Source organism: Phasianus colchicus, chromosome 29 (assembly GCF_987193195.1).
Source record: "Phasianus colchicus chromosome 29, bPhaCol1.hap1.1, whole genome shotgun sequence".
NCBI lineage: Eukaryota > Metazoa > Chordata > Aves > Galliformes > Phasianidae > Phasianus > Phasianus colchicus.
The window spans coordinates 2,348,501-2,417,633 of NC_143464.1; the positions used below are offsets into that span (position 1 = coordinate 2,348,501).

The 69,133-nt window shown below is 51.8% G+C and overlaps 5 protein-coding genes and 1 long non-coding RNA gene across 11 annotated transcripts; 4 read left to right on the top strand and 2 right to left on the bottom strand.

Annotated features, from left to right (window-relative positions):
* The first annotated feature begins 3,778 nt into the window (after positions 1 to 3,778).
* On the top strand, positions 3,779 to 6,810 carry LOC149914575 (uncharacterized). Of its 3 annotated transcripts, none has more exons than XM_090126684.1 (4): positions 3,779 to 5,870; positions 5,968 to 6,039; positions 6,139 to 6,210; positions 6,310 to 6,810. In XM_090126684.1, the coding sequence occupies exons 1-4, from the start codon at positions 5,282 to 5,284 to the stop codon at positions 6,570 to 6,572; spliced, it is 996 nt and encodes a 331-aa protein (XP_089982810.1). In that variant the 5' UTR covers positions 3,779 to 5,281; the 3' UTR covers positions 6,573 to 6,810. The 3 variants fall into 3 exon arrangements, with proteins under 3 accessions (XP_089982810.1, XP_089982807.1, XP_089982809.1); XM_090126681.1 differs by having other exon boundaries at positions 3,779 to 5,093; positions 5,193 to 5,870; positions 5,968 to 6,210; XM_090126683.1 differs by having other exon boundaries at positions 5,971 to 6,210.
* A 4,381-nt stretch (positions 6,811 to 11,191) lies between these two features.
* Positions 11,192 to 12,148, bottom strand: LOC149914576 (olfactory receptor 14J1-like). Its single transcript, XM_090126694.1, has one exon. The coding sequence runs from the start codon at positions 12,146 to 12,148 to the stop codon at positions 11,192 to 11,194; it is 957 nt and encodes a 318-aa protein (XP_089982820.1).
* Positions 12,149 to 21,148: 9,000 nt separating this feature from the next.
* Positions 21,149 to 25,730, top strand: LOC149914577 (uncharacterized). 3 transcript variants are annotated; one of them, XM_090126678.1, is made up of 4 exons: positions 21,149 to 23,240; positions 23,338 to 23,409; positions 23,509 to 23,580; positions 23,680 to 25,730. In XM_090126678.1, the coding sequence occupies exons 1-4, from the start codon at positions 22,652 to 22,654 to the stop codon at positions 24,285 to 24,287; spliced, it is 1,341 nt and encodes a 446-aa protein (XP_089982804.1). In that variant the 5' UTR covers positions 21,149 to 22,651; the 3' UTR covers positions 24,288 to 25,730. The 3 variants fall into 3 exon arrangements, with proteins under 3 accessions (XP_089982804.1, XP_089982802.1, XP_089982803.1); XM_090126676.1 differs by having other exon boundaries at positions 21,149 to 22,463; positions 22,563 to 23,240; positions 23,338 to 23,580; XM_090126677.1 differs by having other exon boundaries at positions 23,341 to 23,580.
* Positions 25,731 to 30,047: 4,317 nt separating this feature from the next.
* LOC149914578 (uncharacterized) lies at positions 30,048 to 34,812 on the top strand. Of its 2 annotated transcripts, none has more exons than XR_016460409.1 (3): positions 30,048 to 30,256; positions 31,280 to 31,455; positions 31,545 to 34,812. It is a non-coding gene; the product is annotated as an uncharacterized LOC149914578 (long non-coding RNA). The 2 variants fall into 2 exon arrangements; XR_016460408.1 differs by having other exon boundaries at positions 30,049 to 30,256; positions 31,280 to 31,416.
* A 1,812-nt stretch (positions 34,813 to 36,624) lies between these two features.
* On the bottom strand, positions 36,625 to 37,581 carry LOC149914579 (olfactory receptor 14J1-like). The gene has a single exon (XM_090126706.1). The coding sequence runs from the start codon at positions 37,579 to 37,581 to the stop codon at positions 36,625 to 36,627; it is 957 nt and encodes a 318-aa protein (XP_089982832.1).
* Positions 37,582 to 64,423: 26,842 nt separating this feature from the next.
* On the top strand, positions 64,424 to 65,356 carry LOC149914580 (olfactory receptor 14J1-like). The gene has a single exon (XM_090126435.1). The coding sequence runs from the start codon at positions 64,424 to 64,426 to the stop codon at positions 65,354 to 65,356; it is 933 nt and encodes a 310-aa protein (XP_089982561.1).
* Positions 65,357 to 69,133: the final 3,777 nt, after the last annotated feature.

A 69,133-nucleotide genomic window follows, 5' to 3' on the forward strand; every position in this document is an offset into this window, starting at 1 on the left:
TTCATCGTCCTTAAGCAGTCTCCAGATGCCTCTCCAGTTTGCTGCACAAGTTCTGAACACCTGAAGAAGATGACAGGAAGGCACAAGGCACAGGAGGGCTCTTCAGGTTGTAATGGGCCCCAGGGGGCATTTGTTGCTGAGTCCATCAACCTCCAGTGCACAGAGAAGATTGCACAAAGTGCTCAAGAAGACAAAGTCAGAAGGAACAGTGAAGTTTCTTGGAGTATTAATGGGCCCCACTGAGGGCCACTGACAAGCAAGCTTCCCCAGGGACTTGTTAGAGCAGATAATTGGAAGCCATGATTGCAGGCAGACCAAGGCACTGGGATGGTGGCTGTGATGCTGAGCAAAGCCTCCTTTGTCTTCTGAAGCAGAAAGACCAAGGCCTGATCCCCAGAGCCTCGGCAGGGAGATCGTGTCCCTCCCTCCTGCTGGCTCAGGGCCCTTCCTGGGGCAGTGGGATGGAGGTTTGTCTGATGTCAAATGAAAGACCAGGGCACAGCAGCTGCCAGACTCTGCATGGGGTGCAAGGATGCCGTGAGGCCCAAGTCCCATGTGGGCAGTGTGTCTCACGCCAGGATGTGGGATGTGAGAGGGGCCCAGTCTGAACAAGCAGTCAATCCCAGTGAAATGTCGAACTCCAGATCTTTCAGCTCTTCTGCCCTCCTTTGGACAGTCCCCAATAGTTTTATGTCCTTTATGTTCTGCAGTGCCCAGAAATGCTTCCAGTGCTCCAGCAGTGCAGAGCAGATCAGGAAAATCCCCCCTCAGTTCCACATTTAGCAATGCCATGCACAGTGCACCCAAGGGAATGGTTGGCCTTCCTGGCTGCCTGGGCACACTGCTGACTCATGTTCAATTTGATGTTGACCAGGACCCCCAATCCCTTTCAGTCAAACTGCTCTCCAGTGTCCCATATTCAGTCAGTATGTTCAGGGTTGCCCCTACCCAGGTGCAGAATCAGGCACTTGTTCTTGTTACATGTATTACAATTGGTGCTTACCCAGTTCTCTAACTTGTCCACATCGCTCTGTAAGTCTTCTCCAATCTCATAGAATCAACTTGGTATCATCAGCAAACTTTCTCAAAACATCTAGTCCTGCATACAAGTCATTGATGAAAACAATAAAGAGAAGTGCCCTTAATTGGAGTACTAGGGAACCCTGCTATTGGCAGTCCATTAGCCTGATGGAACCACATTTACTGTAATCCTTTGGTCCAACCCATTGGCCAACTGCTCACCCATCACATTATGTTTCCGTGTAGCTGAATGCAGGACATTTGGCCCAGAAGTATGCTGTGAGAAATAGTATCAAAGGCTCTATTGAAATCCTAAAGGATAACCTCAACTGTCTTCCCTTGGTCGACTCAATGGGTGATGTTGTCATAAAAGGACATTAAGTTAAACAGGACCTTCCCCTCATGAACTTGTGTTGGCTGTGCCAATGACAGAATTGTCCTTCAAGTTATTTTCAGGAACTCTCAGCACCATTTTCTCCATATGTTTACCAGCCTTTGAAGTAAGAATGACAGCTCTGTAATTGCCGATGTCCTCTTTCTTCCTCTTCTTTAAAATTAGCTCAGTGTTTGCCATCTTCCTCTGAACTGGGAACTGGCATGACCCTAGACTTCTTCTGATGCCACTCTCATAAGAGACCAGAGCAAACTAGTAAGGTGTCATGAGTGAAAGACTGTAGATGTGTCATAGCTTTGTAATGCCTTCAACTCCAGACTATGCCACAGATGGAGCAAAGAGGAAGATCTGCCTCTTGTTCTGAGCTCATCCATTTGGGCAGCAGAATGACACGACATGCTCCATGGGGACAGGTGCAAAAGGCACAGTGGGTGCCCCAAGCACAGGGCTGTGGTGGCATTTAGGATGGCCACGAATACCTCCCTTCCGGCCCTCAGCTGATGCTCAGGAAGGAGCTGTCTGTCTCACAGATTTTCCACCACAGTTTACAAGCACGAGCACACAGCTAGGATCACCCCAGGCACCTTGGTCATCCCTGAGTGTGTGTGTGTGAGCAGTGCAGTCCCTGTTGAATAAAGAGCACGGATTCAGATAAGGGGCTCACACACAGACACCTCACTGTGCACACCTGAACTCAGCTAAGGGGATTCCCAGCTCCCATGGTTCTGTGAAGGACGGAATCCCATTTCAGCCCCAGGGTTTCCATTTGAGGGTGAGATGCCTAAACCTACATGTAGGATGGGCTGGCCTGATGGAATCAGAACAAAGGGAAATGGCTTCAAATTAAAAAGGGGAAACTGAGGTTAGATGTTAAAAAACATTTTTTTACACACTGTAGGCACTGGAAAATGTTGCCAAAAGAGGCTGTGGATGCCCCATCCTTGGAGGCATTCAAGGTCAGAATGGATGAGATGCTGGGCAGCCTGATCTGGTGTTGAGCAACCCAGACCATGGCTGGGGGATTAGAACCAGGTGGTCTTTCAAGTCCCCTCCAACCTAAGCCTTTCTATGATTCTGTAATGATATGACTGGAGCATAGGAAGTTCCCCACAAATGTGCACAAGAACTTCTTTACGGTGAGGTGACGGAGCACTGGAACAGGCTGCCCAGGGAGGTGGTGGAGCCTCCTTCTCTGGAGATATTCCAGACCCGCCTGCACACCTACTTGTGCGACGTGATGTAGGAAACCTGCTTTGGCAGGGGGATTGGACTCCATGATCTCTGGAGGTCCCTTCCAACCCCTACGACTCTGTGATTCTGTGATTCTGTTTATGAACAAGAGGAGTGTTGAGACATCTTCAGGGCTGACACCAGATAACAAACAAAATAACAGTAATTAACAAATGTGAACCTTTGATACGATTGTGAACCTGGAGTACCCAGCCAGCGGGGAAACGCGGGAGGCAAGGGGGGAAGAACAGGGTATGCAGACTGTTGTGTTGTGTCCAGAGGTGCTCCTGCCCGTGGGACGCCCGCCGTTGCAATCGTGACTAAAATCTGCTTTTCTCAGAGATCCCGTCCTGACAAAAATCACTGGGATGTTTCCAGCACCTGCAAGGGGTGCCTGTGTGTGTGTCCGTGTGAGCGTGCTGAACGAAACTCACAGGGCCGTGTGCTGCTCTGGGTGCGTGGTTTGCTCGCCTCTGCTCCTGAGACAGCCTGTCTGTCAGCTCCAAACGTACCCTGGGACGGACAGACGGACAGACAGCCAAAGGCGGTGCAGAGCGGTGGGATTGCACGCGTGCACGCGCACGAGGACGTTTCCTCGACGGCATCTGCGTGTGAGCGTGCAAAAGGGCTGCGTTGCACACGTGTCTGCACGCGCGTGTGTGCCTGCATAACCACGGCTGGGAGCATCGGGGTCTTTGCACGTGGCTGCGTGGTTTTGCACACGGCTGCACGCTCGTCGATGGTGCGTGCACATCGGTGCACGCGTGTGTGAATGCAGAGGGGTGCGTGCGAGTACGTCTTTGCACTCGTGTGCACGGTTCTGCACACACGCGCATACAGACGCTCTCAGGGGCCGTGGAAGCGGAGCGGGCGCGCGGCGACAGGCATCGCCGAGGGCAGCCGGGCCGCGGCCAGACGAGACGCGCGCGGTGATGACGCAAAAACCGCGCGTCCGCCCACAGAAAGGACCCCGCGCGTAGTGCCCGCCCCGTTCCGCGGCCCGACCAATGGCAGCGCGGCGGGGGCGGGCCGAGCGCGGGCTCTCCGCCAATGGCGGCCGCGGCTGCGACGGCGCCGGCGGAGCGCGGGGCTCCGCGGGGGGAAAGCGGCGCTCCGCCGCCCCGCGTCCCCGCCGCCGCCCGCCCCGTGCCTCGGGGACGCCGGGCGGTCAGGGGAAGGCGGCGCGGGGCCGTCCGTCCCCCGTCGGCGCCGAGCCGTCCTCCGGAGTCGCCGTTCGGACGGGAGCCGGTCGGAAACGCGGTCGTTTCCGTTGATCGCTCTGCGCGTTCGTCGATTAAACGTCGAAGCTTCGTTTCCCGGCGCTTCTGCCCGCGGTCGTTTCTGCGGCTCCGATAACCCGCCCCGTCCCCGCGCCCGGCGCCGGGTGAGGACGGGGCGGCGCGAACGGCCGCGTCATAGGATGCGAGCGCCGGCCCCGTCGCTCCCCCCGCATCCCCTGCCGTCCTCGGCACCGCGTGGGAAATGGCTGGGCTGGGATTCTGGGAGAGCCGGGGCGGCTCAGCCCGCAGAAGAGGAGGCTCGGGGGGATCCCGGGCACGGCCGTCGGTCCCCGCAGGGAGGCGCGGAGTGGGGGATGTTGGGGTGGTTGCAGCGGGCCGAGAGCTGCGGCTCCTCCAGCTCCTCCTCGCTGCTGCCGCCAGTGCCCCCGTCGCCCTGCTTTGTGCCCGGGGAAGGAGATGGTCACGTACTGAGTGTCGGGTGTGTTGGCCCCAGTGGGGGCACTGGGCAGGACTGGTGGCCCTGGGAGGCTGTGGAGGGCCGCAGGAAGCGCTGGGCACGTATGGAGCTCTGGGTCAGTTCTGGGCTCCGCAGCTCCAGGCAGCCTCTCCTGTGGAAGCGCTGCAGGGAAGCTGCTCTGGGGGAAGGTTGTACTGTGCTCATCTGCAGAGGTCCCTTCCAGCCCCTGTGCTTCTGTGACATTCGGATGTGTGAAGGGAGACGGCCAGCAGGTGGAAGTTTGGTGGCTTTCCAGAGTCAGAGCGCCGCAGCCCTGCGATGCCACCGCTTGTTTGAGCGTCATCAGCCACGTCCCTCCCTTTGTCTCCATTCACTGCAATGGGAGCTGAGTCGAGTGCAGCTGCAGGGCTGGGGCACCCACGGCCTGTCTGGGCAGCAGTGCCAGGGCCTCGGCTGCCTCTGGGATGAACTTCCCTGACATCTAATCCAAATTTCCCCCCTTTACGTTAAAACCATTCCCCTTTGTCCGATCACCATCTCGACACTTAAAAAGTTCATTTCCATCAAGTTTATCATCTCCACTGAAACAATGGAAGGCCACAGTGAGCAGCCACAGCGAGTGTTGGTGACGGGGCAGGCAGAGAGCAATGCCTGTGACAGTGTCACAGAGAATCCTTGTGAGCTCAGGGGAGAGGGGCTGACCTCAGCGGTCACGGAACCCCCCGCTGCCACTCTCGAGCTCCCGCGGCAGGTAAGGCAGCAGGCTGCTCTGCTCCTGGCACTGCGGCCCTCTGGGTGATCCCAGTGCCCCAGATCTCAACCCGGTACCCATTTGGGCATTTCCCCACAGAGAGAATCCCTTCAGGGACGCTGACGGTGCTTCCGACACCCGACGCTGCTTTCTTTGGATCCCTTGTGCCACCACCGGCCACTGCTGCAATGCAGCCCAGCATCGGCGGAGCAGTGCCGGTGTCACCGCAACCCCTCCCTGTCCCCAGTGTCACCCACGGGGCGCCTCAGGCCTCCGTCTGGCCTGGGCTACCAGGTGTCCAGGGACAGGGAGCGCAGCTCCCACCTGGGGGGCTGCCTCCAGCCGTGGTTCAGCTGCCACCCGGGGGGCAGCACTTACCGCTGCTGCAGCTGCTACCCTGGGATCAGCACCCAGGTATGGCTCCCCCCACGGCCCCTGCCCACTGCTGGGGACATCCCCTACTGGCAGGAACACCGCAACCCCAGCAGCCGTTGGGGCTGTGGCCTGGGGCCGTGTTCCATGGGGAGCCCCCGCAGCCCGCAGGCAGCTGCCCGCTGCAGGCCTCCGGCAGCCCCGTCCTTCTGCCAGCACCTTCAGTGTGGCAGCAGGTGCTCCCCGTGCCCTGCACGCTGCCCGCCAGCTGGGAGCAGGCGGTGGGGCCCTTTGGAGATGCCGTGGTGCTCACAGAGGACCAGGGGCACCCAGCGCCCACCGACGTGTGCCCCCATCCCACCACAGCTCCACTCACCTGCAGCACCGCAGCGCTGGAATCAGGTGGTGAGTTTGGGGCTGCAGAGCGGGCGGCAGGCTGTCCGCACCGGCTGGCTGTGGGAAAGCTGGCATTGCCCCACTGGGGATTTTCTTGCTTTTCCAGCAGTGACAACGAGCGCAGACGTCTCGCAGGACACCATGGACATCGATGACCTCCTGACGTGGATGAACAGCGGTGAGTTTGGGGGCAGCAGAGCTGGCAGGGAGCTGTTCGCATTGAGCGGGTGTGGGAAAGCTGGCATTGCCCGTGTGGGGATTTTCTTCCCTTTTCCAGAAGTGACATCCAGCACAGAGATCCCGGACGACATCCCGGACATGGATGACCTCCTGGCGTGGGTCAACAACGGTGAGTCTGGGGGCTGCAGAGCTGGCGGGGGGGTGTCTGCATTGGGTGGCTGTGGGAATGCTGTGATCATCATTCTGGGGGATGTTCTTGCTTTTTCAGAAGTGACGAGTCCTCTGGAGGTCCCCCAGCAGAACCAGGACCTGGTTGATGTCCAAGCAGAGGGGACCGATTACACTCAGACTGTGGAAAACGGTCACAGTGAGCTGCTGCCAGAACTGAACGTCCAGGAAAGGGCAGAGCTGCTGCGGTGGATCGATGCCACGCGGCCACCGAGCCCAGCTGTCCCCAGCAGCCTCGACAGCGCTCCTTTCATCGCAGCGCTCCCTGACTTTCCCTGGGCCGGCACGGAGCTCATGGATTAAATGAATTAGACCTCCTTTAGTTCTTTGAGTCACAATTCAATGCCTTTTGCTCTCCGCCTCTGTAGCAGATAAATTTTTACTCATCTGAGGACTGACCTGGTGGGTCTTTTCACACTGTTCCTTTTTCATGTCCATAGTTGGGTGGGGACGTTTTTCCAATGTGATGGGTTTCACCACAGTGACTGTGACCCATACTTGAGACTTTTGGGCAGAGCTTGACACCAATGACCCACAGTGGTTCACGGATGTTTGTGTTTATTGAGAATAAATCAGAGTTTCTTGGCTTCCCAGTGGCCATTTCAGCGCTGAGTCACCCCCAGGGCTCCACTGACTTGTCTGGGGGGCATGTGCTGGGTTGGGCTGCAGCTACAGGGACAAAGACAACAGTTGGCAGTTACTTCCCGGAGACCCTCTTCCCAAGTTCCATCTGCAGCTTCCAGGGGCTCTGGTCTCCTGTAGGTCCTCTTGGAAAGCTGCCTGTCCCTGGGGCCTCCGGAGATGGCATGGGATGCTTGTGATCACATAGTGGAGCTTTGCTCCCCACTCATTTATCCTTCAATTAATCATAATCCTCACTCATTTATCCTTCAATTAATATGTGTTTCCTATTAATATTTATCGTTTCCTATCTACCTATGTAAAGTACTTATCCTTTTGGTTAGGCGAACCACGCTGGTGGGATATGGCTGAGGAGTATGCTCTGTTTTTAGGGAAGTTGTATTGTATTTTACTGTTGCTTGTTTCAAAGTAGGAAGCAACATCCTGTGCTTGTTGCAAACAGTTCTCTAAGAAAAGCAGGTGAAGGAATGGTGTAAAGGAACTGTAACATCCAGACTTCAGTGGAGAATTCTGCTGTCAGGAAAAGTGATGCAAGTGCCAGCTGGCATACAGCAGACACGTCAGGCCTGGGGAGGTGAGCAGTCAGGTTGTCCGTACTGTGTCAGACCTCAAGCAATTGCTTTTCCTGCCTATGCAGATCTCCTTAGGAGACTCTCTGGATCAACATCAATTGGAGAATCACAGAATCACAAAATGGCCTGGGTTTGAAGGGGCCTCAAGGATCGTGGATCTCCAACCCTCCGGCCACATGCAGGGCCACCAACCTCCACGTTTAATACCATCCCAGGATGCCCAGGGCCCCATCCAACCTGGCCTTGAACACCTCCAAGGATGAATGGGGCATCCACAGCCTCTCTGGGCAGCTGCTCCAGCACCTCACCACTCTCTCTGTAAAGAACTTCCCCCTGACAGCCAACCTAAATCTTCCCTCCCTCAACTTCAAACCATTTTCCTTTGTCCTGCTGTTACCTACCCCTTCAAAGAGTTGATTCCCCTCCTGCTTGTAGGCTCCCTTTAGGTACTGAAAGGCTGCAATGAGGTCACCCTGCAGCCTTCTTTTCTCCAGGCTGAACAAGCCCAGCTCCCTCAGCCTGTCTTAGTAGAGGAGGTGTTCCAACACCCTGATCATTTCCATGGCTCTCCTCTGGATCCTCTCCAACAGAATGATGCTCCAAAAGCAACAAGATGCACTACTTTAAAACACAAAACATTTTTATTGGGTGCCCTTTGAAGTCTTTTTTCTTTACTACATTATGAAACCTCTCCACCTAGATGTATAAATCTTGACTTCAAACACATTATGGAACAGACATGGCTCATTGCAACTTGCTGTACTTCAGAGAGACCCGTGGTACATTTGATGTCAGGTCTAAGAACCTCAGGTATTGAGTGGATAATGTTGTAAGCACTTGAGAAAGTAAAGTTGGAAGAAAAAGAGGAGGGATCTTGGCGTAGTAATGGGGCCCACTGAGGGACATTACCAACACAGCCTCCCCTTGGACTTGTTAGAGCAGGGAATTGTAGGCAATGATTATAGTTAGGTAAAGACTTGTGCTGAGAAATCTTCTGGTTTGTTTGATGAAGAAAGACAAGGCCTGACATCCAGACCCCGGAGGGGAGATCCATCGTATGTGAGGGAATGAGCTCAGGGCTCATCCTGGGGTTGGTGTGGTGGGGCAGATTGTACTCCATGTGAAGGACAGCAGTGTGACACCTCCCAGTCTCTGCACAGAGATTCAAGGAGGCATTAAGGACCCATTACCATAAGCATAGCAAATCTCCTCACAAACCATGGCCAAGGGGACAAAGATTTCATTGCTTTTGGGCCCTCCATCCTCACCAGCACCCACTGCCTTCTCCTCTGCAGGATTTCCTACGCTGCTCCAACCCAGCCCCTATTTCCCTGTGGTCTGCAGACACCCACCTCTCCTCTCTGCCCCGCTCTGACCCTGGCACTGCAGTCATGTCACTGATGTCTCTCAAGCCCCTCTGAACGTCCCTTGAAACACAAAGCCATGGAGTGATCCCTCAGCATGGCCCCACATCATAACTTCCAGTGACAATTCCTCCTCCTCATGCCCCATCTCAAGCTTTCAAGCTGACCTTTGAGGGAGTTTTATCCCTCCTTTGCACATTTCCACTACCAAGGTCAACTCCATCATGTTGGAAATCACTTCCTCATGGAAACGCCACCCATCAGCTTTCTTGTGGCCTGTCAGCCATTGAGAAGAAGGAACCTCACCATCATCTTCCAAGGCACGTGCCAGCTTCATGGACAGACACAACCAAGTCACGTCCCTCCTGCTATGGAGTTGTGTCCTCACACAGAAGAGCCATCACAATCCCTTACACAAACCTCCTTCTTCCTCCATGGGCCATGCCAAGTGCTCAGGCAGAGAGGATCCCACAGGCAACACAGCAACCTGGCACTTTCTGTCGGCCTCTCAGGGACACTGCAGATGTGATCCTGTGTGCACAGATCCCAGCCAGAAGTCAAGGGCTGACCACCAGCTGCTTCAGGCAGAAGGCAGCACACCATTCCTTTCTGGGACACGCTCCTGGGGCTGGCCTGTCAACTGCACACACAGAAGTGACCTCACAGCCACCTTCACAGCCTCGTGCCACCTGCAGGCCCATGAGGGCCTGAGGTAGAGCTGAGCTCATGGCAGCATTCCTACCCACCTCCTCCTTATGGCCTCAAGCTGATCAGTCACACGTCACCTCCTGTACAGACATCGCCTCACATTCATCACTGCATTACATGGATTTGCTCTAAGACTCCACCATTCCTGCTCTGCCCTGAAGGGCCAAGTACCCAAAGTTTAGGGTTAGGGGAGGGGTTGATGTTCAAGAGGGCAGAGCACAGGAGCAGGGTCTGTGGGTGTTGGGTGTTCAGGATAGGGATTAGGGGTTAGACGTCACCTTTTGGGGCAGCAAGTAAGCAAAGGTTTAATGAAAGGGCTTGGTGTTTTGCTAAGGTTTTCAGGACAGTGTTAGGGTACAGGTAAGCAATACGGATTAGCGTTCTGTTTTGGGCTGCAGTGAGGGTATTTAACAATTGTTAAATTCAATATTTTAATGCTAGCAATTAAAGCTTGGTTTTAGCATGAGTGGGAGAGTAAGTGTGGGAATCTGTGCAGTCCATTCCTTGGGAATGTTCTTGGCAGCAACTTTTAAAAAAGCCCAGAGCCTTCAGGCACTGCCATGAGGAGATCTCCATTAGCAATAGACTTGCTGTGGTGGAAACTGTCTGACAGAAGTGCCCACTGCGTGTCCTTGCTTGTGTTTGCAGCCACACAGCAGCACTGTCACCAAGCCACAGGAGCTGCAAGGCTAAGGGGCTATGGGGCTGAGTTTCAGCTCAACACAGCGCCAACACATCACTGAATTCTGTCTCTCAGTGCAACCCTGAGCCTTTTCTTGAAAAGTTTCTGTCTCTCCTCTGTTGGCTGTTCCATTCCTGAGATGGAAGTGGCACCTGACTCAGGAAGGAGAAGGACACAGAGCTCTGCAGGAGGACCTGCACCACCTGCCCAGCAGCTCTGAGCTACCCCACAGTTGCACTTCCTACCTACAAATTCATGCTCCAGAATGTCTCCTGAGAGTCCTGGGGAACCTTTCCCTGGCTCTCATGTGTGCTTCAGCTACCATAGGCTTTCCTGGACGCAGTGCCCACCTCTGTGTGGCAAATGGAAAGAAGACTGAAGGGAGACTTTAGGGAAAAGTCTAAGCCTCTGAGATGAAAACCCATATCCAAGACATTTTCTTACACAAGGTCTCACAGGGACTGAGGAAGAGGGGATCTGACAACCAACGTGCAAACCAGGTGCTGCTGCTGGCCTGTCAGAGGCACTGACAGATGTCAGCCTGAAAGCACAGACCCCAGCCAGGCGCCAAGGGATGGCCTGTCAGCTATTGCAGGCTGCAGTCACTGCACAGTTTGATTAACAGCTGTATGCTTCGTGCTGGATTATGGGGTGCTGAGAACAGCTGACCCCGAAAGCTCCATAAATGTCCCACAGTAAGGAAGACAGACAAAGTCATTGCATTCCCGTTGTTTGGATAAGCTTCACGGAGATCCTGTTTTATAATGTACTGTGTGACTGGGCAACACTGCAAAGGTACAAACTGAGTAGTAATTGATGTGGATAATGACATTTAAATGAAAAACATTAGAACACATAAAACACGGAATAAAACATTCAATAAATTACACTTAGAAAAGTAATACGTAAACCAAGTAAGACAGTTTGATTCTGTCAAAAACTGTATTACAACTCTTAGATAGAAAAAGGTGGGCAGTTCACTGCTTTCGAAACGCATTTGGTCATCAGTTTCTGAAGAGCATCTTTGAGCTCCTGGTTCCTCATGCTGTAGATGAGGGGGTTCACTGCTGGAGGCACCACTGAGTACAGAAATGACACCACCATGTCCAGGGATGGGGAGGAAAGTGATGGGGGTTTCAGGTGGGTAAACATCACGGTGCTGAGAAATAGGGAGAGCACGGCCAGGTGAGGGAGGCACGTGGAGAAGGCTTTGTGCCGTCCCTGCTCAGAGGGCATCCTCAGCACGGCCCTGAAGATCTGCACATAGGACACAACAATGAATACAAAGCACCCAAAGAAGGCAAGAATACTAACAACAATAAGCCCAACTTCCCTGAGATAGGATTTTGAGCAGGAGAGCTTGAGAATCTGGGGGATTTCACAGAAGAACTGATCCACAGCATTCCCTTTGCAGAGAGGCAGTGAAAATGTATTGGCAGTGTGCAGCAGGGAATAGAGAACCCCAGTGCCCCAGGCAGCTGCTGCCTTGGTGGCACAAGCTCTGCTGTCCATCAAGGTCCCGTAGTGCAGGGGCTTGCAGATGGCAACGTAGCGGTCATAGGACATGATGGTGAGAATGCAATACTCTGCTGAAATGAAGAAGAGAAAGAAAAAGACCTGTGCAGCACATCCTGCGTAGGAGATGTGCCTGGTGTCCCAGAGGGCATTGGCCATGGCTTTGGGGAGAGTGGTGGAGATGCAGCCCAGGTCGAGGAGGGCGAGGTTGAGGAGGAAGAAGTACATGGGGGTGTGCAGGCGGTGGTGGCAGGCTACGGCTGTGCTGATGAGGCCGTTGCCCAGGAGGGCAGCCAGGTAGATGCCCAGCAAGAGCCAGAAGTGCAGGAGCTGCAGCTGCCGCGTGTCTGCCAATGCCAGCAGGAGGAACTCGCTGATGGAGCTGCTGTTGGGCATCTGCAGTTCCTGGGCAGGGAGTCCTGTTCAGAGAGCAGAAGATAATGATGAGTCAAGACCTTTTTCAGAAACGCTCCTCCTGCTAAACTTCAAATTATTTTGCGCCATAACTTGAATTTATTTTCATGAAGTTCAGCATTCCATAAGCAGATGACCATTATGGAGCTTTTACATTTCTCTCATTTCCTAATCTTATCCCATCTCCCTTGGTACTTTCATCTGTTTCCCTGTCTCATATCTTTAACACAACTGCTCTAAAAGCACCCAGCCCCAACTGCTGTGCCCTTAAAATTCTATTAGAGTAAGTTGCCTGATTGCAGGGTAAGTACATTATTCATGTCTGCAGAAAACGATGGTATAGTAATTTTGTTCTATTGCTCAAGAGAGGAGAGGCTGAAAGCACATTCTGTGTGACTGTTCATAGAACAATTGATTGAGAAAAGTGTGATTCAGGAGTCTCAGAGGTGTGTTCAAAGTTGACAGCCCCTTTTAAATTTCTGCCTTGAATCATTTTCTTTACACTGAGAAAAGGAAAATCCCTGCCTTGTCTCTCCTCTTGCACAGTGCCCTTCGAAACACTCTGGCATGCACTGTATCTGTGATGCCCCTGCCTGAGGCAGCAGCTGTGGCAGCTGTCGTGCCGGGGGCCTCCTTCCCCCCCCACTTCTCCCGCAGCACCCTGGGCAGCTCCCAGGCAGGCTGAGTGCTGAGCCTGGCAGGCGGCAGAGTCCCTGCCCCGGCACACAGCCCCTGGGGCACAGCAGGGACCTGCTCTGCAGGACAGCCCTGGGCACCCGGCTGCAGCCCCGGCTGCACAGCCTGCAGCCGTCCTGGGACACGCAGCCCTCAGGGCTGTGCTCTGATGCAGCAGCAGGGAAGCCTTCAGCTGGAGCAGGTCTTTTTCCATGATCAAGAAACTGAGCGTATGCAGCCTGTTTTGCAAAGGGATGTCCCTGATTTAGATATCCATATCCCTGCAGTAAAGCCCACTCTGCTGCCCACAGCCAGAGACTTACTGGGTCAAGGGCTGTGAGCAATGCCCTTCCAGTGAGCTCACATCCTGCTAGCATACCACTCTGCCTGTACGCTCTTTTCCTTCTTCTCTCTGTCACTTGCAGATCATGCCCCCAGCCCTGCAGTGTGTTGCACAGGAGCTGCTCCTGGGCACAGCTGTCTACCTGCTGTGCTGCCCACTTGTATGAGCTCTCTGTGTCCCAAGAGCCCAGAGCAGCTCAGCAGCAGAGAATGTCATTTCTATCCTCCCAAAGACCTCCCTTGAGATGTCCCTGGGTCTCCAGGGCCAACAGCTCCTGTAAGACAACTGCATCATGACTGTACTCTGAAATCTGCTGAATTAACCACCAAATGCCCACTGGACAGTGACTAACTCCAGAAATACTTAGTCCTACCAGAGTGTGATTGCTAAAACAAAAAGGGCACACAGACCAGGACAGGGAGGGGTGGACTTCCCCTGGGCAGGGCAATGATCCAGCTGAAGCAGTGCAGGCACCTCATCCCTAGATGGAAACCCTGCAGCTGAAATGGGATTCAGCTCCCCACGGACCCCCAGGAGCTGAGATTCCTCTGGTTCATTTCAGATGTGCACAAGGAGTTGCCTGCATGTGAGCTCTTGCTCTGAGTCCTTGGTCCTTCAGCAGCAGGGAGTCAGTTGCTCACACACAGAGCCTGGGTGATGACCAAGGTGCCTGGGGTGCTCCTGGATGTGTGCTAGTGCTTGGGAAGTGTGTGGGAAATCCCTGAGACAGACACCTCCTTCCTGAGCATCAGCTGAGGGCAAGAGAGGGGATAGTGGCATTCTTGTTCATCCTAAATGGCAACAGACTCCTGCGTTCAGGGCACCCAAGTGTGCCTTTTCCACCCATCTCCATGGAACATGGAGAGTTATGCAGCTGACTAAATGGATCTTTCTCTGTTCTCTATCTACTGCTTATTCTGAAGCTCAAGGCACTGCAAAGCTAATACACGTCTTTATTCTTCAACTGATGAAACCTCAGTTTTCTATAGGCTCTCATGTGAATGGCATCAGAAGCAGCCTAGTGTCATGCCAGTTCCCTGGGCTGTCCAGCACACTCACATGCAGCTGCAAATTCAGCACTGGGCCTTCAGGAAAGCCATGTCCTTGCTTTGTCTGTGCTGCTTGGGCAACTTGGCGCCCCACAATGTGTTCAATGCCTTTGTGACACCTTTATAAATGCCACTGATTTATGAGGGCCAATGGCATCCTGGCCTGCATTAGAAATAGTGTGGCCAGCAGGAGCAGGGAGGGAATCATCCCACTGTACTCAGCACTGGTGAGGCCGCACCTTGACTATTGTGTCCAGTTTTGGGCCCCTGACTACAAGAAAGACATTGAGGCCCTGGAGCGTGTCCAGAGAAAGGCAACAAAAGTGGTGAGGGGTCTGGAGCACAAGGGGGTCTTAAGAGGAGCGGCTGAGGGAGCTGGGATTGTTTAGAGCTGGTAGTAGCAATGGTAATGGGAGGATAGTTGGGCTAGATGATCTTACAGGTCATTTCCAACCTTGTGATTCTATGATTCTATGATTCTATGGATGCACTGAATCCAATAATGCCTCCTGAATAGGATGTATTTTTATGTGTTTTTACACTAATGAGAACACCAGCATATGCTGGGCTAGAAAGCTTTGTACACTTGCAGGTCTGAGCTCTTGTTTGGACCACAGGGATATGGTTATATGGCTTCCACAACTGGACTGTAGCACAAGTCTTTACAATGGATGAGCAAGAAGACAAGGCAGGGCCACTGCCCTCTGTGAGAATGCACTGAGCTCTTTCTGGGGATGGCAGAGCAGCCAGGTCAGAGCGAATGACAATGGCAAACCGAGGAGACCAACAGTGTCTGCTCCTGGCTTCCTGATCAGGAAGAGCAAGTGGAAGGTGCCCTCTGCAGACAGGTGGGAGCCTCATGTTGTCAGGCCCTTGTCCCCTTTGGGGGCCTTTTCTACTGCAGGGACAGCAGAGCAGGGCATACACCATCCAGAAGATCCCTGCAGAGCACAGATGGCAGCTTCTTGAACAAGCCATACAGGAACCAGAGATGAGGGGTGCTCTGCCAGATCTCATACTCACTGGCAAGGAAGGGCTGGTGGGGAAAGGAAATGTCAAAGGGAACTTGGTCTGCAGTGGCCATGGGATGGTGGAGCTGAGGAGTCTGAAGGGAGGGCAAAAGACACGTTCACACATCTGAGCTTCAGGAGAGCACACCTTGGCTTCTTCAAGTATCTGTGGGGTACAGAACAGCAGGGAAAGGCTCTGAGGGAATAGAGTAAAAAAATGTGGTAACTATCTGAGGATCTTGGCTTCCAGGCAGAATACGTCCATTCCAAGGGAGAGGAAGCCAAATAAAAATGTCAGAATTCCTGCATGGTTGGGAATGGATTGATCTCACCCAAACACTGAAAGGAAGCAAATAGGTAGTGGAAACAAGAAGAGGTCACCTCGCAGCAATGCAGAGACTTTGTCCAGAGTACCTGTTGAGATGAATATAGGTAAGTCAGAGTTCAACTGCAATTGAATGTGCCCAAGCATACCACAGACAAGAGGGGCTTGTAGAAATACAATGTAGTCTACGAAAGGAAGGCTAGAGAGAATGTGGGCCCAGTGTAGAATGGGGCAGGGAACCTGGTGAGACAGGACATGGAAAAGCCTCTGATAGTCATTTTCTTCCTGACCTCACGGTTTATTAGTTGGTCTGGGCTTCTTGGAATCCTAGGTGCCAGAGACAGGTGGGAACTGTTAGTGTAAGGCAGATGTACTGTTGGTGCAGAAAGAGGTGGAATACCTAAGCAAACAGGATCCCCTGTTGGAAGAGGCCGACAGGAATTGTAGGATTTTGGAATGGTTTGGGTTGGAAGGACCTTAAAGACCATCCAGTTCCATCTGCCTTGCTGTGGGCAGGGGTGTCACACAGTAGATCAGGATGCTTGGACCCTTGACATCTTGAACATCTCCAGGGATGGAGCAGCAACATCTTCTCTGGGCAGCCTGTTCTCTACCAGCTCCATGCCTCACATCATGATCTATGGAATGTTAGAAATTCCTTCCAAATGTCCAAATATAAATCTCTCTTTCAGTTTATTATCTTGTCATCCTAGCCCTACAATTCAGAAGTAATGTAAGAAGTCCGTCTCCACCTTTTTGTGTTTGAGCAAGACCATGGCTAGAAGATGGAAGGAAGGCATAATGCAGAGTAGTGCCTCCACATTTCAGATCCCCAACACAAGGAAGATGTCTGCAAGTGGGAGATGGTATAAATGTGTTCACACTTCTCAACTTCAAATATTCTCATGTGTCATTTCTCACTTTTTAAGCTGTAGACACTCATATTTGAGGGATATTGTGTCTTTTATTTTATTTATTTATTTAGATACTTTTCCTAAAAGGACAATGTTTTAAAGAACTGTGTTAGCAGGACACAGATGTCTTCAGGCACAGGGACACAGACAGTGGTGCCAGTGCCAATGCCCTATGACTAATGCCCAGCATCCACTGCTGCTCTACCCTGCTGCGTATTTGATGTCCCTCATCCTCCAGGTGTCTCCAGCTCTCCTAAATCAGTGACCATGGTTCAGGGCGTGTTTTCAGCCTTGAAAACCTCCCAGCTATCTGGCTGATCTGTGACCTTCACAGAGATTACTGGAACTTGCTCCATCTCTCCAAAATGTGATGGACTCTTTTCTCAGTTCCTTAGCTGTGACTGTATCTATCCCTTCCTATCCCCGTCTAACTCATTTCTTGTACAAATATTCCGAGTGAAAGACAAACATTATTAGGTGCATCTTGGACAAGGCATGCAGTTATCACTGTGTTTTACCATTCATTCAATTGCATCATGTTTACAAAAGTTTGTTGGCAAAAAAAAAAAAAAAAAAAAAAGAGAGAAATCTTTCCTTGCCCATGTGCAGCTGGTTCTCTAAGGAAAGCCAGTGGGAGTTGGTGCAAAAGACGATTAACTCTGAGTGGGTAACTGCAGAGGAGAAGTGTGATGTGATGAAAAGAGGTGCAAGTCCCATAGGGAAAAATGAGAAGAAGTGGGGTGGAAAAGTTGAGGAGGACATTTGTCCACACAGTGACAGAACAAAGTCCGTTAGGGGACATCTTGGATCAATATCAGTTGCCAAGTGCTGCTTTAAATTCTTGTTTAAACCCAACTGTAAATAAATAATCAACAAATGTCTGTTGGATTCATCGTCCTTAAGCAGTCTCCAGATGCCTCTCCAGTTTGCTGCACAAGTTCTGAACACCTGAAGAAGATGACAGGAAGGCACAAGGCACAGGAGGGCTCTTCAGGTTGTAATGGGCCCCAGGGGGCATTTGTTGCTGAGTCCATCAACCTCCAGTGCACAGAGAAGATTGCACAAAGTGCTCAAGAAGACAAAGTCAGAAGGAACAGTGAAGTTTCTTGGAGTATTAATGGGCCCCACTGAGGGCCACTGACAAGCAAGCTTCCCCAGGGACTTGTTAGAGCAGATAATTGGAAGCCATGATTGCAGGCAGACCAAGGCACTGGGATGGTGGCTGTGATGCTGAGCAAAGCCTCCTTTGTCTTCTGAAGCAGAAAGACCAAGGCCTGATCCCCAGAGCCTCGGCAGGGAGATCGTGTCCCTCCCTCCTGCTGGCTCAGGGCCCTTCCTGGGGCAGTGGGATGGAGGTTTGTCTGATGTCAAATGAAAGACCAGGGCACAGCAGCTGCCAGACTCTGCATGGGGTGCAAGGATGCCGTGAGGCCCAAGTCCCATGTGGGCAGTGTGTCTCACGCCAGGATGTGGGATGTGAGAGGGGCCCAGTCTGAACAAGCAGTCAATCCCAGTGAAATGTCGAACTCCAGATCTTTCAGCTCTTCTGCCCTCCTTTGGACAGTCCCCAATAGTTTTATGTCCTTTATGTTCTGCAGTGCCCAGAAATGCTTCCAGTGCTCCAGCAGTGCAGAGCAGATCAGGAAAATCCCCCCTCAGTTCCACATTTAGCAATGCCATGCACAGTGCACCCAAGGGAATGGTTGGCCTTCCTGGCTGCCTGGGCACACTGCTGACTCATGTTCAATTTGATGTTGACCAGGACCCCCAATCCCTTTCAGTCAAACTGCTCTCCAGTGTCCCATATTCAGTCAGTATGTTCAGGGTTGCCCCTACCCAGGTGCAGAATCAGGCACTTGTTCTTGTTACATGTATTACAATTGGTGCTTACCCAGTTCTCTAACTTGTCCACATCGCTCTGTAAGTCTTCTCCAATCTCATAGAATCAACTTGGTATCATCAGCAAACTTTCTCAAAACATCTAGTCCTGCATACAAGTCATTGATGAAAACAATAAAGAGAAGTGCCCTTAATTGGAGTACTAGGGAACCCTGCTATTGGCAGTCCATTAGCCTGATGGAACCACATTTACTGTAATCCTTTGGTCCAACCCATTGGCCAACTGCTCACCCATCACATTATGTTTCCGTGTAGCTGAATGCAGGACATTTGGCCCAGAAGTATGCTGTGAGAAATAGTATCAAAGGCTCTATTGAAATCCTAAAGGATAACCTCAACTGTCTTCCCTTGGTCGACTCAATGGGTGATGTTGTCATAAAAGGACATTAAGTTAAACAGGACCTTCCCCTCATGAACTTGTGTTGGCTGTGCCAATGACAGAATTGTCCTTCAAGTTATTTTCAGGAACTCTCAGCACCATTTTCTCCATATGTTTACCAGCCTTTGAAGTAAGAATGACAGCTCTGTAATTGCCGATGTCCTCTTTCTTCCTCTTCTTTAAAATTAGCTCAGTGTTTGCCATCTTCCTCTGAACTGGGAACTGGCATGACCCTAGACTTCTTCTGATGCCACTCTCATAAGAGACCAGAGCAAACTAGTAAGGTGTCATGAGTGAAAGACTGTAGATGTGTCATAGCTTTGTAATGCCTTCAACTCCAGACTATGCCACAGATGGAGCAAAGAGGAAGATCTGCCTCTTGTTCTGAGCTCATCCATTTGGGCAGCAGAATGACACGACATGCTCCATGGGGACAGGTGCAAAAGGCACAGTGGGTGCCCCAAGCACAGGGCTGTGGTGGCATTTAGGATGGCCACGAATACCTCCCTTCCGGCCCTCAGCTGATGCTCAGGAAGGAGCTGTCTGTCTCACAGATTTTCCACCACAGTTTACAAGCACGAGCACACAGCTAGGATCACCCCAGGCACCTTGGTCATCCCTGAGTGTGTGTGTGTGAGCAGTGCAGTCCCTGTTGAATAAAGAGCACGGATTCAGATAAGGGGCTCACACACAGACACCTCACTGTGCACACCTGAACTCAGCTAAGGGGATTCCCAGCTCCCATGGTTCTGTGAAGGACGGAATCCCATTTCAGCCCCAGGGTTTCCATTTGAGGGTGAGATGCCTAAACCTACATGTAGGATGGGCTGGCCTGATGGAATCAGAACAAAGGGAAATGGCTTCAAATTAAAAAGGGGAAACTGAGGTTAGATGTTAAAAAACATTTTTTTACACACTGTAGGCACTGGAAAATGTTGCCAAAAGAGGCTGTGGATGCCCCATCCTTGGAGGCATTCAAGGTCAGAATGGATGAGATGCTGGGCAGCCTGATCTGGTGTTGAGCAACCCAGACCATGGCTGGGGGATTAGAACCAGGTGGTCTTTCAAGTCCCCTCCAACCTAAGCCTTTCTATGATTCTGTAATGATATGACTGGAGCATAGGAAGTTCCCCACAAATGTGCACAAGAACTTCTTTACGGTGAGGTGACGGAGCACTGGAACAGGCTGCCCAGGGAGGTGGTGGAGCCTCCTTCTCTGGAGATATTCCAGACCCGCCTGCACACCTACTTGTGCGACGTGATGTAGGAAACCTGCTTTGGCAGGGGGATTGGACTCCATGATCTCTGGAGGTCCCTTCCAACCCCTACGACTCTGTGATTCTGTGATTCTGTTTATGAACAAGAGGAGTGTTGAGACATCTTCAGGGCTGACACCAGATAACAAACAAAATAACAGTAATTAACAAATGTGAACCTTTGATACGATTGTGAACCTGGAGTACCCAGCCAGCGGGGAAACGCGGGAGGCAAGGGGGGAAGAACAGGGTATGCAGACTGTTGTGTTGTGTCCAGAGGTGCTCCTGCCCGTGGGACGCCCGCCGTTGCAATCGTGACTAAAATCTGCTTTTCTCAGAGATCCCGTCCTGACAAAAATCACTGGGATGTTTCCAGCACCTGCAAGGGGTGCCTGTGTGTGTGTCCGTGTGAGCGTGCTGAACGAAACTCACAGGGCCGTGTGCTGCTCTGGGTGCGTGGTTTGCTCGCCTCTGCTCCTGAGACAGCCTGTCTGTCAGCTCCAAACGTACCCTGGGACGGACAGACGGACAGACAGCCAAAGGCAGTGCAGAGCGGTGGGATTGCACGCGTGCACGCGCACGAGGACGTTTCCTCGACGGCATCTGCGTGTGAGCGTGCAAAAGGGCTGCGTTGCACACGTGTCTGCACGCGCGTGTGTGCCTGCATAACCACGGCTGGGAGCATCGGGGTCTTTGCACGTGGCTGCGTGGTTTTGCACACGGCTGCACGCTCGTCGATGGTGCGTGCACATCGGTGCACGCGTGTGTGAATGCAGAGGGGTGCGTGCGAGTACGTCTTTGCACTCGTGTGCACGGTTCTGCACACACGCGCATACAGACGCTCTCAGGGGCCGTGGAAGCGGAGCGGGCGCGCGGCGACAGGCATCGCCGAGGGCAGCCGGGCCGCGGCCAGACGAGACGCGCGCGGTGATGACGCAAAAACCGCGCGTCCGCCCACAGAAAGGACCCCGCGCGTAGTGCCCGCCCCGTTCCGCGGCCCGACCAATGGCAGCGCGGCGGGGGCGGGCCGAGCGCGGGCTCTCCGCCAATGGCGGCCGCGGCTGCGACGGCGCCGGCGGAGCGCGGGGCTCCGCGGGGGGAAAGCGGCGCTCCGCCGCCCCGCGTCCCCGCCGCCGCCCGCCCCGTGCCTCGGGGACGCCGGGCGGTCAGGGGAAGGCGGCGCGGGGCCGTCCGTCCCCCGTCGGCGCCGAGCCGTCCTCCGGAGTCGCCGTTCGGACGGGAGCCGGTCGGAAACGCGGTCGTTTCCGTTGATCGCTCTGCGCGTTCGTCGATTAAACGTCGAAGCTTCGTTTCCCGGCGCTTCTGCCCGCGGTCGTTTCTGCGGCTCCGATAACCCGCCCCGTCCCCGCGCCCGGCGCCGGGTGAGGACGGGGCGGCGCGAACGGCCGCGTCATAGGATGCGAGCGCCGGCCCCGTCGCTCCCCCCGCATCCCCTGCCGTCCTCGGCACCGCGTGGGAAATGGCTGGGCTGGGATTCTGGGAGAGCCGGGGCGGCTCAGCCCGCAGAAGAGGAGGCTCGGGGGGATCCCGGGCACGGCCGTCGGTCCCCGCAGGGAGGCGCGGAGTGGGGGATGTTGGGGTGGTTGCAGCGGGCCGAGAGCTGCGGCTCCTCCAGCTCCTCCTCGCTGCTGCCGCCAGTGCCCCCGTCGCCCTGCTTTGTGCCCGGGGAAGGAGATGGTCACGTACTGAGTGTCGGGTGTGTTGGCCCCAGTGGGGGCACTGGGCAGGACTGGTGGCCCTGGGAGGCTGTGGAGGGCCGCAGGAAGCGCTGGGCACGTATGGAGCTCTGGGTCAGTTCTGGGCTCCGCAGCTCCAGGCAGCCTCTCCTGTGGAAGCGCTGCAGGGAAGCTGCTCTGGGGGAAGGTTGTACTGTGCTCATCTGCAGAGGTCCCTTCCAGCCCCTGTGCTTCTGTGACATTCGGATGTGTGAAGGGAGACGGCCAGCAGGTGGAAGTTTGGTGGCTTTCCAGAGTCAGAGCGCCGCAGCCCTGCGATGCCACCGCTTGTTTGAGCGTCATCAGCCACGTCCCTCCCTTTGTCTCCATTCACTGCAATGGGAGCTGAGTCGAGTGCAGCTGCAGGGCTGGGGCACCCACGGCCTGTCTGGGCAGCAGTGCCAGGGCCTCGGCTGCCTCTGGGATGAACTTCCCTGACATCTAATCCAAATTTCCCCCCTTTACGTTAAAACCATTCCCCTTTGTCCGATCACCATCTCGACACTTAAAAAGTTCATTTCCATCAAGTTTATCATCTCCACTGAAACAATGGAAGGCCACAGTGAGCAGCCACAGCGAGTGTTGGTGACGGGGCAGGCAGAGAGCAATGCCTGTGACAGTGTCACAGAGAATCCTTGTGAGCTCAGGGGAGAGGGGCTGACCTCAGCGGTCACGGAACCCCCCGCTGCCACTCTCGAGCTCCCGCGGCAGGTAAGGCAGCAGGCTGCTCTGCTCCTGGCACTGCGGCCCTCTGGGTGATCCCAGTGCCCCAGATCTCAACCCGGTACCCATTTGGGCATTTCCCCACAGAGAGAATCCCTTCAGGGACGCTGACGGTGCTTCCGACACCCGACGCTGCTTTCTTTGGATCCCTTGTGCCACCACCGGCCACTGCTGCAATGCAGCCCAGCATCGGCGGAGCAGTGCCGGTGTCACCGCAACCCCTCCCTGTCCCCAGTGTCACCCACGGGGCGCCTCAGGCCTCCGTCTGGCCTGGGCTACCAGGTGTCCAGGGACAGGGAGCGCAGCTCCCACCTGGGGGGCTGCCTCCAGCCGTGGTTCAGCTGCCACCCGGGGGGCAGCACTTACCGCTGCTGCAGCTGCTACCCTGGGATCAGCACCCAGGTATGGCTCCCCCCACGGCCCCTGCCCACTGCTGGGGACATCCCCTACTGGCAGGAACACCGCAACCCCAGCAGCCGTTGGGGCTGTGGCCTGGGGCCGTGTTCCATGGGGAGCCCCCGCAGCCCGCAGGCAGCTGCCCGCTGCAGGCCTCCGGCAGCCCCGTCCTTCTGCCAGCACCTTCAGTGTGGCAGCAGGTGCTCCCCGTGCCCTGCACGCTGCCCGCCAGCTGGGAGCAGGCGGTGGGGCCCTTTGGAGATGCCGTGGTGCTCACAGAGGACCAGGGGCACCCAGCGCCCACCGACGTGTGCCCCCATCCCACCACAGCTCCACTCACCTGCAGCACCGCAGCGCTGGAATCAGGTGGTGAGTTTGGGGCTGCAGAGCGGGCGGCAGGCTGTCCGCACCGGCTGGCTGTGGGAAAGCTGGCATTGCCCCACTGGGGATTTTCTTGCTTTTCCAGCAGTGACAACGAGCGCAGACGTCTCGCAGGACACCATGGACATCGATGACCTCCTGACGTGGATGAACAGCGGTGAGTTTGGGGGCAGCAGAGCTGGCAGGGAGCTGTTCGCATTGAGCGGGTGTGGGAAAGCTGGCATTGCCCGTGTGGGGATTTTCTTCCCTTTTCCAGAAGTGACATCCAGCACAGAGATCCCGGACGACATCCCGGACATGGATGACCTCCTGGCGTGGGTCAACAACGGTGAGTCTGGGGGCTGCAGAGCTGGCGGGGGGGTGTCTGCATTGGGTGGCTGTGGGAATGCTGTGATCATCATTCTGGGGGATGTTCTTGCTTTTTCAGAAGTGACGAGTCCTCTGGAGGTCCCCCAGCAGAACCAGGACCTGGTTGATGTCCAAGCAGAGGGGACCGATTACACTCAGACTGTGGAAAACGGTCACAGTGAGCTGCTGCCAGAACTGAACGTCCAGGAAAGGGCAGAGCTGCTGCGGTGGATCGATGCCACGCGGCCACCGAGCCCAGCTGTCCCCAGCAGCCTCGACAGCGCTCCTTTCATCGCAGCGCTCCCTGACTTTCCCTGGGCCGGCACGGAGCTCAGCGGAGAGGCAGAGGCTGATGCCAGGCCCATCAGCGACCTGTTCTGGAGGCAGCCAGCATGCTGTGGGCAGCTCTCCGAGTCGCTGCCCTTTGGGCATCTGACAGAAGAGGCGCGGCAGAGGCAGCCCCGGGTGGTTCTCACCCGCCTGGCGCTGCCACCCGGCTGCATCTTTTGCCACGTGCCAGACGACCCCCACGGGGATGGCACCGAGCCGGCCGAGTGCCCAGCGCCCGCCTGCACCACCGGGAAAGGCAAGAGCAGAGGGCACGAGCAGCGCACTGGCAGCGTCCCAACCAGAAAGAGGGAGCTGCCCCTGGGCCAGGACGCTCCAGGACAGAAACGCCGGCGCTAGGTGAAGCTGGGTGGGCTCAGCACGAGCGGGAGCATCCGCAGAAACCGGCCCACGTGGTGCAGCTGGAGGCACAGCCATAGCCAACAAAGAAGCCTACCTGTAGCCCTGGGCTCCTCGCCGGCCCCAGTGGCACACAGAGAGCAGCAGCAGTGCTCCAGGGGCACCAGCACCGGCCCAGCCCTACTCCTCCAAACCTGGGTTGTCCACAAATGTCATCTTGGACTAGGATGATGTGGGACTGTGTTAAATGAAGTTATGTTAAATCCTGTTAGATTCTGTTCAGTTATGATCAATTATTTTACTTTACATTACGTTATATCATTAAATGTTTTGCATTCACTTTCCTACTCCTCCACCTGCAGTTGTTCATGCAGCACCAAAGCCCCCCCAGGCCCCCTGCAGACACCTGGGGGGCAGGATGGGGCAGCACAAAGGGCCGTGTCCCAGGCCTGCCCTCACCGGCCCAATTCCACCCCTCCAAAATCCCCTCTCCCCCTCAGTCAGCACTGCCTGGGAATTTAAGGATGGGGAATGGTTGGGTGGGATTCTGGGAGAGCTGGGGCGGCTCAGCCTGCAGAAGAGGAGGCTCGGTGGATCCCGGGCACCGCCATCAAACCCTGCAGTGAGGTGCAGAGGGGATGGAGCCGGGCTGCACCCAGCAGTGCCCAGCAGCAGGACCAGAGGCTCGCACTGCAGCACAGCAGGTTTCCCTGTATGTCACCACTGAGCCCCCAGCTTGGGTCAGCGCCGCTGAATATTTTTGCCAATGATCACAATGCAGGAGATGAGTGCATCTTCGTGAAATCCACCAGGCATCCTAAGGCATGAGGTGCTGCTGGCACTCCTGAGGCTTCTAAGGGACAGCAGGGAAAACCGGAGGGCTGAGGACAGTAGGTGGGGGCTCTTGAAGGGACTTTGAGGTGCTGCGGGTTCAGAATTGCGTTTTTTCCTCATGTTTCACACAGAAGGTGGCAGTTTGGCTCAGCACCTCGAGGTGGCAGCAGGACCCCCAGCAACGGAAGCGTCCGCTGCCCAGAGCCCCGTGTGTGGCTGTGGGAAAGATGGAGGGTGGGATAAACGTAGAACATGCACAGGAGGTTATCAGGTCAAACACAAAGTTGGCACCAAGCTTCCCCCAGCAGCTCTTTGCAGGCAGCTCAGTCATCGTGTTTCATTCTCTCCTCACTCGGTCCAAAAGCATTATCCTCATCTGCCAGCAGGTGTTACCCCCGACCTCGTCACTGGGCAGTGCTTCAGCAGCACCAAGTTGCCTCTGTGGCCCTCATTCACCTCACTGCGTTAGCACTCAGATGTTATTCTCATTAAACTACAGTCTTTCTTTCCTCCTCCAAATAAAATATTTGTCAGACTAGAGAAATAGAAAGCTGAATCTGGGACACCCACAGTCTGCAAAATAGTCTGGCACGAGGAAACAATGCTGAAGGCCGAGAGAGGTCTGTGCCAAGGAGCGCATCTGCAAGACAAAAGGGAAATATCACCCTGCAGCCTTCACCTTTAAAGCAGAAGGGAACACCTTGGGTAGACAGAGCACACTTCATATGCCCAAAATCCAGCACGGCAGGCTGGCAAGAGAGGATTCTGAACTGCGATCCTTTACGCTTCCCTCCACAGTGGGGTCTGTCACACAGAGCTGGGTAGGAACTTACTGGCACTGGCAGGGCCCTTTCTTGCAGCACCACTCCTGATAGTTAGAATTAAAAGCATAAAGAAATCATAACAGAAGTTCTCTGTGAAAACTACACATAATGTTCCTTCCGCAAGCAAACAAGCCCAATTCATGCTAGTAAAAACTCCTGCACCAAAAAGCAGCAAAGATGGCATGCAGGACAGAAATAGGTAGTGTGCGTGTTTAAAGGCATTTTAGAGCCCAATGGTTCTTGCTACAGCACACCTGGCTCATGTTAAAAGCTGAACAGCCACAAGAATACCTGTTTCCATCAGCAGCCATCATCCAGAACAGCCAGATTTCTGAGGTCACCTGGCCCAAACATTCTTTTTTCTCAGCACATTATTCCTACAAGAGAGATTTGATCACGGCACGTGCGTCAGTCTTCAAACAGCCCATCCTAGCAGCAAGGAGCGAGGAGTGGCACTAATCCTTCTTCACTGGTGGGAATCTCAACAGAAGGTGTTACAAATGTGGCAGAGATTGCTGCATACAGCCAAGCACACACGGCTGAGCACGCTCTCCTGTCTCTGTCCCAATGCTAGAAATACCCAGAAGAGCTCAGTGTTGTCCTGCTTTCATTTGCTTACGTGAACTGTTTTAAAATGTGTGTTGTTGTAGGCTGGCACAAGCTTTAGTGCCTACAGCCACCGCTTGAGAGGCCGACACCAGCTCTGGGGCCTGAGAACTCAGCAGAGAGACCGGCACTGGCACCGGGGCCTGGAGCCACAGCCACTGCCTGAGAGGCTGGCACCGGCCCCGAGCACTGAAGCCACCGCCACAGAGGCCAGCACAGCCATGGGGCTTAAAGCCACATCCACAGCCAGACAGGTTGGCACCAGCCATGGGGCCTAAAGCTGCAACCAGAGCCCAGCACCGACCCCGGGGCCTGAATCCACAGCCAGGGATGCTGACGGCGGCCATGGGGCCCGGAGCCACAGCCAGGCAGAGCAGCACCAGCCCTGGGCCCAAAGCACAGCACAAGAGGCCAGAGCCAGGCCAAGGGCCTGAAGCCACAGCCGCAGCACAAGAGGCCAGCACCAGCCCTGGGCTGTGCAGCCACAGTTACAGCCACAAAGGCCGACAGCAGCCCAGGGATCGAAAGCCACAGCCACAGCCAGCGAGGCCGGCACTGGCCACAGGGCCTGAAGCCGCAGCCCGGGAGGCCGACATCGGCCCCGGGGCCTGAAGCCACAGCCAGAGGCCAGCACCGGCCCTGGGGCATACAGATGTGCATTCCTAGTGCTGCTGCTGGTTCCCTGGGACTCCACTGACCACCATGAGGCCTTATTGGTCTTTCCTGGTTTCTATTGGGCTGCACAAAGTCATCCTCGCTTCTCCGTTACTTTACTGCACATAACCCCATTGGGTGACCCCAGTGTTTATTTCCCAAAAGCTGGATCTGGGAGGCGTCCGTTTCCTTCCCTTGTGATGAAGGCACAGAAGCCATGCGGGCACTCGCTGAGGTCACAGTGGTTGCTGGGCTGGGAGCGTTTGTGCCACAGCTGGTGAGCAGAGCTGGTGCTCTGGTGAGCGTGCTGCACGCAGACTGAGCTGTGAGCCTTCCTTGGAGCAGATCACCTGTGAGAGCCCGTCAGAAGCACCGCTGCGGCGTGTGTGTGAGCTGGGCACAGCTCCGGCTGAGCAGGGACCAGGTGAGCTGGGTTTGGTGCCGGCTGCTTGCCGGGAGCTGTCTCAGCAGGAAGGCTGGGCTGGGGAGGAGTTCCCAGCTCCAGCAGTGCCCCTCAGCACGGCTGTTTCCAGGGGAAATGGGTTCTTGTTGTGATTCCGTCCCACGTTTTGGTGAGGATGATGAAATGTCATTCCTCCCCTGGTCAGTTGCTGCCGGGCCCTCGCCTTCATGTCAGACCCTGACAAGGAAGGAGAGCACAAACATCGCAGAGTTCAAGTCGTGCCTTCCTGCCCCACGGATGGCTGGGTGCAGAGCTGCTGAGGAGATGGAGAAGAGCACTTGCTGACACAAGCCATGCAGTCAGACACAAGCTGGAGCTAGGGTTGGGCAGCTCTTGCAGCCAGCTGATTTGCAGACATTGCCCTCCTCAAGAGACTGAATTGCGTGGCAGAAGAAAGGTGGGAAAATGCTCCTTCCTCACGATTTGTCACTTGTTGGTGCTTTCTGCAGGATTCCTGTCCAAAAGGAGAGTCTGGGGATCGAGGCAGTCTGAGGAAGAGTGAAGCCAGCTCTTTCCAAGAGCGGGGGAAGTTCCTGCGGAGAGAGCCCTCGGAACTTCAGTTTCCTCTGACACTTCACCGGTCATGTCTCAGCGAGGAGAGGACTGCTATTCCTATTTCTGCCTTGTGAGTGGAAAGGTATGGCTGGGTGTCTTTTGCTTGATATTTCTTCTTTTTTTCTCATTTTAAGGGAAGGGATGGAGCAGGAGGAGCCCTTCTGCTCTTTTGTGACCTCAATAAGCGGTTGGATTCTGCACTCACTGGGCTAATGATGTGGACATGGCTCAGGCTGTATTTTCCCTTAGTGATAATAAACATCTCAGCACTCTGATATCCTATCTCTGGCACGATCTGGAAGCTCTCTGCAAACCTTGGCTGCCGTTTCCTCCAATGTTTATTCCAGCGCGGCGATTACTGTCGTTTCTGTTTCTCGTTGTATTCTCGGATAGGTTATTAAAAGCTTTGTGTTTGTGTTTTGCTACGTCCCTCTGCCTGCAGTCATTTGTGCTGTGTCACAGCCCCCCAGCTCCCCACGCCCACCTCCGGGGCAGGATGGGGCACCACAGATGGCCACGGTGTCCCTCAGCTGCCACCAGCAGCCCCAGCCCCCCTCTCTCCCTGCAGTCCTTTGTGCAGCGGGATGCAGAGGGCGTTTCACACAGCTCGCCTGCTCTGCCCAGTGCTGTGAATTGCCGTGGGGATGGGCAGCAGGCAGGGCACGGGCGGATGGAGGGGAATCGCATTGGGTCACCGTGGCCAGCAGAGACTCCGGCAGCGGCAGCAGGGGCAGTTCCCATGGAGGGGGGAAGCAGGGGCGGCTGGGCCTGCCGTGCAGACGGACAGACAGGCATCAAGACGCCTCCCACGTCACGGTTCTTCTTGCCCCCACACCGTTTGGCTCCTGGCACTTTTGTCTGCAGACGGGGACCCGGCCAAGTCTGTACACCCAGAGCAGGATTTTCCAGCTGGCGGCCGCTCACGAGTGCTGTCCCCCCGGGCTGGGGACTGGGGCCACTCCTACTGAACACCTTTATCAATGACCTTGAGCAGGGCACTGAGTGCACCCTCAGTGCGTTCACAGACGGCACTGAGTTCAGAGGGAGCGCTGCTCTGCCAACCTGAGCCGTTCTGTGCTTCTAAGCTTCCACGCTCGCTGCCATATCCATTCCAAGTCCATCCCGTATGCAGAGCCCAGCCCATATATATCCCATTTCCCGATATCCCATCCCGTATCTATCCCATATCCATATTCCTGCACCCCACATCCCAATGCCACATCCAACATCCCAACTGCACATTCCAACCTCACATCCAACATCCCAACTCCATATCCCAAACCCATGTCCTATATCCCCCATCCCAACCCCATATCCTATAGCCCACATCCCAACCCGATATCCTATAGCCCACATCCTATATCCCACATCCCAATCCCAATTCCAAATCTCATTCCCCATCCCTCATCCCAACCCCATCTCACACCTGTCAATCCCAATCCCTCATCCCAAATCCCGATCCCAATCCCAATCCCATCCCCTACAGCAATAGGGAACACTCCGAGCCCCGCCCCCATCGCAGCTCCGTCCCGCCCCCGGGCTCTCATTGGTCAGGGGCAGTTCCGGCTTGTCTCAGCATCACATAAGTCAGCGATGGCTCTTTCCCGCCCCGGGCTCTCATTGGTCAAGTGCAGCTCTGTCCCGCCCCCGGGCTCTCATTGGTCAGGGGCAGTTCCGGCTTGTCGCAGCATCTCATTGGTCAAGTGCAGCTCTGTCCCGCCCCCGAGCTCTCATTGGTCAGGGGCAGTTCCGGCTCATTCGTGCCTGTCATTGGTCAGCGGCAGCGCCGCCGGCTCCGATTGGCTGAGGCGCCGCGCGCGGGAACGGCCGTCGGCAGCCGGCGCTCCCCTCGGACGGCGCCGGTCCCACAGCCGCTGCGCGCCGGAGCTGTCCGGGCAGCACCGAGACGGAACCGCGGCACGACGGGAGCGGTGCTGAGGACAGCGGCGCCGGAGGTGCGCGGGAGAACGGCTCCGGGCCGGGGCCGGGGAGAGGAGCCGGCAGCGCTGCTCGCGGTGCCCCCCGGGGCTGAGGTGGGCTGTGGGTGCAGGGGGCGGTGGGGGAGATCCGGGGGGATGTGGGAGTTTAGGGGCTGTGGGGATATTGGGGGGTATTGGGGGATGTGGGGTACTGTGGGGCTACAGGGGGGCATGGAGTAATGTGGGGATATTGGGGGCTGTGGGGGGTCTGTAGGGGTGGATATGGGGGGATATCGGGGGCTGTGAGGAAAAAGGAAGTTCTGAGCAGAATGTAGGGGTGATGGGGGCTGTTGGGGCCTCTGGGGGATATGGGGTATAGAAAGCTGTGGGGGACTATAGAAGGGGTATAAGAGGATATGGAACAAGAGGGGGCTGTGGGGGTGACATGGGGAACTGTGGGGGGGGGATCGATATGGGGCTGTGGGTGGCTATAAGGGGTGGGGGGGCTGTAGGGAGGGTTTTAGGGCTATGTGGGCTCTATAGGGGGCTGTTGGGATCTCAGGGGGCTATCGGGGCGAAATGGGGCTGTAAGGGGCTATACAATTCTATTGGGGAGGTACAGGGGTTGTGGAGGGATATAGGGAGATATGGGACAATAGGGGGGGTGTTATAGGGGGATGTAGAATTATAAGGGGTGTTATAGAGGGATATAGGGTTATAAGGGTTTGTGGTGGGCTGTGAGAGGGTTTGGGGTGATAGGAGGCAGGGGGCTACAGAGAGGGATGTTGTGCTATGAGGGGTTGTGAGGGAGGCTGTGGGGAGGATATAGGGTGGCAGTGGGAGTCTATTGGTGGGTATAGGGAGAATGGGGCTATAGGGATTATATGGGGGATATGGATTTCAAAGGGGCTGTGTGGGGCCATAGGGTGATACGGGGCTATAGGGTGGGCCATAACGGGATGTGGGGCTAAAAGGCTGTCCCTACCTTTGCCCCCCTACTTTTGCCCCCTCCCTTTCCCCCTTCCATAGCAGGGTGGGTGAAATGCTGGTCATGAAACTTAAATCAGAATTGAAGTTGTATTGGAATAGAATATGATTATTTTGTGGTCTTAAATCTGAAACGTGTTTTCTCCTTAGATGCAGGTATTGTTTAATAAGGACTTTGGAGAAGGTTTCAGTATGAAGTCTCCTGATCAGGAAGAAAGAGGAATGTTTTGGAGGACTTAATCACGAGTGGAGCTGCTGCTGACCCTCCACTTGCAACCAGCAAGCAGGTGAGGATGTTGTGCATCTCAGCCTTTCCTCGCTGCAAGGTACCAGCGATTCAGTCTGTGCTGTGCGGTGATTTTCCACCAGCACTTCTGCTTGTATGTGAGCATCCGCTGACGTCTGATGGCTTTAGGCTGGGCAGACACGGGAAGCACTGCCTGCAGCAGCAGCAGCTGAGCTCTGTGCGCCAGAGGAAGGAATGCGGCGTCTGGAGGAGCAGGAGGAGGAGAGCCTGCGTGACTCTGCGTGTTCTGCAGGGCCGTTCCTCACAGACTGCCACTGACAGACGTTGGGGCACCAACAAGATCCCTGTAGGCACCTCACAGCCCCCCACAGAGCCCCATAGCCCTTTCAGGACCTCCTCAGACCTGGTACTCCTCCCCCATAGCTGCCTGGAAACATCCCAGACCTCCACAGTCCCCAGCAGCACCCCATGTCCCTTACTGGACTCCCACTGAGCCCCCTTATTTCCTCCCTCTGTCCTCCCTTGCCACCTCCAGGACCTCCCTGGGATCTCCCCCACAATCCCTGACGCAGGACCCAGGTCACCATTCCAGGAATCCCGTAGCCCACCTGGGGCCCCTCCTCACCTCCGTGTCCTCCCAGATCCCATACAATTGCACAATAATGGGTCAGGGCTGCCTGCTGCAGGAGAGGAATTTGGAGCTGGAGAAGGGGTAGGGTACAGATGTGGGTAACAGTGACGTGTGGGGCATTAGAGATATGGGGGCCCAGGAACATGGGAGGATATGGGGATCTGGGCCACAGGCTGCAGGAGCAGAGTGCTGCACAGCAGAAGGCAACGTGTGAGGTAAAGGTGGGACTTGTGGGCATGGGGACATGGGGTGGCATGGGGACGTAGTGGGTCTGGGGGCACGTGGGGAGAGGTTTGGGGTCAGAATGGGGGATGTGGGCCATGTTGGAGTGCATGTATTGATTTCTTCCTGAGAGGGGACTGGGGTTCCCTGTGGCCCAAAGGTGTAGCCCTGATCCATAACCCCACATGACCCCATAACCCCATAGAACTCGGCGTGACCCCAAGGCTCCACGTGACCCATAGCCCTATGAGCACCATCAGCCCATATGAGGCTGTGGACAGTGATGGGTCAGTTCTTGGGTTGTTCAGGCGGTACTGGAGGGTGTCTGTGGGGCTGCTGTAGAACAGCAGTCTCTATCTGCCCCGACCCTCATCTTGCCCACATCTTGGGGGGCAAGATGGGGGTCAAAAGGGCAATGGGGGGCTATGGAGGGGGTCCCATGATCAGAGCAGATTCCCCACCAGCTGCGTGTGAGGGAACATCAGCCCCACTGAGCTGTGGGTGTGTCCCATAGCTGCCCCATAGCAGCCCCAGAGCCAACCTAGAGCAGCCCCAGAACAGCCCCATCACTGCCCACGGCCCGTGGCCAGCAGCAGTTCCACCACAGCGGTGTGTTGGGTAAAGGCAGCTCCTAGGTGTGGCTCTGCCCCATAGCTGCCCCAGAGGGCCCCTATAGCCCTCCCATAGGCGTCCTTTAACTGCCCCACAACCCTGTACGACTTACCCACATCCCAGCAGATCCCCCCAAGTGCCTTTGGGATGTGCAAGAAACGCTCTCATCTGATGTTCCATTAGGCACAGTTCTCGGTGCAGCAGCAAAGCTCATTTCTTATTGCTCAGATGATTTCCAGCAGCACACAGGTGACACACAGCCATGCTGACCACGGCAGGGTGCAGCTTCTTGTTGCAGAGTCCCGTAGCGGTGGGTGACCGTGCAAAAGGGGAATCCCACCACTGATGTTCTCCATCCTTCTCCTTCTGCACCACCATGCATTATTCCTTCCTCCTCGTGCTGCGCTGCCATCAGAGTTCTTTGTCCATTCCTGCTCCAACAGCCCCAATCTGGGATACCTTTTTTTTGTAAGGAGTTCTGCTGTTTGTTCTGCAGCTGACTTGGATTTCTTCTCCCACTGTCTTGTGAAGGAGTTGATTTGCTTCAGTCCATCCCAGCTCCATTCCTGGTTCAAGTCTCCCTCATTGCCACGCAGCACTGCAGCAGCCAAGCTCCAGTGCCTTCCCCAGTCTCAGTGGGATCAGTTTCTTCTGTTCTCGTCCACTTAGAGGAACAGAAGCTACCAACCCACCAACCTTTGTGACAGGTATTTCCCTCCAAAGCATTCCTGTCCTTCTTGTGGCCCCTTTGTCCAGTTCCCAGCTCTCCAAACTGAGACGTATGGCTGCAACCCGCCCCATGTCTTCCTTGGGGCAGCTCTGGGGCAGCCCCACTCTGAGGAAGGAGGAGATGCCTTTTCCCCACACACAGCTGGTTCTATGGCCACATGGGGTGAGGACACGGGGTCGTGGGTCACATGAGGGTCCTGGATGGTCACAGAGTTATGGGGTTACGTCGGGTTATGGGGTGGCTCAGTGTTATGGGGTCAGATGAGATTGTGGATCACAGTGATGGGGTCATATGGGATGGTAGGGGCATTTGGGGTGACATGGGGTTATGGGCCACATGGGGTTATATAGTCAAGGTGAGGTGGAGGCAAGGATCCCAGAGTTCTGGGGCCACATGTCAGGGGTTGCAGCGTGATGGGGGCAGGCAGGGTCAGGGAGTCACAGTGTGGTGTGGGGGGTATGGTTCACACAGGGCTGTGGGTCACGTGCAGCCATGGGGTCACACACATACAGGGTTACGTGGTCCTCTTGGGTTATGGCTCATGTGGGGTTATGGCTCAGGGCCCCACCTTTGGGTCCAGGGACCCCCTGTACAGTCTCACAAAAAAAGAAATGCGCTCCAACACTGCCCCACATCCCCCCTTTTTACCCCAAAATGCTCCCCACATCCCCCCGTTCCCCCCGTGTCCCCATACAACTCCATACCCCTGTGTCCTACCTGCAGCCAACATCCTGCCTACTTGAGAGCAGCATTCTGCCCCCGCAGGCTGTGTTTTCATATCCAGCCCATGTCCCCCATCCCCCATAGCACCCCACAGAGCCCCAGATCTCCTCAAGGACTTTCTCAGACCCAGTACACCTCCCCCAAATTCTGCCTGGTACCTCACAGAGCCCCACAATCCCCAGCAGCACCCCATGTCCCCCACTGGGCTCCCTTTCAACCCCGTATTTCCTCCCTCGGACCCCCCTGACCCATTCCAGGGCCCCCCTGGGATCTCACAGCCCCCCAGAGTCCCTGACAGGACCCCCATCACCGTCCCAGGCCCCCCATAGCCCACCCGGGGCTCTGGTGCTGAACCCGGTGTCCTCGGGGAGCTGTGCCGCAGTGCTGCGCCCTGAGCCCTTGTGCAGTGCTGCAGATCCCAGGGCAGTGGGCGCTGCTCTGCATGTCCCCGCCCGGCCCAGGAACGCCACCCCTGCGCTGTCTGTGAAAGTCTTGTCTTGGCTCCTGGCACATCTTCCATCTGCAGAGCACATGAGGTGTGTCCCTCGGACTGCGGCTCCGGGTTAACCCCGCAGCGTCCAAACGAGGAATCCCGCAGCAACCCGCATCTCGGGATGGGGCTGCAGCTGTGCCCCAGTGCCTTCATTACAGGTGTCCTTGCACACGCGCGTGCGTTTGCACAAAGGGTGTGTGCAGGTGTGTGGATACACGTGCGTGTGCATGCACAGGGGTGCAGCAGCTCTGCCTCAGAGCCTCGTGGGCCCGCAGGAGGCACGTGGCTGTGGAGGTGGCTGGGAGCGCACTGCTGGCTGCAGAGCTGCTGGGCGGTGACAGTTTGAAGGGTGAGCGGGGAAGGGGGCCCCTTCCATAGCATCACAGAATCACTCAGGCTGGAAAAGACCTTCAAGATCATCGAGTCCAACCTAACCATCCTACCCTAACTCTAACATCCCTCAGCTAAATCACGTCCCTGAGCACCACATCCAAACTGTTTTTAAACACATCCAGGGATGGTGACTCTAAGACTCCACCATTCCTGCTCTTCCCTGAAGAGCCAAGTACCCAAAGTTTAGGGTTAGGGGAGGAGTTGAAGGTGAGGAGGGCAGAGCACAAGAGCAGGGTCTGTGGGTGTTGGGTGTTCAGGATAGGGATTAGGGGTTAGAACTCACCATTTTGGGGCAGAGATTAAGCACAAGTTTAGTGAGAGGGCATGGTGTTCTGCTGAATTTTTCAGAACACTGGGTACAGGTAAGCATTACAGATTAGTGTTTTGTTTTGGGCTGCAGTGAGGGTATTTAACAATTGTTAAATACAACATTATAATGCTAGCAATTAAAGCTTGGTTTTAGCATGAGAAAGAGAGTAAGTGTGGGAATCTGTGCAGTCCATTACTTGGTAATGTTCTCGTCAGCAACAACACTGCCACCACACCACTGTGTGCAACACTGTGTGCAACACTGAGCCTTTTCATGGAAAAGCTTCTGTCTCATCTCTGTTGTCTGTTCCATTCCTGAGATGGAAGTGGCACCTGACTCAGGAAGGAGAAGGACACAGAGCTCTGCAGGAGGACCTGCACCACCTGCCCAGCAGCTCTGTGCTACCCCACAGTTGCACTTCCTACCTACAAATTCATGCTCCAGAATGTCTCCTGAGAGTCCTGGGCAACCTTTCCTGGGCTCTCATGTGTGCTTCAGCTACCCTCGGTCATCGTGGAGGCAGTGCCCACCTCTGTGTGGCAAATGGAAAGAAGACTGAAGGGAGACTTCAGGGAAAAGTTTAAGCTTCTGAGATGAAAACCCATATCCAAGACATTTTCTTACACAAGGTCTCACAGAGACTGAGGAAGAGGGGATCTGACAACTGACGTGCAAACCAGGTGCTGCTGCTGGCCTGTCAGAGGCACTGACAGATGTCAGCCTGAAAGCACAGACCCCAGCCAGGCGCCAAGGGATGGCCCGTCAGCTATTGCAGGCTGCAGTCACTGCACAGTTTGATTAACAGCTGTATGCTTCGTGCTGGATTATGGGGTGCTGAGAACAGCTGACCCTGGCAGCTCCATAAATGTCCCACAGGAAGTAAGACAGACAAAGTCATTGCATTCCAGATGTTTGGATAAGCTTCACAGAGATCCTGGTTCCTTATGTACACTGTGACTGGGCAACACTGCACAGGTACAAACTGAGTAGTACTTGATGTGGATAATGACATTTAAGTGAAAAACATTACAATAATTAAAACACAGAATAAAACATTCAATAAATTACACTTAGAAAAGTAATACATAAACCATTTAAGACAGTTTGATTCCATTAAAATCTGTATTACAACTCTTAGATAGAAAAAGGTGGGCAGTTCACTGCTTTCGAAACACTTTTGGTCATCAGTTTCCGCAGAGCATCTTTGAGCTCCTGGTTCCTCATGCTGTAGATGAGGGGATTCACTGCTGGAGGCACCACCGAGTACAGAAATGACACCACCAGGTCCAGGGATGGGAAGGAGATGGAGGGTGGCTTCAAATAGGCAACCATGGCAGTGCTGAGAAACAGGGAGACCACGGCCAGGTGAGGGAGGCACGTGGAGAAGGCTTTGTGCCGTCCCTGCTCAGAGGGCATCCTCAGCACGGCCCTGAAGATCTGCATATATGACCCAGCAATGAATACAAGGCACCCAAACTCCAAAGGGACACAAAATACAATAAGCCCAACTTCCCTGAGGTAGGAGTGTGAGCAGGAGAGCTTAAGGATGTGGGGGATTTCACAAAAAAACTGGTTGATGGCATTGCCTTGGCAGAGAGGCAGTGAAAATGTATTGGCAGTGTGCAGCAGGGAATAGAGAACCCCAGTGCCCCAGGCAGCTGCTGCCATGGTGGCACAAGCTCTGCTGTCCATCAAGGTCCCATAGTGCAGGGGCTTGCAGATGGCAACGTAGCGGTCATAGGACATGATGGTGAGAATGCAATACTCTGCTGAGGTGAAGAAGAGAAAGAAAAAGACCTGTGCAGCACATCCTGCATAGGAGATGTGCCTGGTGTCGCAGAGGGCATTGGCCATGGCTTTGGGCAGAGTGGTGGAGATGCAGCCCAGGTCGAGGAGGGCGAGGTTGAGGAGGAAGAAGTACATGGGGGTGTGCAGGCGGTGGTGGCAGGCTACGGCTGTGCTGATGAGGCCGTTGCCCAGGAGGGCAGCCAGGTAGATGCCCAGCAAGAGCCAGGAGTGCAGGAGCTGCAGCTGCCGCGTATCTGCCAACGCCAGCAGGAGGAACTCGCTGATGGAGCTGCTGTTGGGCATCTGCAGTACTTCTGGGCACCAGGACCTGTTCAAGGAGGATAAAAGTCAAGGACAAGTCTTTCCATGTGGGCTGTGTTCATTCATCTCCATGATGTGATCTACATTTCATGAGGTCAAATTTGCCATGAGGGTCTCTGCACTTTTAATCTCAATGAAGCAGACTTGTCCCTATGGTTACATAGAACCATGGTGATGGTGTGGAGTCAAACTTTACTTTCAGAATGTATCAGATAAAATCACTTCTAATGCAGAAGTGCTGGTCGACATCTGAATGTTAATGCCAAAAATATGTAGGTCAAAAATAGAAGTTCTAGGGATCACTTTTTCCTACAAATTCTCATCCTGCTCACCATGCCTAAGGAGTGTTTGCTGAAGTCTGAACAGCTGTAAGACTTGAGAGGCAAAGGGATTCACTGCTGCTTAGTGCAGAGTAAGGGGAGCTGACTGGGTTTCTTTCCAATTGCTCTGAGCTTGACTACTTAGCAGACGCAAGACGATTGCATTCCCATAAAGTTCTGAAGTCAGACCCAGCTCAGAAAACAGGAGTCCTCTGCCCATCACTGTGTATTCACCCTTTCTCAATGTACTTCAGCAGTGCCTCATCACCACGCATCTTGCAAATGACCCCTAACACTGATTTCACCAACCCCACAGCATTTGCATATTGCATCTCTCTGCTTCTTCCCTGCACTTTGATTTCATGACTAGGGGAAATATTTGCATCCTGAAGGTCAGCTCACGGCTCTGAAGGACACCTCAGTGAGATGTGTCCTAATGATGGCATCTCATTAAGGGAAAGCCAGCTCCTTCCCAGCCTCACAGACTGCATTTCCCGCAGCCCCAGGCAGTGGCTCTCAGCCCCTGTGCACTGCAGAGGGTGATGGACACGTGCCTGGGGAGATGCTGCTCTGCTCTGCTGGAGCTCTGCCTGCACAGGAGGTGGTTCATGCATCGGACCCCATGTCATGTGGGCAGAGGCTTTTCTAGGTGGGAGCTTGCCCAGAAGAATGTCCCTGCACTGAAGGGGGTAATTCCCTGATCATATCTCTGTGGTCTGCAGATTTTTATCCTGGGGGCTGTTTTCCTGCCATTTCCCTGACTGAGCATACAGACACCAGCCCAAATCTCTGCATTCCTATTTGCTGTCCAGAAACCACTCCGCCTTCAGATTCATTTTTTCAAGTGAAAAAGGGAACCTAAGAGAGCTCCCATGGCTTTACTGAAAGAATATATACGTTAAAGGAAAGCAGAGAGGTAAAATGCACTTAAGGGTTCTCTCTTGATGTGCCCTCAGGGCTGTGCTCCGATGCTGCAGCAGGGAAGCCCTCTGCTGGAACAGCTCTTACTCCATGATAAAGAAACAAAGAGTATATGCAGCCTGATCTCTACTGGGAAGTGCCAGATTTGGTGATCCCTGTTGGAAAAGTGTTTGCATTACCTATAGTGAGAGACTTACCTTGTCAGTGGCTGAAAGCAATGCTCCTGCAGTGAGGTCGCAGCCCACTCACACCCCACACATCCTGTAATCCCTCTCTCCTTTCTCTTCCATCTTCATGTCACCTGCCGAATGTGCCCCTTGTGCTGAGGCAGAGTACACGGGAGCTGCTCTTAGTCAGAGCTGTGTCTCTGCAGCACTGCCCACTTGTAGGAGCTCCCTGTGTCCCAGGAGCTCAGAACAGCTCAGCAGCGGAGGATGTGATTTCTATCCTCCCAATGATCTCCCTGGAGATGTGCCTGGGTCTCCGTGGCCAAAAGCTCCTGAAAGACAACAGTGTCATGATTGTACTCTGAAATATGCTGAATTAACCACCAAATGCCCACTGGACAAGGACTAATTCCAGACATACGGTTAGTCCTTCATTGAGTGTTGCTGTAACGAAAAGAGCACACAGGCAAGGACAGGGATGGGTAGACTTGCCCTGGGCAGGGCAGTGATCCTGCTGAGGCAGTGCTGGCATCTCATCCCTAGATGGAATCCCTATGGCGGAAATAGGTTTGAGATTTCTCTGGTTCAGTTCAGATGTGCACAAGGAGTTGCCTGCATGTGAGCTCCTGCTCTGAGTCCTTGGTCCTCCAGAGGAGAGTCAGTTGCTCACACACAGAGCCTGGGTGATGACCAAGGTGCCTGGGGTGCTCCTGGATGTGTGCTAGTGCTTGGGAAGTGCGTGGGAAATCCCTGAGACAGACACCTCCTTCCTGAGCATCAGATGAGGGCCAGAGATGGAACAGAGCTATTCTTGGCCATCCTAAATGACAGCAGACCACTGCGTTTAGGGCACTGGAGTATGTCTTTTTTATTCATCTCCATGGAGTATGCAGAGTTATTCAGCTGTCTAAAAGGATGAGCTCACAAAAGAAGAGGCACATCTTCCTGTGTTCTCCATCTGCTGCCTATTCTGGAGCTCAAGGCACTACAGAGCTGACACACATCTGTATTCTTCAACTGAAGAAGTTTCAGATTTCTATGTGCTGTCATGTGAATGACATCAGAAGCAGCCTAGTGTCATACCAGTTCCCTGGGCTGTCCAGCACACTCACATGCAGCTGCAAATGCAGCACAGGGCCTTCAGGAAAGCCATGCCCAGGAGTATCCATGATGCTTGGACAACTTGGCGCCCCACAGTGGGTCCCATGATTATGTGCCACCTTCATAGATACCATGGATGCACTGAATCCAATAATGCCTCCTGAACAGGACGATTTCTTATGTGGTTTTACACGAATGAGAACACCAATATGTGCTGGGCTAGAAAGCTTTGTACACTTGCAGGTCTGAGTTCTTGCTTGGATCACAGGGACGTGGTTTAATGGCTTCGACAACTGGACTGTAGCACAAGTCTTTATGATAGATGGATGAGGAGACAAGGAAGGGCAACTGCTCTCTGTGGGAGTGCACTGAGCTCTTCCTGGGGATGGCAGAGCAGCCAGGTCAGAGTGAATGGCAATGGCAAACCGAGGAGACCAACAGTGTCTGCTCCTGGCTTCCTGATCAGGAAGAGCAAGTGGAAGGTGCCCTCTGCAGACAGATGGGAGCCTCATGTTGTCAGGCCCTTGTCCCCTTTGGGGGCCTTTTTCACTCCAGTATCTGCTGCAGGGACGGCACAGCAGGGCATACAAGATCCAGGATATCCTTGGACAGCGCAGCTGACAGTTTCTTCGCCAAACCTCAGAGGAACCAAAGAGGAGAGGTGCTCTGCTGCATCTCATACTCACCGGCAAGGAAGGGCTGGTGGAGAAGTTGAAGGTCAAAGTGAACCTGGTCTGCAGTGGCCATGGGATGGTGGAGCTGAGGAGTCTGAAGGGAGGGCAAAAGTCAACCTCACATCTTTGGGTTTCAGGAGAGCACACCTTGGCTTCTTCAAGTGTCTGTGGTGTACGGTACAGAAAGAAAGCAGATATAGGAATTGGAAACAAGAACGGGTCAGCTGGGAGCAATGCAGAGTGTTTGTCCTAGTGCACCTGCTGAGATTAATTTAGAAAGTCTAAAGCTCACACAGAATTGAACCTGCCCAGACATATCAAAGACAGAAGGGCTTTCAGAAATTTATACACAGCAAAAGGAAAGCTAGGGTGAATGTGAGCTCACAGTGAAATGGGGCATGCTACCTGGCATGAAGGGCGTGAAGCGTCCTGTGCTGCATGTGACCTTCTAAAACAAGGTCTGAGAACGTGAGAAGATCTCAGTACCACAGTGTGACCCAGATAGTGGGAACACTGAGAGCTGCCATGGACAATTCTCGGCAGGGAAATTCTGGGGAGCGCCAGGCTCTGTTCAAAACACAGATGGATTTTCTTTTATTTTTGAAGCTGTAAGTCTGAAAGATGTTCATGTCAATAAAACTGAAGCAATTGAACTGAATTGAATGGATTGAAGACCAAGACAGAAATCAGTGAAAATGAGTTAACACACCTCTCAAGTTCTGAAATACTCATGAGATCTGGTTTTTTTTTTAAGTTGAAAATTCAAGTCTTTCAGGGGATTTTGTGTCCTTTCTATCTTATTCCAAAAAGAACAGCATTTTGCAGAACTGTGTTAGCAGGAAACACAAGCCTTCAGGTACAGGGACACAGACTGTGTTTCATTGTTCATCGTGGATGAATTCTGTTTGTTGGAAAAAAGAGAAATCTTTCATTTCCCATGCGCAGCTGGTTCACTGAGGAAAGCCAGTGGGAGTTGGTGCAAATGAGGTTTAACACCGAGTGGAGGAATGCAGAGAAGTGTGATGTGAGAAAAACTGATGCAAGTCCCATGGGGCCAATGGGAGTAGAAATGGGGTGGAGTAGCTGGGGAGGACATTTGTCCACACAGTGATGGGGCAAAGCTCATTAGGGGACATCCTGGGTCAATATAATTTACAAAGTGCTGCTGCAACTTCTTGTTTAAACCCAACTATAAATAAATAAATAAATAGTCTTCATAAATGCCCATCATTGTCTTCCTCTTTAAGCACTTTCGAGATACCTCTCCAATTTGCTGTACAAGTTCTGAACACCTGAAGAAGATGACAGGAAGGCACAAGGCACAGGAGGGCTCTTCAGGTTGTAATGGGCCCCACGGGACTTTTGCTGCTGAGTCCATCCACCTCCAGTGCTGAGAGAAGATTGCAAGAAGTGCTCAAGAAGCCAAAATCAGAAGGAACAGTGAAGTTTCCTGGAGTATTAATGGGCCCCACTGAGGGCCATGGACAAGCAAGCTTCCCCAGGGACTTGTTAGAGCAGATAATTGGAAGCCATGATTGCAGGCAGACCAAGGCACTGGGATGGTGGCTGTGATGCTGAGCAAAGCCTCCTTTGTCTTCTGAAGCAGAAAGGCCAAGGCCTGATGCCCAGAGCCTTGGCAGGGAGATCGTGTCCCTCCCTCCTGCTGGCTCAGGGCCCTTCCTGTGGCAGTGGGATGGAGGTTTGTCTGATGTTAAATGGAAGACCAGGGCACAGCAGCTGCCAGACTCTGCATGGGGTGCAAGGATGCTGTGAGGTCCAAGTCCCATGTGGGCACTGTGTCTCAGCAGAGGATGAGGCATGTGAGAAGGGCCCAGTCTGAACAAGCAGTCAGTCACAATGAAACCTTGAACTCCAGATCTCTCACCTCTTCTGCCCTCCTTTGGACAGTCTCCAATAGTTTTATGTCCTCTATTTTCTTTGTGTTCTGTGGTGCCCAGTAGTGCTCCCAGTGCTCCAGGTGAGGCTGCAGCAGTGCAGAGCAGAATGGGACAATCCTTCCTGCACACAGCTGGCGTTGCCATACTCAATGCATCCAGGGGACAGTTGGCCTTCCTGGCTGCCTGGGCACACTGCTGACTCATGTTTGATTTGATGTTGACCAGGACACCCAGCCCCTTTCATTGGGACTGCTCACCAGTATCCCATTCTCCAGTCAGTGACTGTCTTCAGTGTTGCCCCTACCCAGGTGCAGAATCTGGCCCTTGTTCTTGTTATAATTCATGTGCATTTTTTGTTTACCCAGTTCTCTAACTTGTCCACATCTCCCTGAAAGTCTTCTCTACCCTCAGTAGAGGAAACAGCTGTACCCAGCTTTGTCTCATCAGCAAATGTACTCAAAGCATTTTCTAGTCCTGCATGCAAGTCATTGAGGAAACCTTATAGAGAAGTGGCCCTCAAATGGAGCCCTGGGGAACCCTGATAGCGAACGTCCACCAGCCTGAGGGAACCTCATTTAATTTAACCCTTTAGAGCCAGACCCATCGGCCAACTGCTCATCCATCACATTATGTTTCTGTTTAGCCCTGTGCAGGAAAATTTGTCTGGAAGAATTAAGTAATAGTATCAAAAACTACGGTGAAATCTTTAATGGTAACATCAGCTGGCTTCCTTTGGTCAACTAGATGTGTGATCTTGTCATAAAAGGACATTAAGTTTAATAAGAACTTCCTCTAGTGAATTTGTGTTGGCTGTGACCAATGACAGAATTGTCCTTCAGGTGTTTCTCAGTAACTCCCAGCATCTTTTTTTCCATAATAATACCAGGAACAGAAGTGAGACTGACAGCTCTGTAATTGCCTGTGTCCTCTTTCTTGCTCTTGTTTAAAACTGGAACATTTGCCAGTTTCCTGTCAGCTGGGAACTCCAGAATTTGCCACAGATGGAACAGAGAGGAAGATTTGGCTCTTGTGTTCTGAGCTCATCCATTTGGGCAGCAGAATGACACAACATGCTCCATGGGGACAGGTGCAAAAGGCACAGTGGGTGCCCCAAGCACAGGGCTGTGGTGGCATTTGGGATGGCCAAGAATACCTCCCTTCTGGCCCTCAGCTGATGCTCAGGAAGGAGCTGCCTGTCTCACAGATTTTCCACCACAGTTTACAAGCACGAGCACACAGCTAGGATCACCAGGCACCTTGGTCATCCCTGAGTGTGTGTGTGTGAGCAGTGCAGTCCCTGTTGAATACAGAGCAAGGATTCAGATGAGGGGCTCACACACAGACACCTCACTGTGCACACCTGAACTCAGCTAAGGGGATTCTAGGTCCCATGATCCTGTGAGGAACAGAATCCCATTTCAGCCCCAGGGTTTGCATCTGAAGATGAAATGCCTAAACTTAGTGTTAGGGTGAAATGGCCTGATATTAACAGGACAAGGGGAAATAGCTTTAAATTTAAGAGGGGACCGAGGTTAGATGTTAAGAAGACATTTTTTTACACACGGGCACTGGAAAATGTTGCCAAAAGAAGCTGTGGATGACCCATCTTTGGAGGCATTCAAGGTCAGAATGGATGAGATTCTGGGCAGCCTGAATGTGTGTGTTTGGCAACTCTGGCCATGGCTAGGGACCAGAACTGGGTGATCTTCAAAGTCCCCTCCAGCCAAAACTTTTCTATAGTTCTGTAATGTTACGACTGCATTTACAAGTCATGAATGGAGCATTTCCAGATTTGCCATTTGTTTCTCTCATGATAAAATTTCTTCTTGTAGGAACAACTGTGCTTTCGGAATCCAGTGGATGTGTTGATTAATTGAGCTGACTTTGAAGTACATTCTGTAGCTATGACCCTACTGCGTTGCAGGAGCTCTCAGTTCAGGAGGGCCATGGATACCTCGAGGGAGAGAAGGAAATCACATTCTCTGCTGCTGAGCTGGGTTGGGCTCCTGGGACACAGGGAGCTTATAGTAGTGGGCAGCACAGCAGAGAGACAGCTGTGCCCAGGAGCAGCTCCTGTGTAGCACACAGCAGTGCTGGGAGCATGATCTGAAGGTGACTGGGACAGAAGGAAAGAGCTTACAGGCTGTGAGGTACGTTTGCAGGCTGTGAGATCACTGAAGGAGCATTGCTCACAACCCTTGACAAGGTAATTTCTCATTGCAGGCAATGTTGTGGCTTTTTCTGCGGGGATCACTATGCTGGTGACATCCCATTGCAGATCAGGCTGCAAACACTGTTTCTTTATCATGGAAAAAGACCTGCTCCAACTGAGGGCTTCTGTGCTGCAGCATCAGAGCACAGCCCTGAGGGCTGCGTGTCCCAGGACGGCTGCAGGCTGTGCAGCCGGGGCTGCAGCCGGGTGCCCAGGGCTGTCCTGCAGAGCAGGTCCCTGCTGTGCCCCAGGGGCTGTGTGCCGGGCCAGGGACTCTGCCGCCTGCCAGGCTCAGCACTCAGCACTCAGCACTCAGCACTCAGCACTCAGCACTCAGCCTGCCCGGGGAGCTGCCCACGGCGCTGTGGGGAGATGTGTGGGGGAAGGAGCCCCCCGGCAGGGCAGGGCAGGGCAGGGGCCCTCTGCTGCCACAGCTGCTGCCTGGGCAGGGGGATCACAGCTACACTGCACTGTAGGCTGTTTCCGAAGGCACTTTGAAAGAGGAGAGAGAAGGCAGGGATTTTCCATTTTCTGTACATAGGAAAGAGGAAGTGTTTTAGACAGAAATCTGAAAGGAGCTGTGGAATATGAGCACTGAGAATCCTGAATTGTACATTTCTCATTCTGCTGTTATATGAATCATGTCCTCAAGTGCTTTCAGTTTCTCCTCTCCCAAAGGACAGCACCAGCTGAAATTATCGTAATTCTAAGCAGACGGGAACAATGCACTTTGTCTGCAAACAGGCAGCTTTCTTTAAGAGAACTTTGAATGCACAAAAGTTGAGATGGGAACTCTGTGTGCAGACAGGTAAAGACATGAGACATGGAAATGGCTTGTAAGAGTAAAATATCCAGGCAGCTGAGATATGATCAGAGAAAGAGAGGAAATAAGAGCCCCATAAGCTTCTACTTATTAAGGTACGGTGAAGCTCATTAAAATAAACTCCCGTAATGGAGTTAAAAGAACATTATCCATAGACATAGAAAAACTTCTGTATAGCAGTGGGAAGAGTGTTTGTGCGAATGGTCTTGACTCGTCATTATCTTCTGCACTGTGCACAGGACTCCATGCCCAGGAACTGCAGATGCCCAACAGCAGCTCCATCAGCGAGTTCCTCCTGCTGGCGTTGGCAGACACGCGGCAGCTGCAGCTCCTGCACTTCTGGCTCTTGCTGGGCATCTACCTGGCTGCCCTCCTGGGCAACGGCCTCATCAGCACAGCCGTAGCCTGCCACCACCGCCTGCACACCCCCATGTACTTCTTCCTCCTCAACCTCGCCCTCCTCGACCTGGGCTGCATCTCCACCACTCTGCCCAAAGCCATGGCCAACGCCCTCTGGGACACCAGGCACATCTCCTATGCAGGATGTGTTGCCCAGACCTTCCTGTTTGTCTTTCTGATATCAGCAGAGTATTTCATTCTCACCATCATGTCCTATGACCGCTACGTTGCCATCTGCAAGCCCCTGCACTACGGGACCCTGATGGACAGCAGAGCTTGTGTCACCATGGCAGCAGCTGCCTGGGGCACTGGGGTTCTCTATTCCCTGCTGCACACTGCCAATACATTTTCCCTGCCTCTCTGCCAAGGCAATGCCATCAATCAGTTCTTCTGTGAAATTGCCCAGATCCTCAAGCTCTCCTGCCCTGGTTCTTACCTCAGAGAAGTTGGGCTTATTATATTTAGTGCCTTAATCTTTCTTGCTTGTTTTGTATTCATTGTTGTGTCCTATGTGCAGATCTTCAGGGCCGTGTTGAGGATGCCCTCTGAGCAGGGACAGCACAAAGCCTTCTCCACGTGCCTCCCTCACCTGGCCGTGGTCTCCCTGTTTCTCAGCTCTGCCACTTTTTCCCATCTGAGGCCCCCATCACTTTCCTCCCCATCCCTGGACCTGGTGGTGTCATTTCTGTACTCGGTGGTGCCTCCAATACTGAACCCCCTCATCTACAGCATGAGGAACCGGGAGCTAAAGGCTGTCCTCAGGAAGTTATTTATATATATGTATTTTCAGCACTGATTATATCTTCATCATCTACACATAAGTACCACAAACTCAAGAAAAGCTGGGAATGGCATCATGCAATATTTCCATTCTTTTTCCTTGATTATTTTTTAATTCTTACGATAGTTTTTACTTCACATAAATAATATTATTAACCTATATTTCCCATGTACTTTTTTTTTTTTCCTTACTTCTGAAATCTTAACTATTCTTCAAGCACTAGGCTGTTTGAGTAGATTTAAAAATAAATAAATAAATAAATAAATAAAAATTAGAATGTCATCTGTATCTCAGAGAGCAGCCCTGCACACAGGAGGGCTGCAGGAACCAAGAGCCCAATGCCACACGTTGCAGCAGCCCTGGTGTCTGTGGGGCTGCCCCTCACCGCCCGCTGGGCGCTCCCTCTCTGCTGCCTTGGAGTTGTGCTGCTGCTTCCCTGGAGCCACGGCCATGGGCAGCAGCAGGACGTGCACTTTTCAGTGCTGCTCTCTTTGCACCACCTTTGCACGCTGTTCTCCTTTCTCCTTGCACTTGTGTCAGCCCTCTGGTCCTGCAGACCAACAAAAAACACTTTGCCTGCAGTGTGCCTGCAGATAATTGTAGTGCACATATTAGCATTAAAGCTGATGACTGTACCTGGACACTGAGTGTGTTTCACTGTTATCTAACCAGGAGCTGTGAATCTGGGCACCCCTCCCTCCCTTCGTGTGTGGGGTGTGACATGTTCCCTAATGACAATCCTCAAGGCAGGGGCAGAAAGATGGATGCCTCTCCCAAAGCTGGACTCAGCAATTCACTCACAGGGCTGCTCTCTGTAAAGACCCATTGCTTTGATGGGATTCTCCATTGGGACTGAGGGGACAGTTTCACAGTCCCACGGTAACCTGAGAGGCATGAACGTCTGACCTTTTTGCTTGCAGGGTGTCATAGAGCTATCTAGATCAATCTGTGCCCGTGACAGGGGGCAGCAGGCCTGTAGGCCCCCTGGACCCAAAATGGGAAGGGAATAGGGGAAGGGAAGTGATATGGGAGCTGGGCCCCAAAACAGAACTGCTGCAACAATCTATGGAGGAAAACTTAATTTTACTAAATATGATATCAGAATGCAAGATAACACAAAATAATACAATCTAATTGAAATTGAGTGGGATAAATCAAATAAAATAAGAGAGTCTCTGAAATTGAACATTCCACTTTGAACTGAAGGCGCAAGGCTGGGGAGCACCACAACACTGCCAGGCAGCGGGAGAGGGAGAGATCCCGTGACTTCCTCCCATGACTTATCTTCCTCTCTGAATGCACAGTCCCCTGGGAAATGCAGTTCTTCTTCTCTTCTGAGAACCAGGTATCCAGAAAGTTGTCAGTCCACGGAACTGGAGCATTACCTCTTTAATTACCTGCGCTTTACATGATGTTATGATGTGGAATACTGATAACATGAATCATAAAAGCATGACATTCCACCCATTACTCTACATCACTACATCATCATATATACAAAAAGAATAATTAAAATGCATTACACACATGTCTATATACATATATACACATGGAATTACTGACTGCATTCCGAACATCAAATTCCCTTCTGGTACACATTGAACATCCCCATCTTTCTCCATCACCCACCAGGTGGACCCTGGTCTCTGTGCAAAATCAGTTCCACAGAGGAGAGGTTTGCCCTTTCCAGAGGCTGGAAGGACCCAAACTCTTTTCCCACCATGCACTTTACACGTACTACAGGGACTTTATCTCCCTCTACAGCATGTAGGAATCTGGATTGGGTAGGACCATCACGATTGATAGATCCTCTGGTATTGACCACCCAGGTGTCTTCTGCCAAATGCTTCTCCCAGTGCTTAATTGTTCCGACACTCATTACTTTCAGCATTGTTTTTAACAACCCATTGTATTGTTCAGTTTTACCAGAGGCTGGTGCATGGTAGGGAATATGATAAATCCACTCAATGCCATGATCTTTGGCCCAAGTATTTACAAGAGAATTTTTGAAATGAGTCCCATTATCTGACTCAGTTCTTTCTGGGGTGCCATGTTGCCACAGGACTTGTTTCTCGAGACCAATATGGTGTTTTGGGCGGTAGCATGGGGTGCTGCATATGTTTCAAGCCACCCAGTGGTTGCCTCCACCATGGTAAGCACATATCACTTACCACTGTGGGATCGTGGCAAGGTGATAGAATCAACCTGCCATGCCTCCCCATATTTATTCATTTGCCATCGCCCTTCCCCCCAGAGAGTTTTTATCCTCTTGGCTTGTTTAATCGTGGCACATGTATCACAGTCATGGATAACCTGTGCAATAGCATCCATAGTTAAGTCCACCCCTCGGTCTCTAGCCCACTTATGTGTTGCATCTCTCTCCCTTAATGGCCCGAGGTCTCATGGGCCCACCGAGCTAGAAATAATTCACCCTTGTTTTCTGCCAGTCCAGGTCTATTGGAGCCACCTCAATTTTGGCAGCTCGGTCTAACTGATGGTTATTTTGCTGTTCTTCAGTACCCCGACTCTTGGGCACATGTGCATCCACATGGTGCACCTTTACAACCATATTCTTTATTTGGGCAGCAATATCTTTGCACATTTCAGCAGGGCAAATAGGTTTACCCCTCCACTGCCAGTTATTGTGCTCCCACTGCTGTAACCACCCCCATAGGGCATTTGCCATCATCCATGAGTCAGTGTGAAGATAAGGCATTGGCCACCTCTCCCATTCAGCAACATCTATGGCCAGCTGGACAGCCTTTACCTCTGCAAATTGGCTTGATTCTTCTTTCCCTTCAGTGGCCTCTGCAACTTGTCGTGTGGGGCTCCACACAGCAGCTTTCCATCTGCGATGCTTCCCCACAATACGACACGATCCATCAGTGAACAGGGCATATTTCTTATCATTTTCTGGTATTTCATTGTATGGTGATTCCTCTTTAGCACACCATACTTCTTCTGCTCGTGACGTTCCAAACATTTTTATGCTCAGACCAGTCCATGATCATCCCTAGGATTTCTGAACAGCTGAGTTTTCTCATCTGCACTCTGTTTTGCACATCTGCATTGTGTAATCAGCGCAGTCAGCTTACTCCAAGTGGCATCAGTATCATGATGGATGGAGGGAACCTTTCCCTTGAGCATCCAGTTCAACGCTGGCAGTCGAGGTGCCAGAGGAGCTGTGGTTCAGTACTGATTACTTCAGAAGGAGCTTGAACTCCCTCATACGCAGCTAAGATCTCCTTCTCAGTTGGAGTGTAGCACTTTTCGGACCCCTTATATGCTTGACTCCAGAATCCCAGGAGTCAGCTTCGGGTCTCTCCTGAGGCTCTTTCCCACAGACTCCAAGTAGAACTTATCTCCTGTTTAATCTGTTCAAAAGCCTGCTGCTGCTCAGGACCCCATGCAAAATTATTCTTCTTCGGAGTCACCTGCTACAGGGGGCTTACAGTGAGGCTACAGTCTGGAACATGCATTCTCCAAAAACCCACTACACCCAGAAAAGTCTGTGTCTCTTTCTTAGACATGGGCGGAATCATGGAGATTTTGTTGATCACATCTGTCGGGATGTGACGATGTCCTTCTTGCCACTTTATATCTAGGAACTGAATTTCCTGGGCAGGTCCTGAAAGGTGAGAAGGGCCCCATAAGTGAACATAAAAATGTAAGAAAGCTTCACAGTGACTGAAAACAAGGGGGGGGGGGGGGCGAGGGGGGGGAAGGGACAATAGTTAGAGATAATTTATAGAAGTAAGAATGTAGAGCTTGTCAGAAAAATAAGGGATGTCAGACGCTGGGTCTGGCATGTGCACCCAGTGTACACGCACCGCTGAAGAAACCAGACCTGCTTTGTAATCTTACTTGGGTTACAGAGTTTGATTCCAAACATCACAGTGACCAGTGTCATATTCTCCTCAGTCCTGCTGGTAAGGAGGAGAGCCCTGGGGACTGGACAGGTTCTGGCTGTCAGCAGTTGTTTGTGCAGCGGTTATCAGCAACAGGCTTTTATTTTATGGGAACAGGAGACTCAGTACACAGGGAGAAGAAATGCCCAGCATCAGTGCAGGAGGGGAACTGATTGAATGAGAGTTCCCTGCAGCTTTGTCAGAAGGAACTTGGGCTCCTTGTGGACAACAAGCTCACCATGAGCTAGCAATGTGCTGTTTCTGCAAAGGAGGTTGAAAGCTGCTGGGCAGCAGTAGGACTAGCATAGCCAGCAGATCAAGGGAGGGGATCGTTCCTCTCTGTTCAGCACTGCTAACATCACTCACTCACCAGTACACACGGAGCACTGGCTTAGGGAAGCAGGACCAACAAAGATCTTCAAAAAGTGGACTGGGTTCACCTTCCTAACAGGTGAGGCTATGAGAGCAGGGCATGTCCAGCCTGGAGATGAGAAGCTCCAAGGAGACGTACCTTGACAGTGTATCTAAACGTCTGACGGGAGGCCAGAAGAAGTGGGAGCCAAGCTCTTCTCAGTGATGCCTAGCAAAAGGACAAGGGGCAAATGGATCCAGATGAAACACATAACATTTCATCCAAGTCCAGGGAAGAATTTATTTACTGGGGGCTGCTGATCACTGGAACCGGCTGCCCAGAGTATTTCCTTCCCTGAAATCAAAATCAAAACCAAAAGATGTAACCAAAAGATGTGTAGACACACCCCTGGAAATTCAAGTCAAATCAACAGCCCTATGTCCAGATGGAGGCCTGTGACGAATGTTGTCCTTGGGACAGGTGATCTGTAACATCTTTATGAATGGCATAGACAGTGGGATCAAGTATTCCCTTAGCAAGTTTGGTGATCACACCAAGCTGAAGGGTGCAATTGACACAGCAGAAGGAAGGGACACCATTCAGAGAGACCTGGTTGGATTTGAGAAGGTGGCCCACATGAACCTAATAAGATTCAACAAGGTCAAGCACAATGCACTGCACTTGGGTCAGGGCAATCTCAGATATTTCTACAGAGTGGGAGAAGATCTCGTAGAGAGCAGCCCTGCAGAGAAGGTCTTGGGAATCCTGATGAGTGAAAAGCTGGACTTGAGTCAGCAATGTGCAGCCCAGAAGGTCAACTGTGTTCTGGGCTGCATCAGATAGGAGTGCCCAGCAGTGGAGGGAGGGAATTGTCCCCCTCTACTCTGCCCTTGTAATGCCCCAGCTGGAGTAGTGCATCCAGCTCTGAGGTCCCCAGCACAAGAAGGATGTGGAACTGTTGGAGTGGGTCCAGAGCAGCACCACCAGAGAGCTGGAGCACCTCTCATATGAAGAAAGGTTGAGGTCAGTCTGGAGAGAGCTCTAGAGAAGCCTTTTAAATAATTAAAGAGAGTTTATGAACAGGAGAGAGACCGACTTTTTGCTTAGGAAGAACGTGATACAAAAATGGGGCAACATTTTAAACCAAGAGACAAGACATTTGGATTATACAATAGCAGGAACGTAGTTACTCAGGGAGTGGGAAGGCACTGGTACAGAGAAAGAGGGCAATCTGGAGGTCCTCAAGGCCAGGCTGGATTCAGCCCTGGGCAACCTGATCTAGTGGGAGGCAACCCTTCTCTTGACAGGTACTTAGGAAGGAATTGTTAAGGCCCCTTTCAACCCAAGACATTCTATGGTTTTATAATACCAGAATAAATGCCACCAAGAAAGGAGCTCTTGGTTCAGCACTCAATCACTTCCAGATCACCTAGGACTCTCAGCCTGTGTCCTTCAGTCTGTGGAGAACTCCAGCAAATAATAATAAAAAAAGAGCAACTCTGCAACCACAGGACTGCCACTGTGAGATGCAACAGGGCTGCTGTGAAATGACATGAGACCCGAGGGCTACCAGGAGTGTAGAGGTACAGCATGGGTACAGGAGTGTAGGAAAGCATGGGAGTGGAAAGAGCAGCACTCAAAAGACCACCTCCTGCCCTGCCCATCGCCATGGCCCCAGCAAAGAAGCAGCCCCAGCTCAGTGGGCACAGATAGCGGGAGACAACCAGGCAGTGAGGAGCATCACCCAGGAACACCAGGGCTGCTGCTCCATTTGGCAGCTGGGCTTCTGGTCCCTGAAATCCTCCTGCATAACAGCTTTGTTCCACCAGGTCCAGAGCAGAAGGAGAGAAATGGCTGCTGGAAGAAATGAACTTCTTCTGGCTCAGTTATAGTGTTTATCTACAGAGGAACCCTACTTCTGTAGGTACATGAGATGACTGGGTCAAAATAAACAGCTAACAAGTAGGAGGCTTAAATTCAAAATGCAGGTTTTAAGAAATAGCAACAAAGAAAAATAACAAAATATTGTTCTAATAGTTTCTGAGCTACTGTGGGATTCTTCTAAGAGTCCGCAAAGCGTCCTTGAGCTCCTGGTTCCTCATGCTGTAGATGAAGGGATTCACAGTGGGAGGTATCACTGAGTACAGAAATGAAACCATCAGGTCAAGAGCTTGGGAGGAAATAGAAGAGGGCTTTAGGTAGGCAAAAATCACAGTGCTTACAAACAAGGTGACAACAGCCAGGTGAGGGAGGCACATGGAGAAGGCTTTGTGCCGTCCCTGCTCAGAGGGCATCCTCAGCACAGCCCTGAAGATCTGCACATAGGACACAACAATGAATACAAAGCATCCAAGGACTACAGTGTCACGGAATTAACTAGATCAGTTAATGCCCGTGACAGGGGGCAGTAGGCCCCTGCCTTCCCCACCCCCCGCCTGGGCCCACAAAATGGGAAGGTAGGGGGAAAAGGAAAAAAACAGCGGCAACAAACTATGGAGGTAAACTTATTTTACTAACTATGATATCAGAATGCAAAATAATACAATATAATACAATCTAATTGGAATTGAGACTAATAAGTCAAACAAGATATGAGAGAGAGTTCCCGAGACCGAGTCAAACCTGAAAAAGCTTGGAACGGCTAGGAAAGCACCCTCCAGCACCCACTGCCAGGCAGTAAGAGACCGCCCCCCCCGGAAGGGTCAGATCCCGTGACTTCCGTAATGTATAGGGATAGGTACGTAGAGTTAGAGCATTAACACTTTAATTCCAGTACATGATGTTTTGATGTGGAATATTGAAAATCAAATAAAAAAAAAACCAAAACCATGACATTCCACCCCTTATTCTACATCGCTACATCATGCTTTATATATATATATATATATACACATACATATACAAACAAACAAAATGATTACAAATGCATCACACGCACACGTCTATATACATATACATAGAATTACTGTCTGCACTCCCCCAGCATCAAGTTTCCTTGTGGTACACATTGAACATCCCCATTTTCCTGCATTACCCACCAAGTAGATCCGGGTCCTTGGGCAAAAACAGTACCGCGGAGAGGTTTGCCCTTTCCAGAAGCTGGAAGAACCCAAACTGCTTTTCCCAACATGCTCTTTACATGTACAACAGGGACCTTATCTCCCTCTACGGTATGTAGAGAGCTGGATTGGGTAGGACCATCACGATTGATAGATCCTCTGGTATTGACTAACCAGGTGGCTTCTGCCAAATGCTTCTCCCAGTGCTTAAATGTTCCGCCACCCATTGCTTTCAGCATTGTTTTTAACAACCCATTGTATCGTTCGATTTTACCAGAGGCTGGTGCATGGTAGGGAATATGGTAAATCCACTCAATGCCATGATCTTTGGCCCAAGTATTTACAAGAGAATTTTTGAAATGAGTCCCATTATCTGACTCAATTCTTTCTGGGGTGCCATGTCGCCACAGGACTTGTTTCTCAAGACCTAATATGGTGTTTCGGGCGGTAGCATGGGGTACTGCATATGTTTCAAGCCACCCAGTGGTCGCCTCTACCATGGTAAGCACATAACACTTACCACTGCGGGATCGTGGCAGGGTGATATAATCAACCTGCCATGCCTCCCCATATTTATACTTTTGCCATCGCCCTTCCTCCCAGAGTGGTTTCATCTTCTTGGCTTGTTTGATTATGGCGCATGTTTCACAGTCATGAATAACCTGTGCAATTGCATCCACAGTTAAGTCCACCCCTCGGTCTCTAGCCCACTTATATGTTGCATCTCTCCCCTGATGGCCCGAGGTCTCATGAGCCCACCGAGCTAGAAATAATTCACCCTTGTTCTGCCAGTCCAGGTCTATCTGAGCCACCTCAATTTTGGCAGCTCGGTCCACCTGGTGGTTATTTTGCTGTTCTTCAGTAGCCCGACTCTTGGGCACATGAGCATCTACATGGCGCACCTTTACAACCATATTCTTTATTCGGGCAGCAATGTCTTTCCACAGTTCAGCAGCCCAAATAGGTTTACCCCTTCTTTGCCAGTTATTTTGCTCCCACTGCTGTAACCACCCCCACAAAGCATTTGCCACCATCCATGAGTCAGTGTAAAGATAAAGCATTGGCCACCTCTCCCGTTCAGCCACATCCAAGGCCAGTTGGACAGCCTTTACCTCTGCAAATTGGCTTGATTCTCCTTTCCCTTCAGTGGCCTCTGCAACTTGTCGTGTGGGGCTCCACACAGCAGATTTCCATCTGCGATGCTTTCCCACAATACGACACGATCCATCAGTGAACAGGGCATACTTTCTTTCATTTTCTGGTAATTCATTGTATGGTGGGGCCTCTTTAGCTCGTGATACTTCTTCTGCTGGTGATGTTCCAAACTTTTTACCTTCAGGCCAGTCCATGATCACCTCTAGGATTCCTGGACGGCTGAGGTTCCCCATCCGCGCTCGTTGCGTAATTAACGCAATCCACTTACTCCAAGTGGCATCAGTTGCGTGATGGGTGGGGGGAACCTTTCCTTTAAACATCCAGTTCAACACTGGTAGTCGAGGTGCCAGAAGGAGCTGTGTTTCAGTACCGACCACTTCAGAAGCAGCCCGAACCCCCTCATACGCGGCTAAGATCTCCTTTTCAGTTGGAGTGTAGCCCTCTTCCGACCCCTTGTAGGCCCGACTCCAGAATCCCAGGGGTCGGCCTCGGGTCTCTCCTGAGGCTCTCTGCCACAAGCTCCAAGTGGGGCCTTTCTCCCCAGCAGCAGTGTAGAGGATGTTCTTTATATCCTGCCCTGTCCGTACTGGCCCTAAGGCCACGGCACGGGCTATCTCCTGTTTAATCTGTTCAAAAGCCTGCTGCTGCTCAGGGCCCCATGTAAACTCATTCTTCATTCGCGTCACATGATAAAGGGGGCTTACAATGAAGCTATAGTTTGGAACATGCATTCTCCAAAAGCCCACTACACCCAAAAAAGATTGTGTCTCTTTCTTACTAGTGGGTGGAGACATAGCGGTGATTTTGTTGATCACATCTGTCGGGATGTGACGACGGCCATCTTGCCACTTTATACCTAGGAACTGAATCTCCTGAGCAGGTCCTTTCACTTTGCTCTGCTTAATAGCAAAACCAGCACACAGAAGAATCTGGATTATTCGCTCTCCTTTTGTGAAGACTTCTTCTGCTGTATCGCCCCACACAACGATATCATCAATGTACTGCAAGTGCTCAGGGGCACTGCCCTGTTCTAATGCAGTTTGGATCAACCCGTGGCAAATGGTTGGGCTGTGTTTCCACCCCTGGGGCAAACGGTTCCAAGTATACTGAACACCCCTCCAGGTGAAAGCAAACTATGGCCTACATTCTTTGGCCAAAGGAATGGAGAAAAAGGCATTAGCAATGTCAATGGTGGCATACCATTTGGCTGCTTTTGATTCCAGTTCATACTGGAGTTCTAACATGTCCGGCACAGCAGCACTCAGTGGGGGTGTGACCTCATTCAGGCCACGATAGTCCACCGTCAGCCTCCATTCTCCGCTGGCTTTACGCACTGGCCATATGGGACTATTAAAAGGCGAGTGAGTTTTGCTGATCACTCCCTGACTCTCTAGTTGACGAATCAACTTATGAATGGGGAGCAAGGAATCCCTGTTGGTGCGGTACTGCCGTCTGTGCACTGTTTTTGTAGCAATTGGTACCTGTTGCTCTTTTACCTGTAGCAGTCCCACAACAGACGGATCTTCTGACAGGCCAGGCAAAACAGACAGCTGCTTAATGTTGTTTGTGTCTACAGCAGCTATCTTGTTTGACTTATTAGTCTCAATTCCAATTAGATTGTATTATATTGTATTATTTTGCATTCCGATATCATAGTTAGTAAAATAAGTTTACCTCCATAGTTTGTTGCCGCTGTTTTTTTCCTTTTCCCCCTACCTTCCCATTTTGTGGGCCCAGGCGGGGGGTGGGGAAGGCAGGGGCCTACTGCCCCCTGTCACGGGCATTAACTGATCTAGTTAATTCCGTGACAGATAAAAAAAAAAAACCAAAACCATGACATACAGAAAAACTAAAAGCAATAATCCCAGTTTCCCTGAGGATGTCTGATTCTGAGCAGGAGAGCTTGAGAATCTGGGGGATTTCACAGAAGAACTGATCCACAGCATTCCCTTTGCAGAGAGGCAGGGAAAATGTATTGGCAGTGTGCAGCAGGGAATAGAGAACCCCAGTGCCCCAGGCAGCTGCTGCCATGGTGGCACAAGCTCTGCTGTCCATCAAGGTCCCGTAGTGCAGGGGCTTGCAGATGGCAACGTAGCGGTCATAGGACATGATGGTGAGAATGCAATACTCTGCGGAAAACAAAAACAACAAAAAAAAGACCTGTGCAGCACATCCTGCATAGGAGATGTGCCTGGTGTCGCAGAGGGCATTGGCCATGGCTTTGGGCAGAGTGGTGGAGATGCAGCCCAGGTCGAGGAGGGCGAGGTTGAGGAGGAAGAAGTACATGGGGGTGTGCAGGCGGTGGTGGCAGGCTACGGCTGTGCTGATGAGGCCGTTGCCCAGGAGGGCAGCCAGGTAGATGCCCAGCAAGAGCCAGAAGTGCAGGAGCTGCAGCTGCCGCGTGTCTGCCAGCGCCAGCAGGAGGAACTCGCTGATGGAGCTGCTGTTGGGCATCTGCAGTTCCTGGGCATGGAGTCCTGTTCGGAATGCAGAAGATAATGACAGAAGTCAAAATAACTTGCAGAGACCCTCCTCCTGCTATACTATAGAAGTTTTTAGTTCTCTATGGAAAATGTTAATTTAACTCCATATCTTGAATTTATTTTCATGAGCTTTACCATACCTTAAGAAGTAGCAACATAAGGAGCTCAGAGTTTCCTCTGATTTCCTAATCATATCTCAGCTTCCTGGATATTTTCCTTCTATGAGCAGTTTTTATGTCTCCTATCTTTATCCTGTCTGGGCTCAGAGTGCCCATCCCAACTTCTGTGCACTTAAATTTCTGTGAGAGAAAGCTGCCTTTTTTCAGGATAAGTTCATTATTCATGACTGCAGAAAATGATGGTAATTTCAGCTGGTGCTGTCTTTAGGGAGAGGAGAAGCTGATAACACTTGAGGAGATTGTTCAAATAACAGCAGATTGTGAAAGGTACAATTCAGGCTTCTCAAAGATGTGTTCATATTTCACATCTCCTTTCAGAATTCTGCCTCCAACTCATTCCACTTACCTAAGTACAGGTATTGGAAAATCCCTGCCTTGTCTCTTCTCTTGCAAATGGCCCTTGGAATCACCCAGTGGTATCTGTGACCCCCCTGCCCCAGGCAGCAGCAGAAGGCCCCAGCCCTGCCGTGGGACTCCTTTCCCCTCACACACCACCCCGCAGCGCCCTGGGCAGCTCCCCGGCTGAGTGCTGAGTGCTGAGTGCTGAGTGCTGAGTGCTGAGTGCTGAGTGCTGAGCCTGGCAGGCGGCAGAGTCAAAGCCTGCAGTGAGACTTACCTTGTCAAAGGCTGTGAGCAGTGCTCCTGCAGTGAACTCAACACCTGCTCAAACCATACATATCCTATAAGTTCTCTGCCCTTTCTCTCCTCTCCTCCTGTCACCTGCAGGCTGTGCTGTGCAGAAGAGCTGCTCCTGGGCACAGCTGTCTCTCTGCAGCGCTGCCCACTTGTAGGAGCTCCCTGAGTCCCAGGAGCCCAGCCCAGCCCAGCTCAGCAGCAGAGGATGTCATTTTCTCTTCCTCACTGCTCTCCCTGGAGATGACTTGGGGGCTGCAGGGCTGGCAGCTCCCGATAGACAACAGGGTCATCTCTGCAAAACGTACTTTGAAGTCAGATGAATGAATCACCAGTAGCCAAGCTGATTTCGGAAGCATTGTTTGTCCTAACAGATTGTGTGTGCCGAGCAAAGCTGCCAATGCCCCATCTGGTGTCATGGTTTTATGATTCTTGTTATCAGTATTCCACATCATAACATCATGTAAAGCACCGGGAATTAAAGAGTTAATACTCCAGTTCTGTGGACGGACAACTTTCTGGATACCTGGTTCTCAGAAGAGAAGAAGAACCGCATATCCCAGGGGACTCTGAGTTCAGAGGGGAAGATAAGCCGTGGGAGGAAGACCTGGGATCTCTCACTTGCTCGCTGCCTGGCAGTGTGTGGCTGCGCGCCCCAGCCGTGCGCCTTCAGTTCAAAGTAAGGCTTTGGGTTTCAGACACTTGCTCTCTCATTATATTTGAGTTATTACCCTAAATTCCAATTTTATTTTATAACATTGTGTTATCTTACATTCCAGTATCATGTTTAGTAAAAATAAGTTTCCTTCTTCAATCATTGATGCTGTTTTTTATTATTTTATTATTATTTTATTTCTTTATTTATTATTATAATTTTTTTATATTTTATTTTATTTTATTTTATTTTATTTTATTTTATTTTATTTTATTTTATTTTATTTTATTTTTTGGCCAGTGGGACTGCCAAGCCTTCAGCCCTCTGTCACGGACACACATTGATCCAGATAACTCCGTAACAAGACAACACACTCAGTCATATGCTCTGCTTTTAGGACGGGTGTGTGGAGCCAAACGTTGGACCTGGTGATCACTATGGGTCCTTCCCATTGTGGGTTGTCCTAGGATTCCATGACAAGCTGGATACAAGCACGGTGGGTTGGAATGACTGTGGTGTCACTGTGGGTAGGAGTTCAGTAACACAGTCACGATGTTCTCTCAAAAGTGTGGAGAGCAGTGCTGTCAGAATTACTGAGTTATGGCAGTGATCATTATTACAGTGATGTCAGAGTCACTGTGCTGGAAAGGGGAGACAAGCTCAGTGATTTCAGCTCCACTGTGTCGTCACAGCTGATATGAGCACAGTGGTGTTGCAGTCAGACAGGAGCTCTGCATGTGGGTGAGCAACAAACACGGCATCCCCAGAACAAAATGCTACCAGTGAGGAAATGGTGCCTCCACCTTGGGCCTGGGAGTTCAAAGTTCAGTTGTGATTGACTGCTTGTTCAGACTGAGTCCCTGGGGAAGCTTGCTTGTCCATGGCCCTCAGTGGGGCCCATTAATACTCCAAGAAACTTCACTGTTCCTTCTGACTTTGTCTTCTTGAGCACTTTGTGCAATCTTCTCTGTGCACTGGAGGTGATGGACTCAGCAGCAAATGCCCCCTGGGGCCCATTACAACCTGAAGAGCCCTCCTGTGCCTTGTGCCTTCCTGTCATCTTCTTCAGCTGTTCAGAACTTGTACAGCAAACTGGAGAGGTATCTCAAAAGTGCTTAAAGAGGAAGACAATGATGGGCATTTATGAAGACTATTTATTTATTTATTTATAGTTGGGTTTAAACAAGAAGTTGCAGCAGCACTTGGCAATTGATATTGACCCAGGATGTCCCCTAATGAGCTCTGCTCTGTCACTGTGTGGACAGATCCCCATCAGGCTTCCGTTTTCCTTGCTGGACAAGCCCAGCTCCATCAGTCTCTCCTCACATGTGAAGTGCTCCATCCCCAGTCACCTTGAGTGAACCTTCCCAAACTCACTTTGTCTTGCTCTCATCAGCCTTGTGTTGGGGATCTGAACTGTAGAGGCAATGCTCTGGATAATGCCTTCCCTCCATCTTCCACCCATTATCTTCTTCATATTAAAAAACTGGAAACTTGATTTCTTACCAGATTTCCAAATTCTGAAACAAGGAAGAATAGTTATTAATTACAGGAGATACTAACATTAAACATGTGGAAGGAATTCTTAACATTTCTAAGATCATGATTGTGAGGCATGGAACAGCTGTGGAACAGGTAGCCCAGAGAAGTGGTGGATGCCCCATCCCTGGCAAAGTTCAAGATGTCAAGGGCCCCAAGCATCCTCATGTACTGGATGACAGCGCTGCCCACAGCAAGGGAGCTGAAACTGGATGGTCTTTTAGGTCCTTCCGATCCAAGCCATTCAAGGATTCTGTGGTTCCTGTCAGTCTCGTCCAACTCAGAATCCTGTTTGCTTAGGTATTCCCTGATCACCTCTTTTTTTCACCAAGGACACATCTGCCATGCACCAACAATTCCCACCTGTCTCTGCCTCCTAGGATTCCAAGAAGACCAGACAAACTAATAAACCGTGAGGTCAGGAAGGAAATGAGTATCAGAGACTTTTCCATGTCCTGTCTCACCATGTTCCCTACACCATTCTACTGTGGGCCCACATTCTCGTTAGCCTTTCTTTTGTAGACTACATATTTCTACAAGCCCTTCTTGTCTGTGATATGCCTGGGCACATTCAATTGCAGTTGAACTCTGACTTTCCTAGACTCATCTCAGGAACACTGGACAAAGTCTCTGCATTGCTGCCAGGTGCTCACTTCTTGTTTCCATTTCCTGTACGCTTCCTTTCTGTGTTTGGGTTAGAGCAACACAATCAATTCACAATAATGCAGGATTTCTGACATCTTAACTTGCCTTCCTCTTCCTCGGAATGGAAATATTCTGCTTGGAAGCCAAGTTGCTTAGATAGTTGCCACATTTTTTGACCCTATTCCCTCAGTACCTTTCCCTGCTGTTCTGTACACCACAGACACTTGAAGAAGCCAAGGTGTGCTCTCCTGAAGCCCAAAGGTGTGAGCTTCTCATTTGCCCTCCCTTCAGATTCCTCAGCTCCACCATCCCATGGCCACTGCAGACCAGGTTCTCGTTCACATTCACATTCCCCATCAACCCTTCCTTGGCAGTATGAGATGCAGCAGAGCACCTCTGCTCTTTGGTTCCTCTATGGCTTGGTCAAGAAGCTGCCAGCTGTGCTCTCCAGGGTTCTTCTGGATGGTGCATGCCCTGCTCTGCTGTCCCTGCAGCAGATACTGCAGTGGAAAAAGCCCCCAAATGGGACAAGGGCCTGACAACACGAGGCTCCCATCTGCATGTAAAGGGCACCTTCCACTTGCTCTTCCTGATCAGGAAGCCAGGAACAGACACCGTTGGTCTCCTCTGTTTGCCATTGCCATTGCCATTCACTCTGACCTGGCTGCTCTGCCTCCCCCAAGATGAGCTCAGTGCACTCTCTGAAAGGGCAGTTGCCCTTCCTTGTCTCTTTTGGAAGCCATTTCACCACATCCCTGAGATCCAAACAAGACCTCAGGTCTGCAACTCTTCAAAGCTTTCGAGCCCAGCATGTGCTGGTGTTCTCATTAGTGAAAAAGCACAGAAGAAAACAACCTATTCAGGATGGGTCATTGGATTCAGTGCATCCATGGTCTTTATGAAGATGGCACAAAGGCATTGGATCCACTGTGGGGCGTCAGGTTGACTAAGCAGCACAGACACTCCTGGATCTGTCTTTCCTGAAGGCCCTGTGCTGCATTTGCAGCTGCATGTGAGTGTGCTGGACAGCCTGGAGAACTGGCATGACATGACATGACGTGGCTGCTTCTGACACCGTTTGCTTGAGAGCCCATAGAAAACTGAAGTGTTTTCTGTTAAACAATACAGATGTGTTAGCTCTGTCGTGCCTTGAGCTCCAGAATATTCAGCAGATGTAGAACAGAGAAAGATCTGCCTCTTCTTTTGAGAGCTCATCCATTTAGTCAGCTGCATACCTCTGCATGCTCCATGGAGAAAAGTGAAAAAAGACACACAAGTGCCATAAATTGCCATCAATGCAAGGGTCTGATATCATTTAGGATGGCCAAGAATATCTCCATCCCCTCTCTGGCCCTCAGCTGATGCTCAGGAAGGAAAGGAGGTGTCTAAGTCAGGGATTTCCCACGCACTTCCCAAGCACTAGCACACATCCAGGAGCACCCCAGGCACCTTGGTCATCACCCAGGGCCTGTGTGTGGGCAACTGACTCCCCGCTGAAGGACCAAGGACTCGGAGCAGGAGCTCACATGCAGGCAACTCCTTGTGCACATCTGAACTGAACCAGAGGAATCCCTGAAACTCCTGTTGGTCCGTGGGGAGCAGAATCTGATTTCAGCCCCAGAGTTTCCAACTAGCGATGAAATGCCTGCACTACCTCAGCTGGATCAGTGCCCTGCCCAGGGGAAGTCCACCCTTCCTGACCTTCTCAGTGTGTCCTTTTTGTTTCAGCAAACACTCTCTAATCATATGTCTGGAATTAGTCACTGTCCACTGGACGTTTGGTGGTTAACTAAGCAGATTTCAAAGTAAAGTCATGACACGGTTGTTTTTCAGGAGCTGTTGGCCATGGAGATGCAGGGACATCTCAAGGGAGATTACCTGGGGAAAAAAAATCACATCCTCTGTTGCTGAGTTGGGCCAGGCTCCTGGGACACAGGAAGCTCCTACAAGGGGGCAGTGCTGCAGAGAGACAGCTGTGCCCAGGAGCAGCTCTTCTGCACAGCACAGCAGGGCTGGGGGCATGATTCGCAGGTGACATGAGGATAGAAGAGAGAGGAAGGAGAGTTACAGTCTATGTGGAGTGTGAGCAGGCTGTGAGCTCACGGAAGGAACACTGCTCACAGCCATAGACACGGTAAGTCTCTGGCTGCAGGCAGTGCTGCTGCTTTTACTGGAGGGATCACTAAATCAGGGACTTCCCATTGCAGATCAGGATGCAGAGAGTCTGTGTTTCTTTATTATGAAAATGACTTGTTCCATATGAGGGCTTCCCCCCTCAGGGCAGGGGCCTTCAGCTGCCACAGCTTCTGCCTGGGCAGGGGACTCACAGATTCACTGCATGCCAGAATGTTTCTAAGGACACTGTGCAAGAGGAGAGACAAGGCAGGGGAAGGGAAAGGACTGGAGGCAGAAATCTAGATGGGGCTGTTCACTTAGAACACATCTCTGAGACTCCTGATTCACACTATTCTCACTCATTCTGTGAACAGTCACACAATGTGCATTCGGCCTCTCCTCTCTTGAAGGATAGAACAAAATTACAATACTGTCGTATTCTCCAGACATGAATAATGAAATTAACCTGTAGTCGGGCAGCTTTCTCTAGCAGAAATGTAATGGCACATAGGATGGGACTGGGTGCTTTAAAAGCAGTTGGGTTAAAGACAGGGAAAGAGATGAAAATATCCAGGGAGATGGGAAAAGATTAAAAAATGAGAAAAATATATAAGCTGCATACTCGTCTTCTGCTTATGAAATGCTAAACTTCATGAAATTAAATTGAAGTTATGGAGCTAAATGAACATTGTGCAGAGAGAAAGGAAAAAAAATATATATATACATAGCAGAAGGAGTGCCTCTGAGAATGACCTTGACATTATCTTCTGCACTCTGCACAGGACTCCATGCCCAGGAACTGCAGATGCCCAACAGCAGCTCCATCAGCGAGTTCCTCCTGCTGGCGTTGGCAGACACGCGGCAGCTGCAGCTCCTGCACTTCTGGCTCTTGCTGGGCATCTACCTGGCTGCCCTCCTGGGCAACGGCCTCATCAGCACAGCCGTAGCCTGCCACCACCGCCTGCACACCCCCATGTACTTCTTCCTCCTCAACCTCGCCCTCCTCGACCTGGGCTGCATCTCCACCACTCTCCCCAAAGCCATGGCCAATGCCCTCTGGGGCACCAGCCACATCTCCTACGCTGGATGTGTTGCCCAGACCTTCCTGTTTGTCTTTCTGATATCGGCAGAGTATTTCATTCTCACCATCATGTCCTATGACCGCTACGTTGCCATCTGCAAGCCCCTGCACTACGGGACCTTGATGGACAGCAGAGCTTGTGTCACCATGGCAGCAGCTGCCTGGGGCAGTGGGGTTCTCAATGCTTTGCTGCACACTGCCAATACATTTTCCCTGCCTCTCTGCCAAGGCAATGCCATCAATCAGTTCTTCTGTGAAATCCCCCAAATCTTCAAGCTCTCCTGCTCACGTTCCTACCTCAAAGAAAATTCACTTCTGCTTCTTAGTATATCTTTAGCATCTGGGTGCTTTGCTTTCATTCTTTTCTCCTATGTGCAGATCTTCAGGGCTGTGCTGAGGAAGCCCTCTGAGCAGGGACGGCACAAAGCCTTCTCCACGTGCCTCCCTCACCTGGCCGTGGTCTCCCTCTTTGTCAGCACTGCCACATTCGCCTACCTGAAACCCCCATCACTTTCTTCCCCATTTCTGGACCTGGTGCTGGCACTGTTATACACAGTGGTACCTCCTGTAGTGAACCCCCTCATCTACAGCATGAGGAACCGGGAGCTCAAGGCTGTCCTCAAGAAACTATTTCTATGTATGTTTTTTCAGCATTAATTATATCTTCATCATCTTCACATGATTACCACAAACTCAAGAAAAGCTGGGAATGGCATCATGTAATATATTTTTTTTTTTTTCGCTGTTAATTGTTAAAATTCTTGCAATAGTTTTTACTCCACTTAAATAATATTATTAATTTATATTTCCCATGTGCATTTTTTTTTTCTTACTCCTGAAATCTTTACTATTCTTCAAGCACTTGGCTGTTTGAGTAGATTAAAAAAAATAATAATAAAAATAAAATTTAGATTATCATCTGTATCTCAGAGAGCAGCCCTGCACACAGAGGGCTGCAGGAACCAAGAGCCCAATGCCACACGTTGCAGCAGCCCTGGTGTCTGTGGGGCTGCCCCTCACCGCCCGCTGGGCGCTCCCTCTCTGCTGCCTTGGAGTTGTGCTGCTGCTTCCCTGGAGCCACGGCCATGGGCAGCAGCAGGACGTGCACTTTTCAGTGCTGCTCTCCTTGCACCACCTTTGCACGCTGTTCTCCTTTCTCCTTGCACTTGTGTCAGCCCTCAGGTCCTGCATTACGTAGCAGACCAACAAAAAACACTTTGCCTGCTGTGTGCCTGGAGTTGTCTCAAAGGCTTGGAAGTACATTGATATGTCAACAGACTGAAGGCTGGACACTTGGGGAGGAGGGAATCCTGTGAAAAATGAGACAGCCTTGCTCTGCCCAAAACGTTCTAATCATGCTGTAGGAAGATGTGACTGCAAACTTGTTTTTGATGGACTTGTTTATTGCCACCTCACTCACAGCCCTGGATGGCACACCTGTAAACCTAGGAGCCACAGAAGGACGCCAGAGAGATCCTTGAGGTCCTGTTTGGAGACTTTCCTGCTTCAAAACTATGAGACAAGCACGCTTACAAGTCAAGGACCCTCCACTTCTCTCTGCTGGATCAAAGCTGGAACCCAGACCTGTGATGTCTTTCTCTGCCCTTCTTTCCTCCCTACCCCCCTACTCTGTCTCTCTCTTTTCTTTCTCTTCCTCTCATAGAATTGTTAAGTAACACAAGGCTTACTTTGATTTCTTATAACATCACAAGGTGTAGCTGCACATGGAAATAAGTGTAGAAGTGCCAGTACCTTACAGATAACTGTAGTGCACAGATTCACATTAAACTGATGCCTGTGTCTGGACACTGAGTGTCAGTTTCACTGTTATCCAACCAGGGGTTGCAAATCAGCTGAGGTTCCCCATCCACGCTCGTTGTGTAATCAGTGCAACCCACTTACTCCAAGTGGCATCAGTTGCATGATGGGTGGAGGGAACCTTTCGTTTAAACATGCAGTTCAGCACTGGCAGTCGAGGTGCCAGAGGAGCTGTGTTTCAGTACCGACCACTTCAGAAGCAGCCCGAATCCCCTCATATGCAGCTAAGATCTCCTTCTCAGTTGCAGTGTAGCACTCTTTGGACCCTCTTTATACTCGCCTCCAAAATCCCAGGCATCATCCTCGGGTCTCTCCTGAGGATCTTTACCACATACTCCAAGTGGGACCTTTCTCTCCAGCAGCAGTGTACAGGATGTTCTTTACATCCTGTCCCAGCCATACTGGCCCTAGGGCCATGGCACGGGCTACGTCCTCTTCAATCTGTTCAAAAGCCTGCTGCTTTTGAAATGTAAAGTCATTTTTCATCCGCGTCACCTGATGAAGGAAGTGCACAATAAGGCTATAGTTTGGAACACGCAGTCTCCAAAAGCCCACTACACCCAGAAAAGACTGTGTCTCTCTCTTGCTAGTGGGTGGAGACATAGCAGTGATGTTGTTGGTCACATCTGCTGGAATGTGATGACGCCCATCTTGCCACTTTATACCTAGGAACTGAATCTCCTGGGCAGGTCCATTCACTTTGCCTCGCTTAATAGCAAAACCAGCTTGCAGAAGAATTTGGATTATTTGCTCTCCTTTTGTGAAGATGACTTCTGCTGCACCTCCCCACACAACAGTATCACAAATGTAATGCAGGGATCCTTGAAATGCCCACCTCACTCTTTACTCCAAGTTCTCTCACACATTACTCTGAGTTTATTCACATTTTGTGTGTGTGTGTGTTTTACTCACACTTTCCTCAGCATTTACGGAAACATTTCTTCAAGTTTACTCACACTTCACTCTGGGTTTACTCAAACTTTTCTCCGATTTTTACTGACACCCTGCTCCGGGTGTACTCACGCTCTACTCCTGGTCTACCCACACTTTGCTCCTGGTCTTTCTCACACTTCAAGTTTATTCACACTTTAGTCCAGCTTTATTCACACTTCTCTACGTGCTTTACCCATACTTCACTCTGGTTTTTACACACACATTTCTTTAGATTTGCTCTCAATTCACATCCACTTTTCTCTTCCGTCCTCCCCATGGGCAAAGAACCCATAGTTCTGTGGTGGCACCAACCTTTCTGCCACTTATTCAAAGCCTGCCATTTCCTAGACTGCTCTGCATCCCTCACCACCCCAGAAGAAGGAGAGAGAAAAATACCACTTGTGAAGCCACTCTCTCAGCCATTCGCCCTAACCCCTGAAATCCTTTTGAATCGGTCGCAGGCTTCCCTGAACAATTTCATCACTGCTTACCTGAACTATCAAGAATGGGTAGTAATCAGAGGAGCGAACCAGACCTGGGACTTTTCTGGTGATGCTGGTGGTGCAGGGAGGCCCCAGGGAGGCCACGCACTCTGAGAGAGGTGGAAGGGCCGAGAGCTAGTAGATGGGTTTAACAAATGGATCACAACAGCAACGATCTGAGGAGGAATGGTAATTTACTAAATCCTACTGAACCAAAGTGTGCCCAAAGTGTGAGTCCCCACGACAGTACAAGGGAAGCACATGCCCTTCTCTGCTGCAAACTGAGTGGGGCCTGAGGGAGAGCCACTGTGGTGCAGTCTGGATCTCCACCTATCTTCCTCTTCACACCATGTGCTCCAGGGAATTCTGCCCCTCCCCTCCCATCAGAATGCTCAAAATGCCCATAAAAGGCAGCAAGTGGAACCAGAACGCTAACTCTTTAACTCCCACTGCTTCACATGATGTTTTGGTGTGGAATACTGACATTAAAAAAAAGCACGAAATCACAACAGCCAGGACCTCACCACCCTCTCTCTGAAAAGATCCTCCCAGTCTCTAATCTAAATCTCAACTCTTGTAATTTAAAACATTTGTACCTTGTGATATCTGCCCATGTTAAAAGTTGATTTCCATCTTGTTTCTGAGCTCTCGGTGAGTACTGGAAGGCTGCAATGTGTTCTCCTCCAGGCTGTTTCTTCTCCCATCTCCCTCAGCCTGTCTTTCCAGGAGAGGTCCTCCAGCCCTCTGATCACCCTCGTGGCTTTCCTCTGGACCTTCTCTAAAAGCTTTACATCATGCTCCAGATGGGGCCTTCTGAGGGCTGAGTAGAGAAGGACAGTGCCCTCCCTTGCTCTGATGACCACCTCTCTGTTGATGCAGCCCAGGGTGCAGTTGGCCTCTCAGGCTGCAAGCACACATTACTGGCTCCTGTTCAGGTTTTCATCTACCATCTTGAAGTCCTTCCCCTCAGGGCTGCTCTCTAGGAATTCAACCCTCATGCCTGGGATTGTCCCGACACAAGTGCAAAAACTGGCATTTGATCTTGTTGAACCTCATGCTGTTTCTTTGGGCCCACTTTTCAAGCCTGGCCAGGTCCCTCTGGATGGCACCCCTTCATTCTGTCATGCCAACTGCACCACACAGCTTGGTGACATCAGCACACTTGCTGAGGGTGCTCTCTGTCTCATCCTCCATGCCTATG

Coding starts and splice junctions, on each gene's coding strand:
- LOC149914575 (XM_090126681.1), top strand. CDS start 5,282: ATGCAGCCCAGCATCGGCGGAGCAGTGCCGGTGTCACCGCAACCCCTC. Junction 5,871..5,967: donor CGCAGCGCTGGAATCAGGTG/GTGAGTTTGGGG, acceptor TTGCTTTTCCAG/CAGTGACAACGAGCGCAGAC. Junction 6,211..6,309: donor CCTGGCGTGGGTCAACAACG/GTGAGTCTGGGG, acceptor TTGCTTTTTCAG/AAGTGACGAGTCCTCTGGAG.
- LOC149914576 (XM_090126694.1), bottom strand. CDS start 12,148: ATGCCCAACAGCAGCTCCATCAGCGAGTTCCTCCTGCTGGCATTGGCA.
- LOC149914577 (XM_090126676.1), top strand. CDS start 22,652: ATGCAGCCCAGCATCGGCGGAGCAGTGCCGGTGTCACCGCAACCCCTC. Junction 23,241..23,337: donor CGCAGCGCTGGAATCAGGTG/GTGAGTTTGGGG, acceptor TTGCTTTTCCAG/CAGTGACAACGAGCGCAGAC. Junction 23,581..23,679: donor CCTGGCGTGGGTCAACAACG/GTGAGTCTGGGG, acceptor TTGCTTTTTCAG/AAGTGACGAGTCCTCTGGAG.
- LOC149914579 (XM_090126706.1), bottom strand. CDS start 37,581: ATGCCCAACAGCAGCTCCATCAGCGAGTTCCTCCTGCTGGCGTTGGCA.
- LOC149914580 (XM_090126435.1), top strand. CDS start 64,424: ATGCCCAACAGCAGCTCCATCAGCGAGTTCCTCCTGCTGGCGTTGGCA.